General features: G+C 40.9%; 2 protein-coding genes and 1 long non-coding RNA gene across 8 annotated transcripts; 1 reads left to right on the top strand and 2 right to left on the bottom strand.

The window, feature by feature from the left end:
- Nucleotides 1-3,708: 3,708 nt before the first annotated feature.
- On the bottom strand, nucleotides 3,709-31,252 carry LOC115015497 (chromodomain-helicase-DNA-binding protein 4-like). 6 transcript variants are annotated; one of them, XM_029442859.1, is made up of 41 exons: nucleotides 31,064-31,252; nucleotides 30,409-30,571; nucleotides 27,074-27,183; nucleotides 26,168-26,410; nucleotides 22,844-22,962; nucleotides 22,324-22,589; nucleotides 22,013-22,143; nucleotides 21,759-21,897; nucleotides 20,558-20,724; nucleotides 19,807-20,037; nucleotides 19,427-19,630; nucleotides 19,033-19,241; nucleotides 18,585-18,716; nucleotides 18,385-18,484; nucleotides 17,851-18,042; nucleotides 16,779-16,979; nucleotides 16,524-16,661; nucleotides 15,960-16,081; nucleotides 15,605-15,778; nucleotides 15,342-15,483; nucleotides 14,972-15,103; nucleotides 14,497-14,614; nucleotides 13,950-14,074; nucleotides 13,569-13,661; nucleotides 13,156-13,303; nucleotides 12,897-13,072; nucleotides 12,002-12,191; nucleotides 10,863-10,952; nucleotides 10,360-10,451; nucleotides 10,104-10,237; nucleotides 9,564-9,708; nucleotides 8,913-9,066; nucleotides 8,691-8,803; nucleotides 8,342-8,600; nucleotides 7,710-7,763; nucleotides 7,329-7,544; nucleotides 7,123-7,231; nucleotides 6,872-7,004; nucleotides 5,807-6,002; nucleotides 5,060-5,247; nucleotides 3,709-4,027 (listed from the first exon to the last, which is right to left on the bottom strand). In XM_029442859.1, exons 2-41 carry the CDS (start codon nucleotides 30,467-30,469, stop codon nucleotides 4,013-4,015), a joined length of 5,961 nt encoding a protein of 1,986 aa, XP_029298719.1. In that variant the 5' UTR covers nucleotides 30,470-30,571; nucleotides 31,064-31,252; the 3' UTR covers nucleotides 3,709-4,012. The 6 variants fall into 6 exon arrangements, with proteins under 6 accessions (XP_029298719.1, XP_029298724.1, XP_029298725.1 ...); XM_029442864.1 differs by having other exon boundaries at nucleotides 7,329-7,541; XM_029442865.1 differs by having other exon boundaries at nucleotides 12,014-12,191.
- On the top strand, nucleotides 29,772-40,174 carry LOC115015498 (uncharacterized). The gene is made up of 3 exons (XR_003832998.1): nucleotides 29,772-29,880; nucleotides 29,978-30,110; nucleotides 38,499-40,174. It is a non-coding gene; the product is annotated as an uncharacterized LOC115015498 (long non-coding RNA).
- Nucleotides 40,175-45,728: 5,554 nt separating this feature from the next.
- Nucleotides 45,729-58,225, bottom strand: LOC115015367 (cell division control protein 42 homolog). Its single transcript, XM_029442577.1, has 6 exons — nucleotides 58,098-58,225; nucleotides 54,391-54,495; nucleotides 50,389-50,461; nucleotides 50,075-50,184; nucleotides 49,692-49,889; nucleotides 45,729-48,806 (listed from the first exon to the last, which is right to left on the bottom strand). Exons 2-6 carry the CDS (start codon nucleotides 54,493-54,495, stop codon nucleotides 48,717-48,719), a joined length of 576 nt encoding a protein of 191 aa, XP_029298437.1. The 5' UTR covers nucleotides 58,098-58,225; the 3' UTR covers nucleotides 45,729-48,716.
- Nucleotides 58,226-62,089: the final 3,864 nt, after the last annotated feature.

Raw genomic sequence — 62,089 nt, 5'->3', positions numbered from 1 at the left:
GGTACTGCTACTGATGACAACCCGAACCGTCTGTCTGTCTGTCTGGCCAGCTTGCGTTATTGTAACAGTTGTGATGCAGCACTTCCTGTTTTTAGTGTCTCGTGGACCAACCTGACTTGTGGTTTCGTGTATTTCAGCTGTGGTTTGAATGTTTCTGTGTTCTGCTTGAATGTGACTCTGTATATTTTTTGAATGAAAGTGTTGAGATAGTAGATATTAACGGTTTGATTATTCAAAGTGTAAAGAGAAATTGGATTTAAAACTGTGAATGGGTGTTGAGCATTAACCCCCTGTGTTTAGTGCTTCTACAGTACTGCTGGGTATCAAAGGTGAGGAAAAGTGAGGGACTTTGCATTTGACAAGATTACAAGCAGTTATTCTGATTATGGACTGGGATTTCAATTAAATTCATGTTTGCAACAGAAATGTTGTGTTTGCTCTGATTTATTCTGGAAAGTCTAATTAAACTGTTAACGGTCAATACAGATACTCAAAAGAACCAAATTATTACACCACGCAGAGCATTTTGTTTAAAAGCTGTATACAATTAAAATGCATTGCTTTAAAATGCTGAGACAGCTCAAGTAAAAAAGGTATTAAAAATATTGGGAAAATGTTTCGTTTACTCTTTGTGAAGTTTCCAAAGTCGTCTGTTTAAAGCAAGTAAAACTTCCTTTCTGTATAAAAAGTTAAGTATTCTTCCGGGTATGAACAGATAAAACATATTTTATAGATATATTATGTCCTCAGCTCGATGAATGAACTAAAATAGAAAGTTGACTAAATGTGGTTATTGGTTGTACAGATTATTCAATTACTGTTAATCTTACTTCATTAAAAAGTTTTTAAAATTTAAAACAAAATGGAGTCCGTTTAAAAAGCCTGGAATAATTATAAGATGATAGGAATTTATCCTAGTTGGATGTCGGATGTTTAGTCAAAAACATTTGTAGCCTGATCGATTCTACACCAAACATCAGATAACAATTTAAACTTGACAAGTAAAAGACATGATGGGGCGGTTTCACAGAGAGATCTTAGATTAAGCCAGGAATAGGCCTTAATTAATGTGGACTAGTTAATCTAAAATATTTAAGTAGTTTGCATAAGGGTGGCTTAAGTTTGGCTTAGTTAGTCGCAGACTATAGAGTCTTGGAGTAAGGTAAACGAGACTAAAGGAGAACACCTGGGTTAAGCCTCACTAGTAGTAAGTAAAACCCGGAATGGATTCAAAAACACCAATTCTGATGTGGATCTAGAGACAAAAACTTTAGTGAATATGAAAAAACGCTACTAAAGCAAATTGTGTCCAACCATCCAATTATAGAAAGTAAAAAGCATAATACTGCCACAGAGAAAAGGAAAAAGAGTGGTTGGGCTGCAATCTGCAGTGAATTCAATGCCAATGAAAATGTCACAAGAACAGTACAGCAACTTCAGGTGAGATATCTTTATTATTGCTCTATAATTATTTCATATTTCTCAAATTTATATTTTCCAAGATCACATGTAGAATTATATCTGCCTTTATAGACTCTGTGGAAGAACCTTAAACTGGCTTTAAAAAGCTTGAACGCAGAGGCCAGAAGAGAGCGATTAAAGACTGGTGGAGGACCAGAAACAAACAACACCGATGAATTCAGTGACCATGTAGAAAGTTCAGATGAAGACCTGAGCACAAATGTTAAATGCAGTGGCGCGCACACACACACACACACACACACACACACACACACGGTATTATACGAGTATGACTGTGGACCATATGGTTATATTTGTGTTTCTAAAGGTGTTCTATTCCCAGAGGAAAGGAATCTGAACAGGCTGGAAGAGCCAGGGCACGGTGAGTGTGTGCCATCCACATCTGCTGGAGCGTCCCTGAGAAGATGATGCCGCCACCTTTCAGCAGAGAACAAGATGACCATGCATGAAAAGTTAGCCAGAGAATTTCATGAGCAAAACATGAAATACCTAAAGGAAGAGCATGACATGAAAATGAGAATTCTAGAGAAAATGGAACAGAGAGTTATGATGAAAAAATATACAAATATAAATACCAGCCATGGTGATATCATTTGATATATTCAAAAAAATTATTTTTGTGTTCTTATTTTACTCACCACAAACTACATTTGAAACCAGCCTTGCGCTCAATTTATTTATTAAGGAGAAACATTATCAAAGGTAAGCTACCCCATTATGAATAGATTCCATATTTACATGCATCTCACCTAGCTGAAGTGCTGCAACGTGAAAGCGACAGTCCTCTTTGGTCATTTCCTGTCTCAACCATGGGCACATCTGCTTGATCCTGATCTTCCATTGGAGGATCAGGTAGTTGTGCAGCACAGCTGTAGCAATGATCCCCTTGCAGCATCTACTTGGCTTGAAACAAAGTGTATTGCGCAAACACTGGAATCGACTTTTCCATATGCCAAACAGCCGCTCGACCATCCCTCGTGTGCGGACATGAGCTCTGTTGTACCTTTGTCGCTCCACTGTTGTGGGATTTAAGTAGGGAGTGAACAAAAAGTTACTCAGGCCATACTCACCGTCTCCGAGTAATGGTCCACTATGGTGTCCACTTAGAAACTGAGCACACAAAGACGAGTTCTGAAACATCCTAGATTCATGAGTTGCACCTTTCCAACGGGTAACAATGTTTGTAAAGTCTAAATTAGGATTGCAGTTATTGCGGTTCCTGTACTCCTCAGCATCAAGAGTTGATGGACACTTGATGGGAACATGGCATCCATCTACGCAGCCAATCACTCCTGGGAAGTGGCCATGTTCAGACTTGCACTTTATAGTTGGCTTGTGCAGCAGCATCAGGGAACTTTATATAAATACTCAATGCACAAATGGCCTTGTAGACTTTGTGAACTATTCTACAAACAGTTGCTTCACTGACGCCACACAAATCACCAGTTTCCTGATGAAAAGTTCCAAAAACCTGAAAGTGGTGCGAAGTGGGTAAAGGCCTTCCTCTTTGAGACGAGGAGGAAAGGCTCAAGCAAAGATATTAGTTGCAATGCATTCTAAAGCGGTCTGGAAAAGTTATTTCATCATAGTAATTGAATGGATTACTCCCATCAACAAGTGTTCGTCTTCATTTAGGTAATCCAAGTATTCCATGCTGCCTCACAAACTAACAGTTGGATTTAAGCAGAGGTTAAACCTGCCTCCTTGAAGGATTCATTTAAGATTAAATGTAGTCCTAGAGTAGCTCTAATCCTCCCTCTTGCAACCAGTTTAGTTTAATCCAGAACAAGCTAAATACAGGATGATTTTAAGATGAGTCTGTGCAGGTCGTTTACAGTTAGAACACTTTAAACGGGTGTTTTAGTCTGGGACTAGGCTTTAACCTTGACTGTGAAACCGCCCCGAAGAGTTCAAGGATATTTTGAGAGGCATTTAACCAAAAACTCTTTTCAGTGTTGCAAATACATTAAAAACCTTTGGCCGCATATTTCTTAATTTAAGGATGATTGTTTGATTAAAATAAAAGAATAAAAAATGTAAACACCTTAAATTCAAATTATACGAGTTCTGACTTCACCAAACTATTGTTGCAAATTTGGGTTATAACTTTCCCTTTTCCCTTAAAATGACCCCAATACACAAATTAAATTGCATCAGCCGGTAATTTTGAATCTGACAGCAGAAGGCCATCGTATCCCTCTTCCCCCCAACTGACCACAAACAAAATCTTTATTACATTTTTTTTTATTTAGGTCCCAAAAAACCATCATAATAACATTATATCAATAATATTAATACAGAAATTGAAAAAAGGAGGAAAAAAATAAAATAGCTTTTCTGTCCACTGCCTCAAAGTCAGGGAAGGGATTCGATCCTCCAGAAAAACTCTGTTTAAAGTCTGTTTAGGGGGGAAAGTGAACTGGGCGTGGCTTCAAGCTTGAGCGCGCTGTCCATCATTCTGCTGTGCACCAATCAGGAATGTCAAGGTGAGGCAGGGGGTTGGTTTCGAGGTAAAGCGCAGAGTTTCAGTTTACTGCTGCGACATCTGGAGATGGAAAACAGAAGAATGTTTCTTTTAATGATCGGATCTTAAAGGAATAGTTACACAATTTGAGAAACACGATTATTGATTTTCTGGCAGAGTTAGATGAGAATATCGAAACCAGTCTCGTATCGGTCCAGTAAATATAAAGCGACAGGCAGCAGCACAAAGTCTGGAAAAAGTCAAAACTACCATCAGCAGCTCACTAATTAACACGTTAAATCTCATTTGATAAATGATATAAAAAGTATTTTAAATATTTGTAAAGAGCCAGACCAGCCATTTCACATTCTTCTAAAGATTAGGATTATCGCAGTGAAGCTATTCATCTCCCATCGTACAATATTCTTATCCAACATTGAGCAGGAAAGCAAATAAGCCTTTTTTCACACAATATTGAAAAGCGTTGCATTATAGAGTTGAGAAAATGCCAAATACTGTATTTTAGCTCTTTTGTAATGTGTTAATGTTATTATTTTAAATAGGACAAAAGTTAAAAACAAATCATTTTCAACAACAAAACATAATTTCATACTTCAGAGTAAACATAAGAAGAAATATGATTTCCACAGGTAAATCTTGACGTGTCTGGAAGAAAACCTCATGTTGGTTTCCACTATTGCAACTCAACGAATACACTTTCATTGCTAACATCCTGCCTGGAAGTCAGACAGCGCCACAAGGACACAACTCCAATCCGGCTAACTCCGAGCTTTATGAGCCGAAGATAAAGAATACACTGTAGCCTTTAAGTTGTTAACATCTGTATGACAATATGAACGGTCCACCTTAGTTTGAGCAGTTCACCACTGAAGGTTTCCACAGAACCTTTTTTACACAGCGTTTTCCATGACGGTCAGTAAGGGCAGTTGGTTCAGTCAGGATCGATGCAGACTCGCTGTCCGAGGCTTTTATAACCCACTTCCACTCCCCGCTATTTGGTTTGGAACAGCACTTACTACGGCGGACCCTCCACACAGCGGAGTGGAAGTGGGGAGGCAGAGAGAACGGAGCCTAATAGTTTCATCTCTGTACCTGTTGTGTCTGTGACTGTGTCTGTGACTGTGTCTGTGTCTCGGGTGCTCGACTCGCCAGCCGGCTCAGGATGTTCCTCTCGGACATCTGGAGTCGCACGGCAACCGGCGGTATCCGGGCGATGGTTGCCGGGAGGCGGGTGACATCCGCCTTCATGTCGCTCAGCAGCTCCTCCAACTGCTTCAGCACTAAGAGAGAGAGAGAGAGAGAGAGAGAGAGAGCGATAAGGATCCATACACCCACTGTCCACTTTGTCATCAGAAGATATTTCTGATCGTTAAATTTAAAGTTAAAGTTTCTTTACGCCACCTTTTTCCTTCCTTCTCATATTTTCTCCACATTTGAATGTTCTGGTCTCATTTATCAACGGATGTTCTTACTGTTAACCTTTTTCTAAACTATTTTACAAATGACTCAACAGAACATAAAAACTAGATATGAGATAAAATAGTCTTTGAATAATGTTTGCAGCAGCACAAGTAAACAAAAGTAAGAAGTAGTAATAGTAGATTACCCGTTTGTTGTTATTCTAACATTAAAATGCTCAAACTAAACAAAAAAGCATCTCAAAGCTTTTAAAAACATGGACACTAAATTATAAGTAGGAAACTGAGAAGATGTGATTTATTTGCCAAATTATAACCAAAAACTTAAATCATACCGGCTAACAAAGTGGAAAATATTTGTTGTTGCAGTTACATTTGATATGTGTAAAAGCCCTTTTAGACTTCCCACTTCCTGTCTCACCTTTGTGCAGGACGGCGTTGGCCGGTTTGTTCCCGGACATAGACTCCTTGCTGAGGTGCTGATGGGACTCAGCCAAACACTCCACCTCGCTGAAGCGGGTGTTGAGGGCCATGGAGGGGTGGGAGGGGTCCTCCGACATGTTGAGGTAGGCGGCACGACGCAGCTGCTCCTCGATCACCAGCGCCTGCTCCAACAGCTGGAGGAGGGGAGAGGAGAGGAGAGGGAGAGGAGAGGAGAGGAGAAGTAGAGGAGAGGAGAGGAGAGGAGGGTGAGTCGAGGTGATGATAAGAGGAGAGGAGAGTCTTTCTGACCTTCTTTTTTTTTGTTTTTTTTTTTCTTTTTCGTTTTTTCTTGGGAGGGGAGAGGTCTCTTTCTTTGAGATGGAGAGGAGAGTGGGAGGGTCTTTGGGGGCTGGCTTTTAAGTTATTTTATTGTACTTTTAAAGTGCATAGAGTGTCATTTTCACAGGAGTAGAATAATAATATATCAATTCTAAACAATGCTGTTTTCCTGCTTTCTTTGTACAAAAACTGATAATAATCATAATAATAATAATAGTTCCATTTACTGCTTCATTTTGTGCTGCGGCATTATTGACACCAACCGTCAGAGAATCACGACGGACTGATGTTTGCAGGAAGCTACAGCACTAATAACACAATTTATATTTACAATACAAGTCACTGTTTTTACCACAATAACAAGAATCTTTTCAAACCAGTTTCAATGGATTTTCACTTCATTCGATGTTCTTGCAGCAGGAAACAATGTTTTAATTTAATGTTTCCCGCTGCAACAAAAGCGATTAATGCTTTTACAGTAAAAAGAGGTTCACTTGCAGAGAGCTCAGATAAAATCTGCAACTGAGCTGCTGCACCAGAGTCCCTGTAAGAACGTGTGCTGTATTAAGATAGTAAATATATAAATAAAAGATTAACTACTGAAATAATAAGCCTTAAAAATACCTGCAACGAAAGCCGGAGGGAGAAGAACGTGGAACCAACTGATACAAGTCATTTCAGATCAACAATGTTTCCCTCTCCATATGTAAAAACTTGAACCTACCTTGAACCTCCTGGCGAGGAACTTGTTCTTGATTTCCAGAAAGTTTCCTCGGTTCATCTCTCCCTTGAAAGGCTCATTGAGGATGGCAAACTTTACGTCGTTCTGGATGTCCTGCCAACGAGCGTAACCATGTCTGGGAGGAGCCGCGGTGAAGGGAACAACTGCACGTGTTCATCGCAAAACAATTCCCCATTACGTCCCCCCCCTTCCCAGCGACATTTAAGAGCCAATCACAGGTAGGAAAAGGATACTGTATGATGCCAGCCAGCAGCCAGTAGTCATGACGACGATGCCAGATCTCATTGGTTTTCTTGGTAACGGTGGCAGCGCGCTCCTCATTCTGCCACAAAGAGTGAAGCTCTGCGAGAAGAAAGAAGTCCATTAGAAAAGGAAACAACTTTTTGTGTTTCTCTCCCTCTCTCTGCCTGTGTGTGTGTGTGTGTGTGTGTGTGTGTACCTGTGAATCCTCCGTCAGCAATGTTGAACATGAATCTGGTCTTGGCCGCCTTCTTCTTCTCTTCGCTGGCGACCCCAGCTGCAGTGGCAACAGTAGTGGCAGCAACAGTGGCGGCAACAGTGGCGGCCCCTGAGGCTCCGCCCTCCTTGCTGCTGTCTCCGTTCTGCAGTTTGGTCGCCTCCTCCGGCTTCTGAGGCTCCTTCTCCTTCAGATCTGCTGCAGGAGTGTGAAAGGAGACACAAATAAGAAAGGGAAGGGGATAAAGCTGATCGCTGAGGCCTCCTGAGAATTATATTCCATGAGGACCATGATCAACTGTACATATTAAAGTCATTTTATTAATAGTCCTGGGTGAAATATTTAAAAAAGGAGGCTTGGCACCTTTCTTTTCATCTGCAGGAGTGGTGTCCATCTTTTCTTCTTTCTTTTCTTCTGCTACAAAAACATAAAAAAGGAGAACATAAAGACAGCCCTGACTTTAAAAGATCATAACAGCAACTTTTGCAGTTTACAGTCGGAGCCACAAGGCCACTGCAATCGAGTTTCTATCAGAGACCAGATCTAAACTACAGGATCAGATTCTAGACACCAAATCCAATCACAGCTGTGCCTCAATCAGAAGATGTGAATCCTTAATACATACAAAATATGCACCGCATGTGAGAAAGCGAGGTAAATTACATAATGAGATGTTTTCTCATGTCGTTATGGAACAATTTTAAGAAGGACTTAAAACAGACAATTCAAACAATGTATGAAATTAATCTTAAACATTTGTTTGATAGGTTGAAGTCAAACTCACATTTTCAATCATTGCTACACCTTTTTTGACTAAAGTTCATGAACACTAGCCATTGTTCCACAGTACATCTGGGTTTCTGTGTATATCTGAGTTTTTATTTATTCTCTTATGGCAGAATAAACGTGCTGCACACCTTGAGAAAGTTGATAAACTTGGTTCATGCGAGAAAAAATAAGTTTAAAAACAAAATCTGGAAACAGAAGAGTTTTACCTTTGACCTCGGAGTCCTCAGGTTTGACCTCTGACCCCTCCGTCTTGGCCTCTGGAGTAGACTTGGTTTCCTCTCCTCCCTCTGGACTCTTCTTCTCGCTCTCTCCCTCCTTTTCCTTCTCCTTCTCGTCCTCCTTCGCTTTAATGCTCTCCGTTTCTCCGTTGCTCTGTTTGTCCGTCTCCATCGGCTCCTCCCCGTTCTTCTTGGTCTCCTGCTCAGCTGCCGGGCTTTTCTCGTCGTCGTCTGGGATGGCGATCACCTGGGAGGAAACGCGGAGGGATTTTACGACACACCTTGGAAAAATAACTAAGTTCAGAAGTTACGTCACTCAAACGCATCGAGTCTTTACCTCGTTGCTGATCTTTGCAGGCTCTTTGCCGTTCTTCTCCGTCTCGCCCTCTTTCTTAACCTCTTTCTCTGCGTCCTTCACTGTCTCCTCGGTCTTTGAGGTGGAGTCGTCAACTACAAAGACAAACACATTGATTCATTATGTTGTTTTAATTTAACCTCCCCAAGGAAATGTAGTGGAGTTGAGTGTGTGTTTGTCGTTTCCCATGGAAGTGTGTGTTACCTGGAGCAGGTGTGTTGGGCTGCGTGTCGGCGGGGGTGCCTGTGGAAGGGGTTTTCCCGGGGGAGTCGGGCAGAGCCGCGGCCTTCTTGCTTTCTTCCAGCTCGGCCATCCAGGGCATCGACCACTGACCGTTCACATGCTCGAACTCCTGAACCTGGACAATATGAAGAGGACACATGAGGACGACTCCTCACATCAACAACACTAGGACTGCAAATTATTATGTTTTTTCCATCATTACTTCATTTGTCTAATACTTTTTGATGAATCAATTAATAATAAACTTATTAATAATGAATAATTTACATAAAATGTCAGAAAACAGTAAAAGATTCCAAACTAAAAGTGTAGCTTTTTCTTTCATTAGGTTTGTAAAGTTCTTCCTCTTGTATCAACACCGCAGATCAATTCCCCTTCTGGGTGATAAAGTGCAAATGCACGACTCAAAGATATTTAACGTGAATAAAAGTTACATAAATAAAAACTAATTTTACCCGTTATATTAACACAAATGTTTAGAAAGTTGCAACATTTCTTTTGATCTTTGATTTTAAACTTGAAAAATCTTCTTCATAAGCAAATGAACAAAGACGACCCTCATTCTAAAAGCTAAAGTAAAACAAAGTAAAAAGGCAGAGCTGCGTTTGTTACCTTCTTGCGAATGAGTGACATAACACCGATGCGGGTGAGGACGTGTTGCCGTGACAACCCTTCTCTGGGGACGCCGTCTGCGAAGGTCTCGGCGCCGTCGGCTCCGGGCTCACAGAGGTGACGCATAAACAGAGAGACGTACGCCCTGAGAGGAAGACGGAGAAGAGAGGACAACATATAAAAAGGTTTGTTTCATGTGATATCAGCGGAACAGATATCTGCAGGACACAACCATGATTAAAAACAATAATCTTATCTCTGCATATTCATTTAAGTTTAAGAAAAAAATATTTAAAACAGCTAATAATGATGTAAAAATAAGAATAAAAACAAGAAAAATAAAGAAACAAGAAAAGCTTTGATGGAATGCATTGAAAATGAGCCAGATTCTCTCCAAATATGCACAAACTCACAGGTTTTAAATCATCTTCAAGTCTTAAATTGTTATTTTAAGGTCTTTGAAGTCCCACTGGCACTTCACTACTTATTTTCAGAGTTAGACGCTTCATATTTGGTTGGAGACATTGTGGCGTTTCTTACTTGAACTCTTTCTCAGATTTCCCTCGCAGGTCTCGGACCAGCCACTGTGTGGTGAAGGCATCTTGGGGAGGCATCCCATAACGCATCACTGCATTCAGGAAGGCCTTCCTCTGCCGAGAGTTGAAACCCAACACCTGGGAGACAGCAGGAAGGGTCAGCTTTATATAGACACAAAATGCTGCAATACTTTAGAACTGAAGGAATCCAATGCAGTCGTTGTGAAAGAGGGATAAGAGGCGGTCCCGGAGCTGCTCACCTCGATGTTGCCTCCCACCCTGGCCAGCAGGGGGGGCAGCGGTTTGTCTTTGTCGTTCCTCAGGCCTTTCCTGTTGGGCCTGCGAGAGTTGGCTGCAGAGAGGAAACAGATGTGTGATTATACAGACGGTCTGCAATTATACACATAGATTGTTTATATAAACATGTAAATACATCTGTTTATTGTGTTGGCTGTTTATTAGGAGCATCAAAGGACAATTTTCAAAGTGAGGGACAATTCAGTTTCCCACACACACACACACACACACACACACGTTTAACTGTCAGTTATACATTCTGCAATGGGATTCATATAGAGATCACACTTTTACTAAGCAAACAAACTCATTTATGAATCATGTGGAGGTTGGAGCTACGGCATGAAAGCAGAGGATGGCAATTTATGTTTTATAAAACAAATAACAGATTTACAGAGCACGTCTTAACATTAATATTGTTCAATGTTCTTTACCTCTACAGACGAACACAAATAACCGTTCTTACCTTCTGATCGCTCATCAAAGTCCTCGTCTCCCTCCTCAGATGCCACGGAGTAATCTGATTGGCCGTCAGACTGGTCATCCTGCCAATCAGCTGTGAGACAAAAAAAAGAGTCCAATAAGCCTTCCGACAACTGAACTATTTTCATGAAGCTTTTTATGGGGTCAGTGTGTGTCGGAACCCCCCACCCCCCAAACTAGTTTTGAACGAGGATCACTAAACCCTTACATTAGCAGGGCAGCACGTTTCATGAATGACGTCATTAATCTGTCAGTAAAATAAACATACTCGCCACACTGAATGTGGCGACTAACCGAGGACGAGATAAAACTTGTGCTGTGGTTATGAAGTGGTTTTTATAACCCTGACTTTCCTGTTTCTGCACATGAACACAAAAGTCTCTGCTGCTGTGTCATAAATTGTCCTCTTCCTCAGTGTGTGTGGGCGGCTGCGGCATTTTGCTGCTAAACGGACGAAGATCATGGCAGTTCTATGTCAGTCTTACAATTCAAGTGGTGACACCCACCCGACACCAAAACTGGAATCTGGGACAAACAGTTGAACCTTCCTCAGTTCTTTGCTCACACTAGTGGTGTATCGTGTTCTTGTTGTGCTCAAAGCACCAACAATGTAAAAACGTCAACAGATTTCCATGATATGAATATAAGTGAAATAAAAATCTGCACCACACACACACAACTATGACAAAGATGAGATTAGCCGGCACTAACACTAGCAGGAAGAGCTGCCGCGAGTACAAAATGTGTCGGTAGCAGATTATTGAAAATGTTCAGGTACAAAGAGTCGCCTTGGTTTGATAATTACCGATTCAAGCTTCTAAATAGAAGTTTATTTAGGCAGTTGCTATGAAGCGGTTAACTTTAACAAGTTTCCATAGATAAGCATGTTTATTTTTCTCAAAGTAAGACACTATTAGAGATTTGAGAATTGTACTGAAACTTGAGAATCGAATCAGCCCCAGAATTAAGAGATGTTTATACCCAGTCCACGTGCAACATGATGTGGTGAGAAAAAGCATTAAATCAACAACCAGCATGATTAGGGTTAGACATGTGTAAATCACTCAGAATAAGAACGTTTTTTGTGTATTCTTGTAGTAAAGAAAAAGCTCCAATGATTACCTCTGTTCTTACCTCGGTCTTCCTGTGAACCGTCGTTGTAGTTGACCTGCTTGCGGATACGTTTGCCTTTGCCCAGGTTGCGGGCCAGATCTTCCTGCTGCTGCTCGTAATGGTGACGCAGCAGCTTCTCCCAGTAGTCTGGATCCACGCTCTCCTCCTGCTTGATGACCTCCCGCTGCACCTCTTCCTCCTGAGCGAAAGGAGAGAAGATGGAGAAACATTGAATGGGTTGGGGGGGGGGGGGAAGGGTAAAGTAAAGTTTCCTATATTCCTACTAGGGATATGAATCTTACGGCATCTCAGAACATAGGTGCTAATTTCAGGAACGACACCAGTCTACTGTGCTCTGATAAAGACAGAGTGGAATACAAGCAGAGTAAAGTGTTTACAAGATTATAGAGTGTTTATATTTGTAAAAGTTATATCATCTGATTGCAATAATGTAAACAAACAACCTAAGACAAAGGTAACATTTGTTTACGCTAAACTCCAACAAAGCACCAATAACCACATTTCACTAAAGTGTTAATGTATTTGTAAATACAAAAGTACTTTCCGTCACTAGAGATTACAAGTCTTAGATTACCCGCCTTTGTATTTCTCACAAACCTGCTAATTACATTTTTTCATTGTACACAAAATAAAACGGCAAAACTTGTGTTTTGTGATCACACAATAATGCGCGACACAACTTTGACTTGGTGTGTCGGATTACTGTCCATCAGTAGCAATAACAAGGTTTTGTGTAAATCAATTTTGGACGGTGTGAATCAATTCAGATTAGAAGATTCGAATCTCCGTTCTAACGTGAATCGATTCCCCCTCCCATCTCTAATTCCTACATAAAGCAATGTCAGATTTATGCTCTGGGAATTGAGGATGCCTTGGCGCTCACCTCCTCCTCCTCGTCTTTGACCACATACTGAGCCACTTTGAAGGAGCTCAGGTACTCGTTCATGCTCTGCAGCTCCGTTTCGTCTGTGGCTTCCTGGTTCCTGTCCAGCAGACGGTCGATGGCCTTGTCGTCGTAGTGAATGACGCTGCTGTCCTCCTCCTTGTTCTTGTACTCACCTGAACACACAAACAATCAGTTAACCTTCCATCTCAATGTCTTTGTGAGCCAATCTGGATATCTGCATCGTTTCAACTCTCACCTAGACCGCCATCAAACTCGTCCTTGAAGAGCTGCTCTGTTCCGAACTTGAGGATGTCGTCCAATTCCTGTTTGGACATGGAACCCGTCTTGGATCCGAGACCGGGCCGGACCACCAGGTGAGTCAGCATCATCTTTTTCTTGGCAACCTGCACAGAGGAGGGAAGACGGAGGGAGAACACAAGAAAGAGCACTTTGTTAAAATATCAGGTTCAAATAAAAAGTAGTGTGAAATGTTCTTTCTCAGATAATATCAAAGATCTGTTTGACTTTTTAAGCTGTGAAAACTGGCTTTTACATGTAGCCGTTTCAAGCCAGATCAAAGCATCTGTCAAGCCACACTTGCTAGACAGTGGTTGACAGAAGACATTGTTTGCTTGTTGGGTTTCTGTGTGCTGCACCTGTCCTGTGTACCTGAGTAATCCTCTCCTCCACAGAGGCCTTGGTGACGAAGCGGTAGATCATCACCTTCTTGTTCTGACCGATACGATGAGCTCTGCTGAAGGCCTGGACACAGAGGAAGAGTACTTATGAACAGTCAAAATGAGAGCTTTACAACAACGGCTAAATTAAGGCCAGATTGAAATAAAACCAACGTCACTATTAAAGTAAACTTGAAAAAGAGTAAACACTGTCAGAATATATTATTCCAGACATCGGGACAGAAAAATGGAAAAGATGTTTGTTTTTTTTAGATCTCCCCAAAAGGTTCACATGCAACTTCTGCCCCAGACTTCACTTTAATATCAACAAAACCTAGTAGAGCTGGATGGAGTAGCAGTGGTCCTGCTGTACCTGGATGTCGTTGTGGGGGTTCCAGTCAGAATCATAGATGACGACGGTGTCGGCGGTGGCCAGGTTGATACCCAGACCTCCAGCCCTTGTTGACAGCAGGAAGGCAAACTGCTGAGCGCCAGGAGCTGAGGGGGAATAAAAGAATCAAGAAAGTTTACAGAAATTCTAAAAGCACATTTTAATTATCAGGTCGACCAGCATCCCTTGTGTTCTGCAAGGTCAAAACATTTCCCCCCAATGAAGTCCGGTAGCTTTGGCGAGAGCACAGAAAACGGCTTTAGTTTCCCCATCGGAAACAGACATGCCCCCATCCACAGCACTACATTGCTTTGCCTCCGTGGGGTAACTGCTGCTGTCATGTACTGTAGTCACAGGCGAGCTTTAAAAGTACTTTCCCCTTTGTTCAGTCTACTGTTAGATTAACTATGCGCCTCTTATTTTCAAAACATCCAAACGATCCCGTTAACGTTTTAAAGAGTCAAATGAAGGAAAGCTTAAGGATTCATCACGAGAGAAAACTAAAAGTGAAGTGTGTGCTCTGTCTCACCGTTGAAGCGATCAATAGCTTCCTGCCTCATCCCTCCAGTGATCCCTCCGTCAATCCTCTCGTACTTGTAGCCCTCGTTCTCCAGGAAGTCCTCGAGCAAGTCCAACATCTTGGTCATCTGCAGCAAAACACAGAGAAGATGGTTTGTGAGAGTTCTGGCTTTTAAAGCTCACTTTTCAGTTCAAATCATCTTGTTGCACTTCCAACTGGGAAGACAAAAAGCCACTTGCAGGTTGCAGCCACGAGACTGTAACAGAACAAAGTGTTTCTACTCATTTAACAACCTTATTATCAGTCAGCGTTTACAGGGTCAACGTCGACAGAAAATCTGACCGTGACCCATCACTTCAAAAGAGAAAAAGCAGGATACGTCAAAATAGAAAATGATAATTAAATTGGTTAAAAGAGTAAAAGACCTGTTGGGGTTTTATAAATCATTGCTGAGAAGAAAAACAAGAAAGGTCTGGTCTCTTACCTGAGAGAAAATAAGCACTCTGTGTCCTCCGTTCTTCAGTTTCCTCATCATCTTCTGCAGCAACGTCAGTTTCCCAGCAGCCTTTGTGAGAGCGTTGCCATCGTACATCCCGTTGGGAATCTTTGGAGCTTCCTGTTTGGAGTGACCCATCAAACATTTAGGTTTCGTAAACTCTGAAATGACTGCGTGAATGTTAGGCTTTAAAAAAGGAATGCAAACAACAATCCTCAATTTAATCTCTAAAGGAAAAATAGAACAAATCTGACATATCGAGTCTCGATTTCACTTATAATTTAAAACATCCGTTCAATTAATCTAAACGTTTTAAACATTTCATTCTTCTCTAATAGAAACAATATCGGGGTCATACAATAGCGGCCGCGGGGAAGAGGTAGGGGTGGTTGCAGCATTTCTTGAGGTCCATGACGACGTTGAGCAGAGAAACCTGGTTTCCTCCTCCTTTGGTGTTCAGAGCCTCAAAGTTTTTCGTCAGGATAAATTTATAGTACTTCCTGCAAACAGACGATACACACATTTACCCTTTTATTTTGAAGACGTATTTCTCCATTAGTCTATAAGTCTTTACCTTTTTGAAGGAACAACATTAACTGAAAAATCAAAAGCACGACTCACTTCTGCATGGGGCTGAGCTCCACTCTGACGATGAGCTCGGTCTTGGAGGGCATGTGTTTGAAGACGTCGGCCTTCAGCCTCCTGAGCATGTGTGGACCCAGCATGTCGTGCAGCTTCTTGATCTGGTCTTCCTTTGCAATGTCGGCAAACTCCTCCAGGAAGAACTCCAGTTTACTGCGAACAGACCGGGGACATTTTCCTGCTCAGTACGGTTACACTGCTGAATTTAATTTAAACATTAAACCCTAAAAGTTGCTTTCAGTCGGTGTTTGTTGAGTGGGAGAAGAGCTCGCATACACATCTGAGGGGTCTCGAGAAGCTAAACTATTGTAATACAGCAGAGTCCTGTGCCCACCTGAACCTCTCAGGTGTGAGGAAGTTGAGCAGGTGGAAAAGCTCCTCCAGGTTGTTCTGCAGAGGAGTTCCAGTCAGCAGCAGTTTGTGCTGCAGAGGGTAGTTGTTCAACACCCGGAAAAACTACAGCAGGGAAAAAAAAGCAGCTTCAGTTAAACGTCAGTGGCAGCCGCCTGCACGCTTTCATGTTTGTAACTTTTTATTCCAGCGGTATGAACAGAAATAATTCTAAAAAACATTTAGACAGCAGAACGTCTGGATCAACCATATTTCCAAGCAAGAAGTACGTTTACTACTTGAATAAGTAATGAATGAATGAATAGTCTCTTTGCATGTTTGTCGTTCTGCAGAAAAATTTACATAAATGTAAATTTGCAAAAAGCTACAAATATATATATAAAAAGCATTAAAGATTACGCTGTACCCACATACAGTTATAAACACCCACACAATGCATCTATGGGCAATAACTCACAGCGTACAAACTCTCTATTCTCTCTTAAAGGACTGCTCAATATAAAATGCATCATAAACCTAAATTAACGGATCCTGTGTGTGTCCGTACCTTGGACTGGTTGTTTTTCAGCCTGTGGGCCTCGTCCACCACCAGACAGGCCCAGTCTATGGAGCCCAGGATCGCCATGTCGATGGTGATCAGCTCGTAGGAGGTCAGCAGGACGTGGAACTTGATCGACGAGTCTTTCTGTTGGAGGAAATCAACACAAAAAGATGTTAAAACTTATTTATTTCTATTAAATGCATCGTCTTAGGAGTTTTTTTTTCTTCCTGTGAGTCTTCATTCCCTTCAGTCTTCTCTCACCTTCATCCTGGAGGCCTTCTTCCCTCCTCGGGTGGCGTTGTCCTCAAAGGAGAATTCGTTCTCTCTGATGACGGCTCTGCTGTCTTTGTCTCCGACGTAGGTCACCACGTAAATGTCGGGGGCCCACAACTCAAACTCTCTCTCCCAGTTGATGATGGTAGAGAGTGGGGCGCTAACCAGGAACGGCCCCTTGGAGTGGCCCTGGAGGTGGAGAGAGGAAGTCAGTTCAACTCCATCATATCAGAAATGTAGCGACTTAAAAGCGTCTATAAAATGTCAAAATAGCAAAAAGCGATCATCATTAACCAAGAGACCAAGATGGCGTTTTCAAATAGGTTTGTCCATAGCCCTAAGATATTCAATTTACTATCACAAAAGACTAAGAAACCAGCAAATACTCAAATTTGAGAAGTTGGATCCAGTACATTTACATTAGTGATAAAACGATCATCAAAACAGTTCCAGATTCATATTCTGTCTAATTGTTGCACATAAGAGACTGAAAACTGTCAACAAACATCCTGATACTGTATTATGAATTTGTAACATCTCTCCTAGTTCTGAACAAAACTGTGGGAAAACGTCATAAAAATATCCGTTTAAAAATAAATGATCAAATTTAAATGTACAAACGCTGAAAGATCTCCTGCTGCTCTGGCAGGAAGTGAATTCTGGCCTCCGTCCTTTAGGTGGCAGCAGCCGCACACATGATCAGTGTCGGTGAATGTTTACTGTTTGAGATCGAACTTAATGTCGTCAGATTTCACCTGACTTATACAAAATGGCTGGATGGCTCCTGGCCAATAGGAGGACAGCTACCTAACGCTACCTAACGACAGCTACACACAGGGAGTCTCGGACATTACTGAGGAGCCATGAATGCAGTCAAACAAAGTCTAATTCCTTATTTAATATGAAACAAATGGAATTAAGATCATGAAGTGGACAAACTTTAAAGTCAAAACTCACTTTAACTTTATGTGCTGACCAATAAACCATTTCAGTGCGTGTGGCCCCGAGGTACCGTAACGCACATCTCTACCACATAACCCAGTATCTCACAGCCACGCACCTCTTTATAGAGCGAGGAGAGGAAGACTGCGGTCTGCACCGTCTTTCCCAAACCCATCTCGTCGGCCAGGATGGTGTCGGTGCCCTGAGCCCAGGAGAACCGCAGCCAGTTGAGTCCCTCCAGCTGGTAAGGGTGGAGCGCCCCCCCTGTGACGTCCAGGTATTCAGGCTGACGCTCAAACTTTATAGTCGGCTGGGAACAGAAAGAGACGTGACAGCTTCGTACGCAGAGTTACGTGAAGACAACTCATTTAAAAGTGACTTGGAATTAGGGCTCTCATATCGTGACAGCCCTATTTCAATGGTTGCAATGATAATGTAACTCATTAAGTAAATTAACACTGAACAAGTGTTGCGGAATAATTTGCATTTAAAAGAAACAGCAACAGCAAAGTCCTCAGTTTGGGTTTTAAAGAGTTTACGAACATGTTCCAAACAGAAAACCTACAGTTCTGCGCTCAGTGCAGAGTTGTCGAACGTTTTGGAAAATGTTTGCTCCTGTGTGAGTGTGAAGAAGGAAGTTAAAATGACATACATCTATCACGGGGTTGTCCGGAGGTCGTTCGGGCCGCTTCACTCTTCCTTTCACCTTGATCTTCTTACCAGGTTTCCCCTCGTCTCCCATCATCAGCTCTCTGAAATAAACACGGACAGTTGGTAAACGTGCTGGTTTGCGAGTGGATATCTCTTTCACTCCGCAGTTTAAAAAGGCGTTGTCCTGCGTCTGCATCTTACCTGTGGTTCCAGAACTGCACCTTGTAGGTGTCAAACTCCGGTACGTCCATGTCGTCGGCCTCCCAGGTCGCCTGGTCGTACGCCAGCTCTCTCCACTTGATCAGGTAGTGGACGTTATTCTTCCTGTCCACACTAAGACGAACACAAAGCAAAAGACAAGAAAAATTAATTCAGGTAATTCATGACACCAATATCTAAAACATTACACATCTTAGTAGAATGTGTAGTATTGTAAGCTACAGATGTAAGTCAGCACTATATTATATCTTATGCTCCCTTTAATAAATGTACCATTCCTGGTATATAGTCATTCATAAAGCAATGGCTTGTTTTATTTTGTCACTTTTTTATAAGGGCTTCATATGAATGCAGCCAACGTACTGTAATCATTTTTTTTAATACTTTTCTTCTAACGAGTAAAATCGTAGCAGCAAAGCTCATCTGTTACCTGTGGTTGATGATGCGGTGGATCATCAGCCACTCCATCTTGATTCCAAAGCGGAGGTACTTCTCCTCCAGCTCTGCATACATAGGGTTCTTGCTCTTCCTCTTAATAATCTTGTCCTCCTGTCCTTCGGCAAAGTCGATGGGCGGCGGATCATCCATGTCGTTTTTCCTCTGGTAGTTTCTGAACATCACCTGACAATAGAGCTCAAGCTAGAGGGGAGAAAAGGGAAGAAGGTCAGGGAAGAAATGCACGCATACGAGTGAGTGAGTGAGTGAGTGAGTGAGTGAGTGAGTGAGTGAGTGAGTGAGTGAGTGAGTGAGTGAGTGAGTGAGTGAGTGAGTGAGTGAGTGAGTGAGTGAGTGAGTGAGTGAGTGAGTGAGTGAGTGTCACACACCTGGAGCTCTGTGACCCAGGAGCAGTGCCAGTACGACATGTTGGACCACTTGGCGAAGAACTCCCTGTCCGGCCGCCCTACCAGCGGCGAGGGATCGGGGGCATCAGCTGCTAGGTCTGGAGGGCGGGGGACTGGTGTGGGAGATGGAGTGTCGCCCCACCGCCATGTCAGGATCTTCTGGACTTTCCCCTTTATGGCTGGACACTGGAGGGGAAGAAAGAAAACCAATATTAACATTGTGCTTATCCCTTTTCTTTTCTTTCCGTCTCAGTTTAGTTCAATGACTGAAATTCTTTCCTGCAAGTCAGCTGTCTCTACTCAGACAGGTCAAACGCTACATCAATCACCCCGTTCGACCCGCTTGGCTGCAGGAGACTTACCGTGCAGCGGGGGCAGATCCATTCTCCATTGGGGATCTCTGGGAGTGGCGGGTTGAGGCAGTGGATGTGGTATGACGAGGGGCACGAGTCGCAGCAGAGGAGCTCTCCTCCGTCTTTACACACTCTGCAGAACTCCATGTGGTGGTCGTCCTCCTCTATCTCTGTCTCGACAATGTCCTCCTCGCCTTCTGAAACCTCCTCCCTGGCCTCCCACTGGATGCCCTCCTTCTCCTGGAATGAAAGGAAAAATGTAGGCGTTTTATATGTTGAAGAAAAGTATTGTTTAACTGCACAACAACCTTGATTTCAAGGCTTTTATCCGTGTTAAACGCCATTAATGCTAAGTGTCCACAGGATCAGTCGTTTCAATGCTTCTTATTGCATTCTTGCAGCGATTCACGTTAGCCTCTCCTCATTTGCATTAAGTTGAGGTCAAATGTACTTTATGCAAATCAGGGGTGTGCAGTGCACCTCGCCCACTGCCTCTGGAAACCCTTGAAAAACTTTTAAACTAATCTTTTTCAATCTACAATGAGGACGGCTTCAGCAACTGCATGGCTCTCACCTCAAATTGAGTTTGTTTTAGTTTCGTGCATACGCAACTCCAAAAAAGTGGATTATGCTTCAGCTGATGTTTGAGACGTTTATGTATTTGCCATGACTTGCCGTTGTTTGAAACTCGTCCTTTAAGGTTAGGATAAAGAGCGTCATTCATGCGGTTACAACCTATAAGTATAAGTATGTCGCTTACACAGTGCGGGCAGCTCCAGGTGCCCTCGGGGGCTTTCTCCATGTCGGGGTCCAGGCAGACCATATGGTACGCCCTGGGGCAGGTGTCACACAGGATGATCTCTCCACCCTGCTGGCAAACTTCACAGTAGTCCTGGTGATCTGTCTCATATCCGTCACCGTCTTCAGCTACAGGTTCAAACAGAGAAAAAGCTTTTTTACCAAAACACCCCCGAACACGTCACATTTAACCCGAGACACAGGATGTGATATGCGCTTGTGATCCGGGCTCAGCATCTATGACATTCTGCTGTGTATTGTTGATGTTGTTTGTGAAAGGAAAACCCACTCGCTGAGTAATATTTTCCCTTTCAACAACACATTTCCTCCATAATAACACCAACGGGCTGATATTAAAGGGTTTCACGGTGATTCTGTTTTGGTGGATAAAACTTATATTTAATGCTTGTTCCTCAATATTTAATTAAAACACTTTAATGCAGGATTATATTACTACTCGTATGGTTTTACATTTGAAAATCAGAAGAGTTGTATCAATGATGCATTTGCCAAAATACACACAAAGTGTTTTTCTTTCCAAAATGTCAGATTTCAAGGGCTAAATGTTCAGTGTGACCTTTCGACTCAAGTCCTCAGAGACTGAACAAAACACCACAACTGCCGTTAAAAGGATTTCCACACTGAAGCAGCTGCGTCTCGGTGAGGACTTGTTGACCTCTTTAGTTGCAGATCTGAATTCCTGTCTGAACGGCTACAGAAGATGCATCAGTAAGCAACAACCCAGTCCAAGATGCCGTCCTTCTAAATATACTCATTACTCAGCTGACTCAGTCAAAGTGACTAATGTGCGTGTGCGTGAGTGCGTGCATACACCTACTCCTGTTGTTGTGCATTCCAAAAACATTTAATGCTTTACCCTACACACAGTCATTACCGTTCACCACTATGTGTTTAACCCGCAATCTGTAGGCCCCATCTGCAGCCGTTTACACCTCAACAGGTTGAGCTCTGACTCATCAAGTAAAGCAGGAAACAACCAGAGTAACGGGTTCATCTCATACAAGTTACACAAAACCTGCTGGATATTCAATGTAACAGTAAGAGAGGGAAACAAGAGGAAGACTATGAAGAAAACAAAGAAGAATTTAAGAGCAGAGGCCACATTTTTAGGCCAGGCTGATACCCAGAGCATGCGTACGCACCTTTCTTTTTCTTGGGTTTGCTCTTGGATGGCTTCTTTTTGCTGCGGCTGCTGCGGCTGTTGGATCCCTCTGAGACGGAGACACTGTTCATGCTGCCGTCCTCGAAATCGCTGTCCACTTCAGGCTCATCCTCCTCGCTCTGTGCAACGAGAGAGACAAACCTCTTGTATAAAAACAGTTTGTTGTACGCATCTCAACTGTATGTAGGCGCAAAATTGTTTGCAAAAAGCCAGAGCTGGAGAGGCGGATCGTACCGATGAGCGTTTCCTCTTGCTGTTGAAGCCTCCCAGTTTGATTTTGAGAGGAGCCACTTTCTTGGTCTTGGCATTATTTTTCTTGTCTTGTGGTTTAGGTGTAGGTTTTGACTTCTTGCGGGCATTAGGACCTGTCAACACAAAGGTCAGTCACACACAGAGCTGAGGAGAATAACGTCCACAAACTGTTTAGATTGTGGGCAAGTTACTTCCTTAAAAACAAACATCCCGATAAGAATTCCCTCTGACTTGCTCTTCTAGCAGATACAGCTACTGTTTTATCATTTGACCCCTCCCCCTCCCCACTGTACCTTTGCCTTCCTTTGTCTTGGCCTTGCGTAGCGGCGGTGGAGGGGGCTGCTGAGGCTCTGCTGGGGGTGGCGGTGCTACAACAACAGGGGCGGCCTCTGCCACCATGGTGTCGACCGCAGCCGGCACGTTGGCGGTGGCCAAGGCTGCGTTGGCAGCAGCGGCTCCTCTCAGGGGGTTGTTGGTGCTGAACTCTCGCCACTTGGCGCCCAGAACCATCATCATCTTGGACACGGCGATCTTGGGGTTCTTGGCTGCGATGAGGGGCCTGGATGTGAGGGAAATACACATTTTAAATGAGGTCCGATTCATTCTCAGCATGAACCAAAGATGATTATTTGACTGTTGGTTTTGGATTTTAGCACCAGTTTACTCCCAGAACCAGAACAGCAACATGGGGGCTTTCTCTCCTGGAAAACTACACTGCAGGAGCTCTACACTCACATGTATTGAGCCGTGTGAAGAGTTCACTGGCACAATCAGACAGTGGTTTGGTTAAATATTCTGGATTTGAGTATCTACCTGACAAATTGGCTGAAGGCCTTGTAGTTTGTGAGAGAGCGGTAGTCTTCCTCAGTGAAGACATGGTCGATGTCCTCCATGCCCCAGTCATCAAGCAGCTGGGAGGACGACTTTGGCTCCTACAGGAAACACAAACAATAAGCTAAGTTAGTAAGATGGTAAGTGAAAATGCACAAGATAATGTAAAAACATTACTAAAAATTGCACAATGCGGCTAAAAGAATGAAAAAGAATCGACATTGTACTACACTGTAACCAATCACACCATCATATGCAGCAGCAGTCCTTAATGCTTATGGGTGCCAGTCATTGGAAGAAAAAGAAAAACAGCACATTAATGTAACATAATAGGTCAAATGTTAATGTAAATGTATACTTGGGTCAAGGGCCATCTGTCCAATATATTTGAACTTTTTGAAAAGTATTGCTGACAGAGTTACATAATATTACACAGACAGCAAAACAGCAATAAAACAGTCTTGCCCCATACATGGCAATCTGAAAACAGTGAACCACCTGGTTTCACACCACCACTTGAACTTAGTGAGTGAGGAGTTATCAATACTAATCTGATCATTGGAGCGTGGAGGAGGACGTGGTTTAGCAGACGAGCCCCAACATGGGCAAAGCTGTTGTAATTCAATATGTGCTAAAGACAATACACGCCTGGTGCCAGGTGTATTTCTGACTAGTATTATGAAAGAAAAATGTATTTAACTCCTGCTGGATGTTTAGAGCACTGACTGCGTGACCGACATGTGGGACCAGCTGCTGCTTTCCAGTGTGGACCTGGGACATAAGACTAAACTGCAGTTTCCATGTAGAGTTTTTGAAAAAGCGTTTCCGTGCACGGAAATGGCCTTGAGCATCACATCAGCCAAACCTTTCACTTCTTACAACACTTCTCCTTGCCCGTCAACAGCCATTATTTTACCTTTACAATATACACATTTATTATGACACATAATATAATGTAAACATAGTCTTTCCTTAACAACTCAAATTGATGGATTTGTTTTTTTAATGACTCTGTTGAACCCTACCGGACCACATTTGCATAGCTATGAAGTTTTAGTGGACGATGAAGAGGGTCTGAAATTCACAAACCGCAACCAAAAATAATATTTGATAATCCCGTTTGGATTCATCGGCCACACGGACCTTAGTTTTAAAGATAATGACATTACATAGCTCGGTGCTATAGTTACTAATTAAGTGCCAATTTTGATTGACAGTCTTCAATCTGATAACAATTTCAACAAGTGATTTAGGTCATTTAGCAAGTAAAACAATTCCAAAAGCGTTTGTCATTCTAGCTTTAAGATTTGCTGATTTATTTCTGTTGTTTATTGAGAGCATTTGGCAATTGTGCCGAAAATCTATAGACTAGATTATTATCTTATCTTTAAATAGATCAAAAACATACGGATATGTTCACAATAAAGATAACAATTAGTTACAGGCCTACAATGTCCTCTAAACCTTGTCCCTATTGTCCATCTTCCACTTTTGACTGAGTCACTCGTGTCAAAGCAAACGACGGCTGAAATTATCAAGTTTTATTATAGTTTAATCTTCCAATTATTTTCTCGATTAATCGTTTGGTTCATAAAATATCAGAACATAAGTGTTCAAGCGCAAGTTTGTGTCTAATATTAACTAACTAATAGTCTAAAAACACAAACATATTCAGTTTACTATCATCAGAAGCTCAAATCCTCCCAATTTACAGGCCGGAACAACAAATGTCCAGAAAAAAAGACTTAACGTCAAAAATAGACGCCCATATATTGTTTTGTTAAATCGAAACTAATTGTTTATTTTATACTTCCTGTAAATATTTCGGCCAATAAAAACAATTTCCTACAGGATGGAGCTTTATCCCCTAAAGTTGAAAGGCCCTGAGCAGGTGAGCTGTGCCACCTTCCTTCCACCAAAACCTGCTTCCCATCTGTGTCGTCTTGCAGAACTGGCTGCAGAATGGATCGAGGGCGGCTCCAACAATGAATCAAAATGTGTTTATCTAACCAAAAAGAAAAGGGTAAAGAGCGCAGCGCTGTGCTAGGTGGGGTTGCCATGGTAACGGCATATATGCCTTACAACACACACACACACACAATAAGTGTCATTAACTACAAGGCCCCCTATTGGCCGCCAGGCTCCGAGTCCACCAGACACAGCTCTTTGTTTAACCATCTCTCATATCACATCTCCGTTTGTCAAAGCGGGACCGACTCCATTACAGGTGCAGTCACCAGGCGCTCATCGTGGAGCACAGAAAGGACTGCTCCAAAAGTTACATTCCACAAAACAAAAAAACTGTGGTTGCTCGAAATTTCTAGTAAACCATAGATGCTTAAGATTTTTACCCGAAAAAAAGGGTACACGTAGCAGATTAAAAACATTGTTATGTCCATATTTGGGTGTGGCAGTCACTCGGCATGTTTTAGCCCATTAACTCGCATATACTTTATCACAGCTATTATTTTGAAAATGTTTCTGCTACGTTCTTGAAATTTTTATGTCCACTTTTTATCAGACCAAGAAGAACATTGGTGTCCGGTAATTTCTGTATGTTGTGAAAGTCTATCGGCGCGCCCGAACACAGTTCTTTTTATTTATTATTTATTATTGATACGAGGTAATGAAGTGCATGTGAGTTTAAGAGTCTGCAGGTGGATTTTCAGACATGAACAGGAACAAATGGCTGCATGGAGCAATAGGACAAACACACCAACAATCTAAAACTGCCTGTAAAGCACTGACAATGGTCACCAAAAAATGTAAAATATATCCTCTGTCTTTATGGAGCAACAGAAGATATTTCCGACACACACAGAATTAAACTGGTGCAGTAATTAATATAAATGAGGATCCAGTCGGCAAAAATGTGGACTTTGTTTGACAACTACAGATTTAAGAGATTTACAAACTGTTCTTCAAAATGCAACAAACAGCTTTTTCATTTGATGACGTAAATCATCGTCCCACTAGAATGGTTTGTTTCGTATTTTGAAACAAAACTCCTTCTACACTTCTACATGTTTTTTTTCAAAAATAAATCTGCTCGTCATTGTCAGCTAAAGTTTGATTGAGTCAACATTTATTGTAGATTTGATCAATATTAGAAATGCATTAACTGAGTTTTCTGGGGTAAGTGAAGACTGTTTATGTCCAATTATGGTGTAAATATTGTGCGAGGGGCTTTTCAACCCTGAATAGATCAATTGGCCGTTCTTAATTCTTGAGTGCAGACGTGCGTGTTGCAAAACGCCACTAAAACATTACTTCCGCCCCGCAATCGCCCTGCCCGGTTTTCCTCACCGAGTTGTCGTCATCATCATCGTCGTCATCTTCCTCGGGCTCCGGGTCTTTCTTCTTGGAGCTGCTCCTCTCGGCCCCGGAACTGCTCCTCTTCTTTTCTTTGCCGCTGCTGGCTCTCTTCTTCTTCTTGCGTCCTGGAGTGTAGTCGCTGCCCTCGCTGTCAGAGCGCTGGGCAGCGGTGCCTTCTGCAGCCTCCTCCACCACGCCCACATCCATGGGCTCTGGGGAGCTGATGGGGAGCTCCTGGAACAAGGAGAGCAAAGACACAAGTTATCAAACTGCAGGTTTTTACTGTAATTTCACACGGTTCTCTTCCACAAGGGCACAAAACACTGAAGGATAAAACATTTCTTGTGAACAAAAGATGGAATACGTTTAATCAAAAATTCAAAAAGTGAAGACCGAATGTCTGTGGACTTATACATTAAATATAATAATCACAATGTTTTATTTCTTGATGAACTTCAGTACTGAGCACTGTTGCTAGATTTTCTTATTCCTACAAGATAATAGTTGGAACACTTCTAACCCCCTTTGTCCCTTCTAACGGTATAGAGATATGCTTTAGAAAAAGTCATTAAAAAGTACGCACAATAAGGAAATACGATCATGGAGTAAAAAATAGTGTCTAATAAATTCTACCAGACGAGGGCAGGAAGAGAGCCTCAAGTGTTTACAATCATAACTACTTCTAACAAATTTCACTTTGTTGGCGGTTTTGCCAACATGAAGATTTATCAAAGACAGTCACGCTTTTTATTGTGTGTGAAGCTTAGCTAATAGTGTGTTTTAGTAGTTTGTTCCTAGTTTCTGTTGAACACATCATGTGGGACGTGGGATTAAAAAGTTGTTTCTAACTTTCAGAGTGTAGCTACAGTAAGTGACCACACACACACACACACACACCTCTCTGCGCGACCGCCTCTTGCTGCCCTTGCTCTCTTTGCTCTTCTTGGCCTTCTTCTTCTTCTTCACCTTGGGAGTCTCATTCTCTGAGATCTCCTCTTCCTCTTCATCTGCAAATCAGGCCAGACATTTCATGGTTAAAGACATACAGGTGAGCAACCGTGTGTCAATGTGTTTGAGCCATGTGATAATATTACTGACCAGAGAGCTGTGAAGATAGCAACGGACACTGTAGCAGCGGCATATGTAACAGCGGAAACAACTTCCTGTCAGTGGGCAGCTTCTCTCACTTCTACCAGTTTTTTTTAATATTATTTCTATCTGTAGTATTTAGGGCTGCACAATATATTGTTGTTGTTTTTAAATCATCACCATGATGTCAACTTGCGCAATAACCACAGTGCGAGAGACTGCGATATTGCACTCAGATATTTTTAGTATCTGTAGAAAACTGCACTTTTTAATTGAATTGTGATTACTTTTTTTTAATTGGTGTCTTTTGTTTTCAGCTCTAATTGTTCAATAAAAGAAGTTTGAACTAATGTTTTTTTCAACAAGCAGGACTTCCCACTTAAGATTACTGTCATCGCTGAATATAAGAGGGATTGATTGATGGGGCCTTTTCATATATGAATTATCACTTTCAGGATGCCACATTGTGCCTTTCGCAGAGGCCAACTAGCTGTTCCTTTATTGTTTTCAACACAGGGTCAAGTCAGGGAACAGAGACTGGTTTTGAGCGATAATTTAGCACTCTTTCCACCCCTGCCAGGCTGCAACCACATTCACTTGGTGTCAAATGACATTTAAGTGGTCCATGATTAGATGGCTAGAATAAAAACCAGCAGGAGACGCAAAAACCAGGACTAGTAGAGGATAAGCTAGTGGTTTGAGTTACTACTCCATTTTACAAGTTTCCCTTCGGGAGGTGATTCAAATCAGTTTGCTCTAGTGGTTAAAACTGTAATTTACAACTGATTAGTCATTATAATTTACCACACCCTCCTGCAGGCCTTATGACAAAGAGGATCCCAGTCCAGTGTTTGGCACTACCTCAGTGGCTCCCAAAAGAAGTAGTGTGGCACTCTGAGCCTATTAATCTAATTGACTATGGTAAAACGTAAATGGCAAGCAGCCATTAAGATGCACCTGGTGAGTAAGAAGCTTTAATGTGATGAGCTTTTTAGGTCATATAAAAATGAGACCAAGCTGTGTTTGTGGGCGGGTGCACAACCGGAAATTCAAGTTCGAAAAAAATCATGTTTAAATATTGTTAAAAGAAATCCACATTGCTGTGACACTCATTGCGATAGCGTTTTTTTACTTGATGTTTTGAGAAAAGAGTGTTTTGTATAAAAACCAGTGTCCGGTTTTCCAAAACCATCTTCAGACCCGTTTAGTTTAGTCCGGACTTTTTGACATTTCAGTTCTCTTTGGGGAACAGCTCGAGTGTGTGGAAGAGCACAGCATCTCTGCCGACACCTGAAGTAAAATTGCTGTGTCTATATGTATGCGAAAGGTCGGGATAGCGCATCAACAAACCAATCAATTTCATGTATATTGTATATGTCATGTTTAGTTCTTTGGTGCACTTGCATAATTACAATGTGAAGCAAAAACTCACTTGATCAACAATCACAAAACACAAACAACAAAAACAGGGTAGGGTTTGGGATGAAAATGCCGTACGGTTAAAATGATATTACTCCACAGATTGCCTTGAACCTGCTTAATCTCACTTGATAGCAAAACAAATTCAAGTCTTGACCAAGTACGAACAACAACTACAAATAGAGTGACAGGCAGGCCTTTATTCTCAGCTGCACAAAAAGCATAACAACGGGAAAATGTTCAATTATGGTGTAAAGTTAATGGTCATCATATGGAAACCTGAATGACAAATTCTTTACAAAAGGTTGTAACTTTAGCTGAAAGAATTAAGTGGTTAAGCTTGTATACTAATTAAAAGAAAATTAATTAGCAGCCATTTTTGTAATCCATTAATTATTTACAATTCTTCATATCCTTGGGAAAAGGAATGTCTTTGGCTTATATGCTGTTGGTTGGACAAAACAAACATTTGAAGACTTCAACTTGAACTCAGGTAAATTGTGATGGACATTATTTTATGACAATTTATAGATCCCTATCGTACCTCTACTCTACTATATTTCAGAGGGAAATGTTGTAGTTTTTACTCAACTACATTTATTTGACAGATTAAGTTACTTTGCAAATCTAGATTCTCAGTATTGCTAATTTAATTTTAAGTAAATGATCTGAATACTTCTTCCAGCACTGATGTATTTCCAGTTGCAGTGTCTGATATAAGAAAACAAACATGGACTCTCATTTATTTGTGCCAAATTGCCAATTAAATTGTGATGATGCGTTTTCATTTCAGGATATGTTGAATGTCTTGCACTTCTTCGTGATTTCTTTGTCTTCTAACATCTGGGGACAGTGTTGGAAATAAGTTTGTGTTTCTTTATCTGATAATGAATACAATCAATCAAATTGACTCTTCAGAAGAACAATAACCTGCATATCCAAAAATGTAAATGATTTTGCACATCTTTTGTAGTTTTCTCTTTCTGTTTGCATGCTATTTTGTTAATGCAGCATCACTTGACATATGTATAGAAGGTTTGTACTATTTGATGAACGCAATGCAGTTTGAGTTGATTTCAGCACTTAAAGCTAACGTGCAGGACTACTTGTTCTCAAAGCTTCCACCGTGTACGCTGCGCGTGCTCGTCGGTGTTATACAAACTGTAAACAATGCGATCTTCGACCACACCAGTCTAGTAGGTATTTGAGAAGATAAAACGGTTATTTAAGATGCTAGATATGTTTTACTATATTGTATTATTTGTACTTTTTCCACACATACTCAAACTGAAGGCGCCGGCCATGAGGAGGGGAACGCTGCAGAACGTCATCCGCCAGCTTCCAAGCTAACTGGCTGCCTCCATCTTGTCATCGACACGTAAATAATACCGGTAGCAGGCTAACATTAGGCCCGGGGAACATGCCGGTGAGTCGGCGTGACTGGACGACAATGCCGCTATCAGACACACTGCTTCTGGTTGGAGTAACTCAGTAATTTTTTAGAGGTGTTAACTCTAAACCACAGCATAGCCGCGGGAAAAAAAGTAGGTTTGCTTACGTTGTCGCTAACATGAGCTACCCGGTAGTTAGCAGCGTTGACTAGCAGGAGCGCTCTGCTAACGAAACATGATTGATATGAATGTGAAAAGCCCACCTCTGCTCGTGCTAGCTTACATGCAGTGTGAACATTAGCAATTTCAGCTAACAAATGAGCTTCGTCTTACCGTGCATTAACCGGTCCTCGGGGGCTCCATAATCATCTCTGTCATCCTCGCTTCCAGACATAGTGGACAGCAGAAAACTTTCTATTTAGTTAGCTAACAGTTTAGCTAACTAAATAAAGTTTTTTTGTATGTAGAATAATCCAGAGTTCTGACCCAGTCTTGACTGTGTCCCAAGTCGTGTTGTGTTAGTTAGATGAGGGCAGCCGTCCAGGTTTCGACAAGGGAAATAAGATCAAAAAAAGAAAACGGAAGTGAATATTTAGCACCAAAGAGCATTTCAAAACACCACCCGGTAAAAGCAACACAAACACTCACCGCGTGGACTTTTTTTAGACAATAAATCTAACTTTATCTAGCAATCAAGTTGGACAGCTCACAAAGATTATCACCCTCACTCACTCCATCTCTGCTGACATGCCATCTTGCCACAATCGTTAGTTTCCGTGCCATTAGCATGCGTGCTAGCAGAGCTTGACCGGCGGCCAGCTTTATATTTAAGACAAACTATAAGAAATGAGGCGCTCACACACTTAATATCTAGTCTTATACTATCTCGGTGTTACAACCACCGGCGACTAAGGCTATCTCTCCCCGACCATCTTAACCCTGACTCAAGTACATTTTTACAAATAAAACCCAAAACTGAGATACTCACAACTTGATTCACAGCTTCCAAAAACAGTAACTCCAGGTTCACTTTGTCTATTAATTAATACTTGGAAGCTCTTTTTGTTAAGGTAACGTTATACATACAATTTAAATATATTTCCGTGTTTTTTTGTAGGCAGCGTGTGCGCACGACGCCGTCTCCTCTTTCTCTCCCTCACACACTACACACACCCCGCGCGCGCGCACACACACACAAAGAGATCAGGGGGCAGGCATCCCATAATATCCCCCCCCCCCCCTTCCGCACACACATACACACACTTCATTCACCCCTCCCCCACTCTGCATAGTTACCTTGCAACGTACAGACCATAATAGTCAACTCACCCCCTCCCTCTCCTACAGTCTCTTCCCCATTCCTCCATGCACCCCCCCCTCCACACCTCCACCCCCTCCCTTAGCAACCATGGTTACCATGGAGACGCTCAACCCCCCCTCCCACCCCATGTGGCATCCCATAATAGTAATGAGCGCAGTCACTGACATCCCTCAATAAGCATAACTCCAAAAAGAGAGAGATAGGAGAAAGGAGGGGAGAAAGAAAAAAAGGAAAAGCCGTCACATGGCAACTGTGTGTGCCACATGACTGCTTAACTTGAGTGTGCATGTTTGCATGTATGCTCAGGCACATTACTGTATATGAGCCTGGCTGCACAGGATGTAGATGCAATGCAAAGGTTTATGTCCACCTTTAGGGAAACTTAGGGTCATCAAAAGTGGGGGAACACCGGGTGACCCAGGTGTAACCCCCCATCCATATGAGACATTATGAGTTGAAATATAAGGATTCTTCATATACATGACTCAACATAAAGACACTATTTTCATCAGCACACATGAAGGCCAACCAAGGTAGGCTGATTTGGGGAAAAAAGTTTTGTGAGCAGGCCAGTGTATGAAGGTAAAAAAGCAGGTTATATGCATGGCCCTCCAGGGAGGAGGTCAAAAAGGTCAAACTGTAGTCAAAACCTTCAAGTCTGCTACTTTAAGCCCCCCTCAAAACAAGAAACAGGGAGCCCAGAAGTACAAGAGCCAAGCCAACAGCTGAGTTAAGCTGTCTGCACACACACACACAGACACTCTCTCACACACACACTGGCTTGCTCCACAGGCTGCTTGGAAATACATTGCAGTCAATGGTGGGAAAAACGTCTGGGTCCTAGACAGTTTTTTTCCCACCATTAACTGTCTAGTACATTTAGACTGTGGAGCAAAATGCAGAACTGTTTGTGCTTAGTGTGGCAGAGAAGCTTCTGAATTACGTTTTACCACATGGGAAATCAACAGTGTACATGTCAGCTAATGGGGAGTTCTGTATTTGGGACCTGTGAAGCATCATAGTGAGTTATGCATTGTTATTGTAGCACTGCAGGACAAATCTGCTCTGCTGACGCTGCTTGAGTCACTCAAAAGTGTGCATAAAAAAGCCCAAATTCAACAGCTGTTTCCCCCCACCAGAGTACAGTATATAGTCAAAAGTATGTGGACGTTACATTAGAAGGAGCGTAAAAACACATGTAGGAGCAAGGCTAAAACAATAGTCAGCTGACTTGAAAACATTTAAATAGACAACATTTCGACCCAGGTCTTATCCTCATCCCGTTCCAAACTTGTAAACTGTATATACTGTAAACTATATAACCGGCACAGGGTGTTTAACATCTCAAAATGATGGAAAATTCAAGCATTATATAATAAAAACTTATGCAAGAGAACATCAATCAAGATGGACAGTAATACATCATTACAACATTATAGAAACTCCTGTCCGTATAACACAATACCCAATACGTGATTTATGTTTGTTTTAGTTCCATGCATTTAAAAGCTGATCAGACTCTAAAGCACTGCACAGTGATTTACAAACGTATATGACAACATTTCACAACTCAAAGTTATTGATCACATGACTTCACATTACCAAGCAATTTACAAGGAACGTACTTTTGTACGTATTTGATTGTCCAACACAGAATGTTTTGTGATGATGTTATATTGCGTTGCACCAAAAGTAGAGCCTGGTTCAACATCAGTTGCTCTCCCTGAGGTTTCTTCCATTTTTTCCCCTTTAATTTTGGGGTTTCTTTTAGGAAGTTTTTCCTTGTGCGATGCGAGGGTCTAAGGACAGAGGATGTCGTAACCTGTACAGTCTGTAAAGCACACTGAGACAAATGTATAATTTGTGATATTGGGCTATACAAATACATTTGATTTGATTTGATTTAGTTTTTGAAGTCATTCTGTTTTTGTTTGTTGGAGCCCCTATGTGGGGACTCCAGTGGTGTCATTGAAATGAACGGAGGAGGTTGTGTAGTTTCACACAGCGCTGTTGTGGGTCAGAACACGGCCTTATTAGTGATGTCGGGGTGATGAGGCCTGACTCACAAGCTGCATTCCAGTTCATCCCAAAGGTATTGGGTTAGGGTTGAGGTCAGGGCTCGGTGCAGTTCATTCACTTCTTTATGGAGCTGGCTTTGTGCATGCAGACATTGTCATACAAGAGGGCAGAGAAGGACCTTCCCCAAAGTGTTGGAAGCACACAATTGTATAAAATATTATCGTCTGCTGTAACATTAAGATTTCTCTCAATTAGAATCACGTTATCTAGCCCAAACCATTAGTCGACTAATCGTTGCAGCTCTATAGAATATAAAGAAAAATAGCGTGTTTGGAGGAAAACTTGCAAGCAAGCAAAGACAACAGCTGGTTGTAATTTACCAGGGTGAGTGTGCATTAGTCAGTCATTATGAATGAGCTATCGTGAAGAAGAAATGCCAGTTTCTCATACAGCGGTGACCATTGCATTGTGGGATAAAGGAATGATTATCATGTCTGCAATGCACACAAACGCCATTATGTGATTTTACCTGTGAAATTGAAAAATAAGTACCGGTATGATGAGATCATTTTAATCTATGAGGATTCATGAATCTACTGACAAATGAGTCATGTCAGCATATTGTTGTAGTGCCCCGACACTTTGGCTTTTAACCCTCTTCAAGCTGTCCCCCTCTCCTCTCTCTTGACTTTCGCTAAAGGCCTCTCTCCCTCTGGTCTCTTTCCTTACAGCTGGATCTAGTCGGCTCAGACTCAGCACACCCTCATTTTGACTATCTCTTTTTTTCTTCTTCGGGCCTTTCCTTTGTCCCGCAGCAGTACTCTTCCCTCTCTGCGTCCCTCTCACCGACCGTGGCTGACACAAAGAACGACTTAAAAAACTACTTCTGTCTTTCCTTTCTCTGCATTTCTTCCTCTTTCGCCCTCCCTTGGTTTGCATCTTTTCCCCCCTCCCCCACACTTCTCATTTTCCTTGACTATGGACACAGTGTTCATGTGTGCATTTGGGGAGGAGGTGGGTGTAGGATGAGGGGGGGGGGGGCATCCTATAATCACCAATCAGAAGGATACTGGGGGCAGTTGTCATAGAAACCTCGTGCACGGCTCTTGACGCCCCTCCCATGCCCCCCCCCCCATCCATGCCCCCCCCCACCCCCACCACATTCGCAGAATTGCATATCACATAATGATAATAATATCATTTCTGAGGGAAAAAGGAGGAGGGGGAGGGAGGTGTGTGATGGGGTGGGGTGTAGACTACAGACCATAATAGTGCTCCTGGAGATAAACAGAGGGGGGGGGGGGGTTACAGGCGGGGTCAGATTATCATGTAAGTCAAAATGCATACCATAATACTTCTTGACTGCTCCTTGTCCCCCTCCTCCCTGCCGCTCAGACACCATCTCCGCTCCACCTATCGTGCCCTACAGGACACGCTCTGAAGCTGCTGCAGATAACAAAGTGCAAATGGATTTGATCAGATCCAACATGTCTGCCACATGAGATAACACACGGCAGCGGCTGACAGATGGAGAGAACAAAAAAATAGAAGATGCTAAAAATTTGATTTGTACGTGGGGGTTGTCGGGATGTCCCAGACCGATCAGATGTGCTGGTGATGTTGTGGAGTTCAAATCTGCCCCGTGACCTTTTCATACACGTCATCTTTCCTCAGTGTGTCATCTTTCCGGTCTCACTTTGTATATTACAAATAATGCTAAAAATAATTAGACAAATAATTATTGTTGAAGTAATTTATCAAACAACAAGACACTGAGCTTTTCAGTTAATTTGCGTAAATCGTCCAGAACCTTTGATGTTCACACTGTACAAATCAATTGTCCGGTAATGATGTGGCTGCTTACACTGAATTCATGCACAAAAACCGCAGTAGGGTTTGTCCAATGACAAGTCTAAAAAGGTTCAAATGCAATACAAATGTCCTCTTAACAATCCCGTCAAAAAGAGAGTAAGAAAGCGCTACTTTGTGCAATCCTTCTATGACAGAAAACTATCAAGCTGGAAGATGCAGACAATATTATGTCTTCCTGTTCTCTGCAGAATTTCAGTTTTATATCACAGCTCAGTCTCATTCAAGACATGTGAAATACTACAACCAAACCTGCAGAGATACCGACTGATTCTATGACCAAATAGAGGTTAAACTGGGCTTAATCCTTACCGTGTCTGTCCACTTTAAGAGCCTACAGCCATGCTAGCTGCTCTCTGAGGCTGTACTTCGATCAGTAGGTCCTAAAAGTTTTAAATTCACCAATAGCTGAGTTATTTTCCTTTCTCCGTCAATGTGAATATGAAACATTAGTGCGCTTGCTCTATGGGCCTCATGGATGTGAAATATCCGTGTCATTTTATACACAGAAGTCGGGCTTTTTGTCTTCATGAGCCAATAAGCTACTTTCATAGGAAAGAAGCGTGCCCCGTCTTCAGCGCTGCATGCAGTCCTCTTTATACATCCATGTTGTGCTTGGGGACAGCAGTGCTTTGAGCTCACACAGTTAACACAGGGCTACCAACTTCTCAAAAAAGTCAGCTTTTCAAATGTGATGATTTGCTTATTTCTCTGTTTTGTATAATTCTAAACTAAATATGTACAGATTGAATCTCCAGGCATTTGTTTCCCAATTGCACAGAGATGAAAGAAAAGTCTTTTGTAATAATGTTCTGTCCTGACTTGAGCACCTTTGTCCCCTTTTAGACCATTTCTCGATTTAATTCCCAAATTAGCGTGTATATGCATAAAAAAATATATGCAATGGAGTCTTTTCGGACGCACTGGGGGCAGGGTTACGTAACGGTGTCCAACCGGGTGTCAGGTTTCCATCACTGCCAAATAGAGCAGGAGCCGATAAATACTTGTGACTACTGCAGAGTTCATGAGTACTTGCCGGGAATGAATGCCGATTGTAACCTTTCCCACTAAAGACAAAAGCCAGATGTTTGTGCGTGTTACTGGGTTTGTTGTCCAGTGACTGATCCCAGTGCAGGCAGCCGGGCCGAAAGCCAAAATCCAGTTATGACAACGTCTGTAACAATGATTTTACAACCAATTTCTGTGCAGTTTTGAATTGAAACGGATTAAAGCTTTCCTATCAGGTTACGTAAGAACTCCCTGATGTATATCTGCATCTAACAGCAGTGAATATAATGAATTTCAAAAGAAGCTGACATTTTTTATCAGCACAAAAGGACACTGCAAAGGATCTACTGAAGTTAGGGCAGTAAACAAGACAAACTGCCGCACATAAACACGTTCATGGCTCCATCGTTGCCCCAATCATTTACATTACCGGGGACAGGGAGTGTATTGTGCTCAGTGTGCTGCTCAGATAGTTTGCCAGTGAAGTTTGTTGATGACTTCCCAGCTGCCACTCTGCCTCTGTGGCTTTGTGCTGCCTCCACTCTCTCTCGGGTCTCGCTACCTTCTTGTATGTGAGTCACTCTGCACCTGAAGATAGATACTATTTCCTCGACATACACCATAGTCTGTGCACGTCGAGCTGGGATGTCAATGCATGCACACACACACACACACACACACACACACACACACACACACACACACACACACACACACACACACACACACACACACACACACTAAAAGCTTGTGTGGACTGGGGGAAGGAGGTGGTGCAGAGGGGGGGAGCCACCGCACACAAAAACAGTCCTAGGCCAGACCATAATACTCACCCCCCCTTCTTACTTCACTGCCTCTGCCCCTCCCCCTGCCTGACAACACAGACATCCCATAATATGCATTTGCCTGCCCCCCCCCCCCATTCCCACCACCTCCTTCTCCTTTCTTCACTGCTTGGCCTGCCACTCCATAATAATCACACTGCTAATTCGCCTCCTCTCTTTCTCTCTTTTGCTCTCTCTCTCTCTCTCTCTCTCAAAGTTCCCTCCCTCTCCCTCTACCACCGCCGCCATCATCATTTCCTGTCTTATAGGTTCCTGAAGTGCAGAGTACAGTATGTCTCTCCAAACAGCAGCCACTTATAGAGGCTCAAAATACCCACCCTTCCTATCTGTGACGTCTTCATCGCACTTTGTCAACCCGGGGTTCCTCTCTCCCACTGCACTCAATAGTAGAGATCATCCCAGACACTAATAGAGGCTGTTTATTAGTGCTGCGCCACAGGGGGGAAGTTCATCTTGTTGTATTTTTCGTGGCTTGGTTATTACAAAATCCAACCAGACATTAGATCCACCTAATAATGTCACTATAGGTGCTGCCAAACATCCCTAGTCAGGACCTCCACTAGGGGTCCCAAGATGAAGAAAGAAAAAAGTAAAATACTGGGTATTTGCACCTTTTCTAGCTTCTAAAAAGCAATAATAACTCATACCCACTCCTACATCCTGTAAAGTGGGGTCACAGGCAAAAATAAGGGTTGGAAACCGCTGTGGTGCTATCCATTTGTATTTCTCAGGAAGTCAGTTTTACGTCTACTCTACTCTGACACCACATGAATGCAGCGTGAATGTCAACATTTCGCAATGTTAATGAAAGTGAAATATAGTTTGTGTATTCCCCCTGTGATTTGGATATGCTCCAGAATGTAATGGGTTCTTCCTTGGCCAACAGTACCTCCTTGGCGGTGGTAATAATCACTTGGTGTAAGTGCATCTTACTTTGGTTATATTTCTAAGTGAACTTATTAGTTGTAAATGTGCAACATTATTTTCTAGAACACACTCATTTAGTAAACTTGAAATAGATGATGCAGTCTCAAGAGCCCAGCAAATTCCTGACAATACTATATAAAGAACACCTTTGGAGAAAGCCCCAGGTCTGTGTTTCTCATTATGTCCAAATTAGAAGAGTAAAAGCTCCACAGTTCCAATAAACTTAAAATGTGTGCTGTGTGAACGCAGGAACAGATACGAGGCATTATCTCTCTTTACTTTGTGCACCTGCAGAAACAGACATGCTGTCCACCCGTGACTCTTAACTCTCTTCTGTTCCGGTCATGATTCCACCTGATATTAAACCACAATGTTAATCAGAGCTGCATGTATGCTCCAGGTGCATTCACTGTGAATTCATTATGTGTTCACAGCTGCATCAAAGTGTCAAAGTCATGGTGCAAGGACGTACAGAGCTGTACATACCGATCACTGAAGAAATCAATGGCTGATGGGAAGTCTTTTCGACGTGGAGCTGTGACGCTGTGCAGCATCTGAGGGAGAAGCCAATCATGCCTTCTCTCTCAATCTGTGAGGTCTCTTGTGTCAAGTGTGTTGTCTTCAAAGGAAGTCATTTAGCTATATTTAAACACAATTTCAGCCAAACTGGATGTTAGTTTTATTATTATTATTTTATAGCTGTATGCCATATTTAATGTCATTCAGGGAACAAGGTGTCAATCCCAACTGTCACCTGGTGCAGAAGTCTCACACGATCATGTCATTTCTGGAAACAGCATGCATTCATTTGCATGAGAGAAATAGTTGTGATTAAGCATGGTTTTTATCATCTTTAAAACTCAATCTTTGACATATTAAACTCTTTTCCTGGCTCTTTAACACTATGCTGTTCCAGAAAGCAGGTAACAGGTGAATTCAAAAACCAAGCAATGGGTTTCTGTCTTAGTTAGTGGACAGACTTGTTTTTGGTGTTTGTATATTTCTTTATCCATTATGCAACAACCACAACTTACAGATGTTCCATCTTCCATCACAGAGTTACAATTCTTCTGTTTGACTGTAGACAAAAATGAGCATGTTTGATAGTGACAGGGACTTCACAGACGAGGTCAAGAACATAAATGGGCAGCGGGCGCACCGACCCTCTGACAGCAGGGGACGACCAGACTCCATTTGACCCTCCTGACCTGTCAATTCTGGAAGCGCCTTCCTGTTGTCAAGTGGACACTGCCCATGAGGTTATGTCTGTCTGTCTGTCTGTCTGTCTGTCTGTCTGTCTGTCTGTATTTCAATAAGGAGGGATCATTTGGAAGTGTGAAGTAATATCTATAGAGGTTGGCAACAGAGGAACACTTTGCTGATTAGCTTGGATTAATGTTAAGCATCATCATTAAAATAGGAACGGAATAGGAGAGAAAAGATCTTCCTTATTGAACATTTGCCAAAGCTTCACGTCCGTTTCATTTGGAGGACAGATTAACGTTAGTCCAAGATAAAAGAAAACAATATGGTGGTGACTCTTTCAGCATTATATGTTACTGTTTTTTGGCCAAACAAACTTAATCCCAGATCAGTGTTCCCCATGTTTTTAATCTGTCATTACAAATTATGTACGCACAATGTTAACTTTTTTCTGATGTATTGTTCCCACTTATCAGGCGGTAATTGGTCACCAATTATTTCTGTAAGTGTGGTGGAGTTGTGTAATCCATCACAGTGAACAGGAAGTCTGTGTTCAGTTCTGTCAAACCTCCATTACTGTAAAGTTTATTGGTAGATTAATTTGAAATGCCAGCGCTCTTTTACAAAACTTAATGGACATATACATACAAACTTGATGGATTATACAAGTCAACTAAGTCAAGAGTCTGCAAAGTGACTTTTTTACAAATGAATGGAAACCAATGGATGCTTGGAAAGAAGGAGCAATACATTAAGAAAAGAACACAGCATTGGTTGCAAGATTGTCAATAATATCTTATTCATGGTGTTTAGTAAATGGTGTAAAACATGCAACATCACATGCTTGGTACTTTAAAGGGACTGCACAGGCAAGGACTCACTTTAACCTCTGAGGAATGTTACTGGAAGTGATGATTTTAGGTGTTTCTTGTTCTACTTTTTGCTCTCTTTAAGTGTTTTGTTTCCATGATCACACCAGTAAGTCCTATTCACGTCTCCTCTCGGGCTGCGGTCGGGCTACCAGTGAACATTAAATATGACAACAAATCAGAACTCTTGAACGTGACTCATATAAACATACTTGCTGAATAAATGGTTAATGAAGAGATGATGATGTGAGCAAAAGTAGAAAAGGACAGATTAAAAAAAAAAACTTTTCAATCCCACCTTAGCGGCCGGCCTGCACACACACACACACACACACACACACACACACACACAAGCAGCCATTTTATGTTACCCACTTACCTTCTCAAAAACACATGCATGCACTCGCTCACTCTCTCTCTCATGCACACATTATATGCTCGCACGTCCGCACATACACGCACACCCAACCCCCACCCAATCCTCTGCTCGACACGCAAACACACACACACACACATACACTTTTCCCTGCTACCCCCCCCTCCCCAACACACACACACACACCAAAACACACATACCTCCCCCTCACACACGTATGCACCCCCCCTCCACGCACACACATTCGCGCACGCTAACACACACACCCTGTTCCCCTCCCCCCTCCCATTCCATACCAGGGCACATCGTGACAAAACAAAGAACACCCCATAATAGTCAGAGTCGCACAGTATGCATGGTAACCAGTTATGTCAGAGATGAAGGCGCAGTGTGTGTGTGTGTGTGTGTGTGTGTGCGACTGTATGTATGTGTGTGTGTCGGTGTGCGTGTAAGTGTTTCACTGTATATATGAACACACACACACACACACATACACATACAGTCGCACACATTTGTGTAGCTGTGTTTCTTCAGATAATGCTCATTTCATACATAAATAAACACACACGCGTACACACTGAGGATACACAAATACATTCCAACAAAACCCCCGTATATACACTTCCCACACACACAGACACACACACACAGACACACAAAATTACAGACTAACGGGTATACATCCAGACACACATCTTAAAACATAAGAGTGCATGCAGCCACATGTACACACCCAGAAGCACACACATAATAAGTACACGTCCATATAAATAATGACATACATGAAGAAGAACATTGAGGCAGAGGAAAGCATACAACATACAACACACACACACACACACACACACACACACACACACAAAAGACTAAACAGACGCAGACAAAGAGACGAAGAATTAAAAAGGAGCACGGACACAACGCAAGATTTAACGATTCAGACACAAAAGACAGGAATGAAAGACAACATGTAGACATAAAAGTACATGTCCATATAAATAATGACACATGAATGAGAATAGAACATAAAAATATCTTAATAGACAGACACACACAAATACACAAAACATTAAAAAGGATCATGAACACAAGATTAACGTACGAACACATATGAATGAAAGAAATTAAGACAATGTACACATTTGAAAACACACACACACACACACACACACACACACACACAATGAAAGATACAAACATAATATGTAGACACAAAAGTGCATACTCATGCACTTACAAAATTAAACACACGTACACAAGGTGAACAACACAAAGACACAAAAGTATACACCTAAAAACATATATGAACACAGACACACACAAAGAAACATCACAAACACACACAATTACACACATATACATACACAAATGACTACAAACAGAGACACCGTAAATTCATAAGACATATTTTTGGGGTGATTTTTGGAGCGTTCGTTGGACATAATTAGACATTTGAAGACGTGGCGGTGGGCTCGGGGACCTTGTGATGAAAAAGCCTCTCTTGTCTTTTTCACGCTAGTTTTTCCGTTTTGTGCTGTAGTCCTGCAAAAGTAATTCATTGTATCAGACAAACTCAACATGAACAGACACATTAAAATACACAAACGCCGACACACAGCTTTATTCAACAATGGTGTCCAGTGTGTGAGGGCATCTGTATGCGTTTTTCTTTACATGCAGCCATTAACAAATGTTGCATTGTTGTTCAGACTCAGAATAAAGAGGCTCGACGTACTGGTTCTTGTATCTTTGTTTAGGCTTAGTGCGTGTGTGCGTGTGCATGTTGCTGCGGGTGCACGCTCTGCATGTGTGCACGTGTACACATGTGCATTTGTGCACCCTCTGAGGGAGAAAAAAAAGAGGAAGAAAAAAAAAGAGAGAGGTCAGGTTTCTATCCCATGATGCAACTGTTCTACCCCCCCCCCCCCCCTCACCTCCCCTCCTTCTTCTCCAAGCTAGTTGCCTGTGGCAACGCACTTATAATGAGGTCAGATGGACATCCAATAATATTCACCAGCCAAACCAGCAAGCAGCAGAGAGGGAGGCGTGTTGGGACAGACAGCAGTCAAAGTGTCAGAGGCTGAATCAGCAACAAGACAAGATGGCCGCCAAATAAAAACAATAAGTTGGCACTGATTTGTCAAGTCACACAAAGTAAAACTGAAACTGAGCTGGAATCAGTTCATTCAATGTATTTACCTGGTAGTTAGGTGAGTTTGGACGTCCAAGAAGTTTGACTTGATGGGTTTAGTTGCAGTCCTAAAACACAAAAAGGAAGTGCAAAAACAAAGTTATGAAATGATTAGAAATTCATCTTAATAACAAAAAACTTGCAATTACAAACATGGAATCTTAATCAGTTGAAGTACAAAGTTAAAATCCACTATGTCAGCTAACCCAAGCAGATGTGGAAATCATTGATTCGTTTCAAAAAGTCCTTTAGTTTCACTGTTAGAGAGACGCATGATTTACCTAGAAGGAAATGCATTTTGTATTTAAGTATTTAAATCCATTACTTAAGTAAAAGTACAAACACTACAATATATTCCAATACAAGTTACATTTAAAATTGTACTTATAGCCTAAAGCATTTAGTAAAGTTGGTTAACTTAAAACACACATTATATTAAAAAGGTAAAGTAGAGGAGCTGACATGAAACAGCCGGGACGCAGCAGACAAGTCCCTTTTGCCAATAAGAGGTGCAATGGTCAAAAATAAAATCACTTGACCAAACAAAGCTCATAAAGCTCATTCATGAGTTGGCCGTTAAATTGTGGATATGCTGACGTGACAAAAATTAGTTCATATACAGATTTAAAACTAGTTATTCCCTAAAGTGCACGTTTAATTGTTTGGGGAAAAAGGTTCTGTAAATGTTTTTTTTTAGCCTGGAATCCAAACACTGTTCTGTTTTGCATCCCTGAAAACTGACACACAAACTTAAGTTTTATCGGGGGGGGGGTCATCGAGTTCACGATCTTCGTCTTAGAGGTATTTACGAAGACAGTAGCAACGATTGAATTTTGGTTGAGTTAATGAGACTAAAAAGGCAATTTTTTAGACTAAATATCTTAAAACTGTGATATTCTCAAAATAAGGGGATTTAATATCTTCCATCAGACGAACATACCTGGCAGTATGAAAGGCTTTGAAACAACATTTAAACCACAATGCGGGGTTGATTGACGGTTCATATAGTTAAATGCTTTCGTCAACTTTTGTATGAATTGAACTTGCTCTATTAAATGACCTCTTGGTGTTTCTAAATGTCTTCTGTTTCAGTTCCAACATCTGTGGGTAACCTGGCAGATTATTTCCTTTTAAAAATATGTATGTATGTATGTATTTAAAAATACAGTGCCACAGGCATGTTCACAAATGAACACGCAGCACTCCCAGTGTTAGGTTGGGAAGTTCAGATAAGAAGCCAGTGTTGCAATAATGAGCAGCACTGTGGAAAGAAACTGTTGTGAAATGGAGGTGACTCAAATGTTTGGTGATGACCTCAAACCTTGAGAAGAAGAGAGAGGGATGATGAGAACAAGGTTGATGAGATAGAGAAAGGATCCCTGTGTGAATGAATAGTTAACGGTTTCCTTTTCATGTTTTTTTTTTTTGTCTCATTCAGTCGCTACTGTCAGACAAAGGATGGAGTGGCTCTGAGCCTCCATGCCACGTCGGTCTGAAGGATCCATTTTAGTCTGCCAATCAAAATGAACCCGGGTCATTTACATACTGTATGCAGTGAGGCCCCACTCAAAGCCAGTGGAACATCTCCCCCTAGTGTTCGCTGTAGGGTACTGCGTCGGCCCGCTGCTCACCTCATTACGTGAAGATTGAATCAAAATCCGGTTTATTGCCAAGTAGGTTTTCGCTTACAAGACATTTTATTTGGTGCATTAGGGCAAAGACAAGAAACACAGTTAAAGAATGGGAAAATAAATACAACAATTATATTGAAACATGCGATTGAAAAATGAAGTATATGTACAAAGTAACTAGAAAGAGCAGGGAAAACAGACGTGTGGAGTCTGAAATGTGTGGCTGGAGTCATTACACTCTTTGAAATGATTCATTATATACAGGTAATAATTAACCATTTATATGTGTGTGGAAATCATGAATTTATCACTTGCTCAATCTTAAATGTACACTGCACTTTTATACTTTGATTTATGTACTGAACACATCACCATGTATGTTGGTGTACTTTTATATCTTGATCCATGTGACATACACTTTACTATGTATGTATATTTTTGTACTTTTATACCTTGATTAAAGTACCATACCTATTACTATGTATGATGTTATATTCTTATACTTTTGATCAGAATTATATGCATGTCCATGATTAAAAGAGGTTTGTTGTTTATCCTGTACACACAACATCTATTGCACGTCTGTCCGTCCTGGGAGAGGGATCCCTCCTCAGTCTCTCCCTGAGGTTTCTAACATGTTCCCCCCTTTAATTATGGGGTTTCTTTTAGGAAGTTTTTCCTTGTGCGATGCGAGGGTCTAAGGACAGAGGGTGTCGTAACCTGTACAGTCTGTAAAGCACACTGAGACAAATGTGTAATTGGTGATATTGGGCTGTATACAATACATTTGATTTGATTTGATTTCCTCACACAGAGTGAGTTGAACTGTGGCACACAGGGTGCAGGGAGCTAGCTTTGTTTAGACTATAACCAGATAAGGTGTGCGTAAGAAAAGATGCCCATTCCGCTATCATAGCAGGTGTGGTGTTGAACGGCAGTAACGCAAGGCATGAGGAGACCTTGAAGAGTAAATAAAAGGCCGATAAAGTGGAACTTGAATTCCATTCATTCATTCGTTTCCCATTATAATGTTGCCTTAACTTAAAAGTTGTCCATAAGTCATTTTTGTCAAATACGAAAACAAGGAAATAATGTAGGTTGAGATTTATTTGGAAAATTCAAATCACTAAAATATTGCCATTTCTTTACTGTGGAAAGAATTTCTTGAACATGCTGAATTTCCCAATATTTATTAGTAAAAGATCACAAAACTTAAGATGTTTTTCCATTATTCACAAGATAATTAAATGTTTTATTTTTTTTTATGCATTTTTGTTTAAGACAAAGAAGTTTTCATTAAAAAATAAAGAATGGCAGAAAAGTGCAGATCATAAAAAAAGAAGGAAAGAGCGGATCAAACGGGAATGAATAAAAATAATATCAAGTCGAGGTGAAACAACATTTCAAGTACTGTTTTTATTATTTCCAAACACCCAACAGTTCCAACATTCATCTTTCCATACAGAGCAGTTCTCCACATCTGTAATTATTGCTTCAGCCGTTATGTTTTCTTCTCCTGCGAGTAGAAGCTTATTATGAGGATTGTTTAGTTTGTGGTACTCTCTCAAACCGTTGGCACTCAACCGTCAGGTAAAAATATCTAAAAAGAAAAGAAATAAAAAAACTCCACAAAAACGGCTAAAATAATGTTCCCCAAGAAACAATAAGGAGCAAAGAAAAATATATATAATACTTGTAATCATCCATACATTATCAGAATAAACTGTCATCTCCAAAACAGTGAAAGGAAAGTAAGGGAAGTGGAATATTAGTCCATTTTAATGAGGAATATTCTCAGTTTAAGGATGGAAATGGTTATTTCTTTTGGCCCAGGACAATCAGTTTTTGAGAGCATTAAAGACTCAACCAGAACCTTGAATCTGTTACACACAAATATGATCATCAATCATTCCACCTGTATGCCAGTCAAGCGTTTTTGTTTATTACATATCATTTAGCAACATAAAACAACGCTAATATTTGGGCAAAAGTTCTCAAACGACAGTTCTATGCAACTCCAACACTTATCGTGTGTGTGTAGCTGCTTAAAGATGCCCGATGGTATAACTGATCATCTTATAGGTTCAAGTCCAACTGATCCGACCTCTGGCTTCAGTGGAGATTGTTTGATGCCCAAAAACACGGAATTATTCTGCTGCTGGTCAAAGTAACAACACAGATGAACCTTTAAATTGAGCTGTAATCCCCTTTAAGGCCTTCGGGAGGTGCTAACACGCCAAACGAGCACTTGAGGTTCCGGTCAGGCCCGAAGGGGAGCGAAGCAGAGCGGACATTATGCGAGGAGGTCATGTGTGAAATGTGTTGCTCTTTAGTCACGTCTACTACCAACGGCATTAGGCATGAAAGTTTAGATCCCATTTAACATTATATCAACATGTTTAGTCCACACAGATACAAATGATAAGACTGTTTTCATTTGTTGCCTTGTTCACAAACATTAGGAAGCCATGTGACGATGAAGGGCTCGTTGCCATTTGTAGATTTCGTTACATTTCCCCGACGAGAAAATGTGACTTTTTAGGATTTTACTGGCTTTAAGCAATAAGGCAGCAATGTTTTCGAGCAGGAAAGGAAATATTTTAAGGCATTTCTACAGGAAGTTTCAATACACACACAAACAATTGAATAAAAAAAGAAGTCTGGCATCGACGCTGCAGTAATATTAAGGCGTTTCTAGGTTTTATTTTTGTGCAACATAAAGCCATGAGCCTAAATCTGGGCTTTCACTCATCTTCATCATCAGAAAACCTGACAACCATAGCTCCGTTTTATTTATTTCCTGTTTCGTGCCATAAAGAGATCAAAATCTGACCGGCTGCGTCACAAAATAGAAATCACTGAGGCCGACACTCTTCTGCGACGGTCCGGTTGTTTGCAGTAAACATCATAATTGTCTCAAAAATGAATGTAGTATTGATTTATTGATGTAAAAATTCGATATGTAAACACCTTTAATACTGTGTATTAAGGTGGTATGCAGTTTTAAAGAGTTTTCAGTTACAGCCAAACTTAATGAATGGAGAGTTCAGGATGTCCACAGTGAGCCGGCAGGAGAGAGGAACGGCAGCGTGACGGCAAAGAAAGGTCACAATGGCAATAAAAACTATTATCATGTGCAAATGTGTAATGTGTTTGCTGAACACTAACATATTCAAAGTGAAAACCCTGTGACTTGAAATGTGTTTAATGAAACTCAACCTTTCTATGTTTTTAATTCAAAGGTTTCATTTCTGAACAAATTACACTTCTCTAAATCATCATTTCAAGTATGCAAGTTGACATCATTAACTAATGCGTGTGTGTGCGTGCGTGTGTGTGAACATCGTCTTTTAGACTGCAAAGCAGGAGCCAGTGAAGCTCTACAGAAACTCTAATTAGCCGGCTCCGCTCTAAGCAATCTGAGTCTCTTCATGGATGAAGTCAGGTTACACTCACCACTCGTGTGGTTTTCTTTGTTATAGCAACAACACTCTCAAAATCCAGCAGGAAACATGACTGTTGAGCCCCGATGGTCCACTGAAGCTGCAGGGCGTGTTGCTCACCAACTGGCTCATGGTTTTTTTTTTATGTCTCTTTAAATTAAAAACATTACTTTTGCTGGAGGAATGCGTCTATTTCTGGTCCAGCTGCTCCTCCTCTCGTTGTTTTAAATCAGACTGGTGGAAACACATCGTTAATACTGCACTGTTTTTACTTGACTTTATTATCCAAATGCAACCTGCTTTTGGACCAAAGAAAGATTAAAAAGGACACCGATTCTGGATCTTACATATTTTACATTTTTAAATAATCATTTTTTTTAACCGTCAGCTCAATTTCAAAAGTTTGTCCGAGTAAATGTCCAAAGCTCTGCAGGAGACAGAAGATCAGCTTCACCAAACATTTGAAGAAATGTAAAAAATCGGCACCTACAACTGCGTAAACTGACCAAAGACATTTGATACAATTCTTAAATTTTACGACTTGTGACTCGAGTAGAAATCTTTTGAGAAGGTGGTTGGTAGTTTGAGCTGTAACCGTGACTCCATCCACTGTTTGTATCTTTAAAAAGGCGTCTTGAGGTGCAACCCTCTCTATTGCTCAACCTGCCTCCTCCTATTATTAAAGCCCCGTTTCCTGATTAGCGAGGAGTGTTGTTCACATGTGTTAGTCATATTATAATTGACACGTATCTATGATGAAAATTAATCCTGTCGAGACCCCGCCTCTTCCAACACCACACCCACGTTAAGTCACTACGGCTGAAGGCACTGTTTAAACGTGTGTCTACCTCGTCCACCTCCACATCCCTCCCCCTCCTCTCGGTACTGCCTCCCTCAGCTCTTCCCTCCGTCCACCTCCACCTCCTCCTCCTCTTGTGGCGTCTATAGCAGGACGCAGCGCTTCTTGGGTTTGTTGTCTGGAGGCTCCAGAGCTGCCAGGATGGCCTCGTCAAACACGTTCTTCAGTCCCCTCTGAGAAAGAGACAGAAACAATAATAAAATACTTTTCCATCTTTGTAGCTCGATTACTCATTGCGTTAAATTGACTTTTAGGTATTGTGTTTTGTTTTACATAACTTTACATTTTAGCCACCAAATGTTGGGGTTTGGTAAACGTATGTAAAAAAACAACTCAACTTAACTTAACACGGCCTTCCTTAACTGACACTTTAATAAATAAAAAGAAATGAACAGAATGACAATATATCATTATTTATTTAAATTATGTTCATTTAATAATAATAATGTTTGGATTGATCCAATAAAATGATTATATGTAATCAATATTTATTGGGAAAATGTACTTCTGTCGTATTGTGCAGTTTATTCTAAAACATCTTCATTTGAACAAAGTCTGTGCAATGTTTTGTGATAAAGATTTGATCATGTATAAGCTTTTCTTATTTGACTAAACATCATTAACTATAAACATCCTTGTATTGAAACTCTGACCGGCAGCGCTGCGTGTATTTTGTTCCAAATGAATACAAAATAAAAAACTCATATTGTTTATTCCAACACGGCAAAACAAATGGCTTTAATTACTGTCGGACACATCCAGTTCTCTGCTTGTTTTCCTGGAAGCAGGAAGCAAAACGTTCTCTTTGTCCTCCAGTCAAACGTCTAGTGAATGTTCAATAGATTACTATTGTTCCTTTGACTGGTGAGTGATGCAAATCTAATAACGGCTTGTATATTTCACTAGCTTTAGGCTCGAAAATGGTGCCAATTTAAAAATGTGTAATCATTTCTTGTGACGTCATTGTTGAAGACACATTGCTTTCACTTTAAAGACTCTGACGTATAAGTGCACAGCAGTAGATGCAGAGGCCTGTTTCTTCCTCCCTCTCTGCGTACCTGTGTAAGAGCTGAACACTCCACATATTTGACGGCCTTCAGCTCACGGGCCAGTTTCTCTCCGCTCTCACAGGTCAGAGCTCGCTGCTTGTTCTTGGCCAGTTTCTCCAGAGTGTTGCTGTCGTCTCTCAGATCCACCTGAGTCCCGACCAGCAGGAAGGGCGTCCGCGGGCAGTGGTGGGAAATCTCTGGCACCCACTGCGAAGAGGAGACACGGTCAAAGAAAGATGAGGCTTTTAATCTGGAAGAGTCTGAATTAACACCTGTCAAACTCAAAAGCACAGAAATAATACAAAAATATATACAACCTCTTGTTTAGCCTGTTACGTTTAAAAGCCCAAACCGACAAACACCGACTGAATGACTCAACTACACAAACTCACCTTCTCTCGGACATTCTCAAAAGAGGAAGGCGATACGACAGAGAAACAGACGAGGAAGACGTCGGTCTGAGGGTAGCTGAGGGGTCGCAGCCTGTCGTAGTCCTCCTGACCTGCAGGGGGAGACGCACAAACGCACAATCATGGCAGTGGTGTCAATGAGAACGTTTCTCCCCCTGTCTCAGAGACACAAGCAGTGCAACAAATACTGCTGCTATTTTATGAATATTATTGTTACTACTACCGTTCCTGCTGCTGGCACTACCAACATTACCTCGCATAGTATTCTATTAACAACATGCAGACTTTATTCTTACCTGCAGTGTCAAACAGTCCCAGAGTGTAAGGCTCCCCGCCGATCATCACCGTCACTGCATAGTTATCAAAAACCTGAGGGAGGGTGAGGAGTGATGGAGGAAGACAGAGAGGGAGCACAAAGGAAGGAATGATCTCAGGCATTCTTTAAAACAAAGAAGTATACTTCTCATCTTTAAGAGGCTTGCGAGTGTCCAGCTAAAGAGACTCACACATGCTCTTTGCTATACTTGTAAGGGCATAAAACATCCCCAACTCTGAAACACAGCAACCCTTTGAAGAAGTGAAGAACTAATGTCTTCACTTCTTCAAAGGGTTGCGTCCGTCTGTCAAGGTCTGAAACTCATACTGGTCCTCGCAAAGATAGAAGTGCAAGAGGAACACACACACACAGCGAAATGTTTCACATCATTGCGGCCCTTTCAGGGATTATAGTTTGCTGGTGTACAAATGAACAGAGTGAACAGGGAAGAAGCAACAAAGTGGGTATTTTAAAGTAGATGATTATAATAATGATATCGTGTTTCCCCACTCTGCACATGTCAAAGGTCAGAGCGCTGAAACAATAACGGACATGAAGTGTTGGAGAAGTTGTTACTTTGCTTTTGAGAATGTTCAATAGCTTACACTTGACGCGGCTATGCACCATCGCTGCTTTCTTTGTAAACACAACACAGCGTATTGCATCTGGTGACCTTTGACATTCACTTTTTAAAAAGCTAATTCATTTGAATTTAGATTCCCTACAAGACGGAGAGACTGCAGGTTATAGACTTAAATGTTTGTTTAAACATTTGTGACAAAAAAGTTTTTTTAAAAAAGAAAAAAGTTTCATATGAGAATAAAAGCAGCTTCTTCAGTTAGAAATCAGAGCGAGCTGCTGAACTGATTCAGCCAGAAGTTTTTGTTCAAGTTAGCCGATTTCTCGTGGGCACAAATGCTGCAACAGCGGTTTCTTGGCTCAGTGAACTCGTCTTTGTGCACCTGGTTGACAGATCTCTAAAGAAATCAGTCATGTAAAAGAAACACATTGGATTCCTGCACACTGCCAGTGCCCAGTTAGTTAGTAATAAGTCTCGTCATCGACTTTTGTCAGACGATATTTCTGTAAATCAAAGATGTATTTCCGGCTCTGTCGCAGGAAGATGACACATTGTCTTAATCCCGCCAACAAAACTCGGATTATATGGTCAATTATTATTTCACCAACTGTTACAAACAACAGTTAATGATCACAACATCATCCGACCTGTTCTGTGAACAAATCACGAGATGTGGTTCAGAGGTCAAATGTGATTTCTATATTATAATATATTATCACTTGTGGGGCGAAGCAGGTGACATGTCTTCATCAAATCAGAAATTGTGAAATAATCTGAAACCGTTATTTTAAATCACGTAAAAGCGATGAAAACAAGCTGAACGCTACCAATGAAGAAGTTTTGTTTTGCCGCTGTTCAGGTGAACAGCCTGTCAGCCCGTCTCCCTCCTGTTTCAACACTCTCGTACCTTCAGGCTGCTGCCATGTACAATAACAAGCAGCACGGTCCCAACACGCCTGCTCACCTCAGCCCTGAGAGTGGAAGTGAGCCGGAGCAGGGAGTGTTTTATAGCCGCCGTGCCTGCTTGAATACACATCACGGCTTCAACACGTCAACCTGCAGCGGCCTGCAGACACAGTTTGGTTTTAATGAAGTTCCGTATGCACAGACGGGTTCAGATGAACTGGAGAATGTAGCCTGTAGGGGAGGAAACTACATCAAGTATTACAAACATGGATTCCAGCTAGGAATACTCCTGTGTCTGTTTAGTCTTTATTCGAACAGGCAGTCTCACAGCAGGTGACTAAAAATGCTTGTCACACTCCTACGTCCAGGGCTGCAAAGAACCTTAATATTTGTTGTGCTAAACTTTAGAAGAAAACAACATTACACAAACAACTGGATAAAGATGGCAACAGCTGTCGCCTCAGAGTGCATACAAATACAAAACTATATACTTTTGTTGACACAATAATTTAAATTAAATATATATGTTCACTAAAGTGCTAAAACTAAATCAAACACACAACTAGTCAGTTCAAGTTCAGACAGAAACACTGAGTGATATGTTGACACACACACACACACACACACACACACACACACACACACACACACACACACACACACACACACACACACACACACACACACACACACACACACACACACACACACACACACACACCAGTCTGATCACAACACTGTGGAAAAGAGCTGCAGCTACACGGAGAAGTGACCAGTTAGCGCTCCTGTTCTCTATGGCTGGTTTACATTTTACTGATTCATTCTGCAACGCATGCTGTATTTCAGATCTTATAGAGTACCAAACCTCAGCTTGAACTGAACTCCCTTACAAAAACACTGCAGAAATAATGTTACAGCTCATTAAACTCTGATAATGCGACATGTTTCTGAGGGATTATTTCCTGGAGGAGACTTCCTCTCTCCTGATTTTTCTTACTGTGCCGTTTGTCGGCTGACTGACAGGAAGCCGCTGAAGAAGATGCAGCATGTGATGTGCTCAACAAGACAAGAAGAAACTGAAGCAGAAGGTTTATCTCATACTGAAGGTGAAAGAGAAACACAAACAGTAGCAGTTGCTGGAGGGTGTGCAAAACCATCAGCTTAAAATACCAATATGATCATTTAAAGTGAAGGTTTTACTTAAAATAATTCCATAATTAGAGATAATTACATTGTAATTATACTAAGTTGGCTCTCTCGTTAATATTCCTGGTTGTTTTAAGATGTTTGCATAACTGTAATTTAGTACTTTGATTTGCCAGGTATCACTTACTATATCACAAAATACGTATATGGATATTATAACAAAACGCATGATATTTTATATTTATTTATATTTTGTCCAGTTTCTCACCAGTAACAGTCGGTGGTCTCATATATACACACAACTATCTATACACAAAGACATATATGTTCGGTGCTGGGACAGTACTGACCTGTTCAAACCAAATGAAAAATGATAGCGGGGTGGGGGGGGACAGACAGTCAGACAGGAAGAGGAAGATAAAGCTGAGTCAACACTGTTGGTTCTGCAATCCTCTGATCAAACTGTGCTGACTACTGACAGAGAGAGACAGACAGAGAGATGGGGTGCCGATAGAAAACAGTAGAGAATTACTCGACAAATTCCAGTCGGCGAAACTGCCCATCAATTAGGGACGTTTAAGATATTTCCAGCAGGACAGTCCTGCCTGTCAACAGTCAGTCAGCTGTTTTCTAAAAAGTCAGAGTTTGCAGGATCAATTGAGCTGAGGTGACAGACTCTGGACAACATTTTATATCTACAGATCCTGAGAAGCAACTTCCTGCTTCATTAGGACACAACAAAGTAAAACTCCAACAGGAAATGTAGAGGGACAGACCCCGAAGAATCTCAAAAATGTTAACTTGCAGCTACATGAAAACAAGCAACAGCACACATGTATAACTACACACACACACACACAAACACACACAGAATGTTGCAATCCTAAGAATACACGCGGACAATAACCACCTGATACTTTTCGCCATCACAAACTTACAATACGAAATACAACAACTTCCAGACTACCGCGTTTCATACATGCATGCGTTTCTACGAAGCATGTCAATAACCCTGACATGGTGTGTGTTGGATTCCCACTGTTAATGCAACAATAAAGCAATAGTTTGACACACCAGGAAGTCAAATGTAGGTAGCCAGACTAGCGGTTTCCCCCTGTTTCCAGTCTTCATGCTAAGCTATGTTAACCATCTCCTGGCTGTAGCTTCATATTTAGTGCTATCAGTCTTCTCATCTGCACATCTGCACATCTGCACAACAACCGTCTTTTAAATTCTGCTTAATCCAGACAAACTGTCAACACTTATCACTTCCTGTGTGAGCTACAGAGGAAGTGATTGGAAAGAACAATAAGTGTCAGTTTATGCGTTTGTGTTTATAAAGTTACTCACCGTGGGGACGTATTCAGAGGGAAACTTGTTGGTGGTGTAGGAGATGAGCAGGCAAGTCTTTCCCACCGCACCATCACCCACCACCACACACTTTATAGTCTGCATCTGAGGAGGAAGACAGCAAAAGAAGGTGAGAAGAGCGACAGGTGGGGGACAGGGAAAGTCTTCGGTTATTGACTTCTAACCTTCATACCTGAAATGATTCAATTAAAGACTAAAGATGTCCAAACATGTATATGAGCGTAATATCACTCACTTATTCTTGACTTTTAAATTTAGTAATTAATTGTTGTCACTGTAAAAAAAATAGACAAATATCAATATCTCAATAATAAAAACCAATTAATTTGAATGGTACAGCGTCGCAAATGCAAAGATTCATGATTTTTTCGGTTCCTCATCTGGACACATTATTTTAGGCAGTTTGTGAGACTAAATACGTAAAGAGCAACATACAGCGGCCATGCCAACTAGTTTCATTTGAAGAAGTAGCAAAGGTACTGTAGCCAGGATGTGTGGATCCAGGAACCAAATGTGATAACATTTCTGCTTGTTGACACATAATATGGCTATTGATTAGCTTAATTAATAATGAAAATAATTATTTGCTGGCATTTCAATTTAGAATCATTATAAGATAACATACGTGCCAAAGATTTCCTTTAACATGTAATTGTGCCCCTCTGACAATTTATCAAACTGCAGAATCGTATTTATTTACAAAACTGAAAAGTGTATCCAGTGGTGCAGAGTTTCCTTTCATAGCTGTGAACTTATTCCACACACACACCTTAAAATCCAAATCCTAATCACCAATTACATTGACCAACAGGCCGTCCTGACATCTTTCTCATGCAACTTAGAGATGCTTTGTTGTTTTAAGATTGAAAGTATGAGTCCTTTAGTATCACTTCATTTTAAAAGGTCTACTACAGTAGAGGTGAAATGATGCATCGAAAGCAGACTGACAGAAAATGAATTTATCTGATAAGCAATTAGTTATTCAAGTAATTCTTAAGGTAAACATACCAAGAATGTAGTGCTTCTTGCTCCTCATAAGTGAATATCTACTGTTTATTTTAATAAATATTAAACTGAATCGTTTTGGGTTTAACGCAGTGTTTATTACACACTGGCTGGAGATCCTGTGACCATCCAGACGCTGAGCTGCTCGCATACCCAGGCTGGCGCTTCATTAAGGGGGACAATGGTAAAGGGGTATGGGCTGCCACTTCATCACTGGCTCTTTGTTTGGGCCTTTTGGCAGTGGCAGCACTCAGCTGGACTCTGATGAGTCAGGGACAAGTTAACTGGTCATCTGCAGGATTCATTCCTCGGAGGTATTTTACAAACACGCAGACAATTCTGGAAAATGCAACATTTAGTGGCAATCACGCCTTTTGAATGTACTATTGTTAATTCTACACGCTGTTATCTGCATCAAGTTGGTCCTGTTTTGGAGCTGCAGCAACTGGTTTGGTTTTTATTTGCATTAAACCGCATTTCTTTAACTCTACAATGTTTTATCTTTTACAGAAACACTCATTAACTCACAAATTACCAGAGGATTACTGCTGAAAAGATTAGTTGACTAATTGATTTGTCAAAAATCAACAAATATGATCATCCTTCCAAGTCAATAAACAAAGAAAAAGGTCAAATATTTAACTTTTTCAGCTTTACAAATGTGAGGATTTGCTGCTTTTCTCTGTGTAATTGTCATTTGTAGCCTTGGAATTTGGACTGTTCGTCAGACAACACAAGACGATTTTAAAATGTCACTTTGGGCTCTGGGAACTAGGAAATTGTATAGACTTTAATTATAAAACAATAAATTTAATAAAGATTATTCCACAGATAAATTAATATTGATCGTGCGTTGCAGCCCTAATCACGTCTCAAAAATAGGATTTTCTTGTTTTATTCAATCAACACTGCACGATGTGTGTGTAAATCTTTATGTATACAATTTATAGAAAAACCTTTAAAAATATTCTAACCATTGTGTTATTTTTTACTTTGAGTATTATTACTTATAAGTACTTTTTATTTGCCCCATTGCAAATAAATCAAGTTCTACTAGACATCAACATGTGAAGGCTGTGAAAACAAATGTCCTTCATGACAAAAGACTATTTATCTAAAAAACAAATATATTTACTTCAAAATTATATAAAAAGACAAAACAGTAAATTCATGTTTTCGAAGCAGTTACCATCGGATGTTAACAATTAAACAAATATCAAAATATTTCTCTTTTTTTATTTGTCTGTCTTTATCTATCTGTGCGGTTATATTGTCATGCGTTTGTTAGGTTGTATTAAATAAAAATAGTTGCCAATTAATTTTCTGTTGATTAACTTCAGCTCTAACTAATTGATTATGAAAACAGAAATTAGATCTTCACAATGGGAAATGAAAGCAAACGTTCGGTCCTTTTAGTTTATATATAATTATGAAATAAACATGAATGCCATTATCAAAGTGTCTTTAAAAAAAGGTACCGCCTTAATTAACTAAGAAACTAAATAAATGGTGTCATTCAGTCAACATTGCTTCCTGTCTAAGACATCACATAAAAAATATATTTACTTCAAAATTATATAAAAAGACAAAACAGTAAATTCATGTTTTCGAAGCAGTTACCATCGGATGTTAACAATTAAACAAATATCAAAATATTTCTCTTTTTTTATTTGTCTGTCTTTATCTATCTGTGCGGTTATATTGTCATGCGTTTGTTAGGTTGTATTAAATAAAAATAGTTGCCAATTAATTTTCTGTTGATTAACTTCAGCTCTAACTAATTGATTATGAAAACAGAAATTAGATCTTCACAATGGGAAATGAAAGCAAACGTTCGGTCCTTTTAGTTTATATATAATTATGAAATAAACATGAATGCCATTATCAAAGTGTCTTTAAAAAAGGTACCGCCTTAATTAACTAAGAAACTAAATAAATGGTGTCATTCAGTCAACATTGCTTCCTGTCTAAGACATCACATAAAAAAGTTAGTAGTCCATCAATCAACCTCAGAGGGCTTACATTGATTTAGATTTAAGTTGTTGAGCTATAAATGACGTGATAGCCATCTTATTTCGCTAATATGTTACTGCTATTAAGTCACTTCCGCATTAAAAACAGTAGCAAGAACTTAGAAAAATCTAAATATTGTATTTATCGAAGGCTAGCAGTTTGTTTGTACAGAGTTAAAGCTGTGAAAGAAAGATGTTACTGCTTGTTGACTGCATTTCTAAGCAAATAAATGTTGAAAAGTTTACTCTTGCGAAGCTAGCCTTCGTTAGCTAAGTTAGGTCGGTGGCTAACGTGAAGTTACATCCGCCGGACCCCCACCCATAACAAAAAGGCCTGTTTTAATTGAGTTTAACATGAATATAACAACTACACTTTTCAGGAACTACATGTATATTTACTCAAAGAAACTCCTAAAATCCTCTGGTTTAACAGCACGGGTAACCTTTCAGCAGAGATTTAATTTAACAGCACAAGCTAGCAGAGTTAGCTAGCGGTAAAGGAAAATGTTTGTTTTGACAGCTGCCGGTTAGCAGAGTTAGCTGTCAGCAGGCTAACAGTCACATCTTTCACATTAAAAAGAGTCACTGTAAAGTAAATTGGGGTTTTTCTGCTGATATTTCAGTATGTATCGTTAGTAAACCACAGTTAAAGACAGTGACAGCTACTACCTTGTCTCTTTTCAGCCGCTGGAGTGCTGGTAATGTTGTGCTACGTTGAGGTGACTCCCGTAAACTCCCACTTCCCCCAGCGTGGAAACCGGAAATATGACTTGTGGTATGTTCAAGTTACGCTGGATATTTTGATGTTTGATGATTTTGTGTCCCCACAACGTCATGTCTGGTAAGCATTCTTTTTTCAAAGCTAAAGACAGTTTCACTTTGTACATTTATAAGAGAAATTCAAAGTTTACTATTTTTTTAGTAAGTAGGCTTGTATATAGGCTTATTATCCCTTCTTTGCGGCAGGATTAATAAAGTACTCCATCCATCCATCCATCCATCTAAAAAATCTGTATCTGCCTTTTCTTTTAATGTGTCTATCAACAATCCTCCACTGATTGTTTCAATTTTTTTGTTTAAATAATTGTCATAAACTGTTTGTTTTTTACAGTCAACTGCTCACACACTAAAATGACACATGAAACACAATTATTGAAACTGGTACTCAAGGATCAAGACCTCAGGCCTCACACTTTTTGCATAACACTTTACACAGTGTTTTGCTAAACACTAAACACACTTCTCTACATTAGACACATAATCTAAGACTAACACTAATCTAATCTAAAACGATGTCTCTTCTTTGCCTTTTCAAGGCACATTTCAAGAGTACAGTCTAGATCTGCTCTTTATGAAAACCGTCTTAAGATAACTTCTGTTATGATTTGAATAAAAATAAAAAAATTGCCTTTATGAACACTTATAGCATGCTTATAGTATAAACTCACCGTAACCAGGAGTAAGCACTATAAAAAGTGTTTTGCTTATTTATTATTCTTTTTAGAATAGGCCAAATAGTAAACATTTTAAAAGTGTTTGAGATTGAGCAGTGTGTAACTTCAGATCGTAAGAACCATGTGTGTGCAATACTGTCACACCATTGGGTTTTTATAAACGATTGTATAGTTTTAAACGAAGTGTTCAATTTTGCAAAATATCTGAGATGGTCTGCTACTTGTGTGTGTTTTTTTGTGATTTGTGTGTAGTGGTTTTGCCAAAATGAGCTCTTTTTTCAAAATCGTGCTTTAAAAAATCGTAAAAAAAACCCACAAACGGTATAGATCGTGTGCATGTGACGTCATGCTTATTTTCCAACCCGTAAGTCAGCCATGTTGGTTGGAATACACAACCAAGACTGCGGCCGTTCACGTGTGAGTTGCTGCAACGCTTCGTAATTTTCTTTGTATTTAAACGTCTAAGATTGAAAGAAAATGCCAACCTTGTGCGCAGTGTATAATAGTGGTAATAACGCTACTCGTGACCCAGAGAAACGGTTCTTTAGATTTCCTACAATCATCAAAAACCACGATCCACAAAAGAGGGATGAATTGCTGTCTCATGAACGCCGTACGCTGGTTTAGCAACATAACTCGTGAGGATTTAACAGAAGAAAAAGCACAATTCACCCATGTGTGTGTGGCGTCCACTTTATATCTGGTAAGAGCTCATGCTAAAGTTATGTTTTCAATGTTTACGTTAAACATTTGTGCTTATGATATACCCGAACACTGTAAGACCTTACTTCTCCATATCGCTGACTGGTAAATAAGGCACTTTCTTTACATGTGATGGCAGCCATTTGCTCTTTTCTTCTGTGCATGTTTTTGTTTGGCTTATTCTTGAGACTACTTCACTTGCGAAAAGCAAAGCACCAATGTGAGAACATGCTTCGCTTAATCCAGCCATACAATCACAGTGTGCGAGGATAACATCGCCGCTCTTCTCACTCACAAACCACGGCTTGAGCGGTGTATCTCGAGCTCTTTGCGATTTACACGGGCATGGACGAGCACCCTGTCATCTCTCAGTGGTTTGGTAAGAAGACTACCAACCCAGCCAGAAACAAAGACATTATAAGCATCTAAGCTCTTGTATGCCTTCATTTGTGCGTTGGTTGCCCACAACGTTTGTAGCACAAGGTAGTTCACAATATCCAAATATTCAATCAGCGGTAATGAATCTAAATCCTCAATATAATCCGGCGGCTTTAGCGTGTACGGGTCAAGGCCGCAAATTTGGACTTTTTCTCTGAATCTTGCCTTTGTAGAGGACTCCAGAGAGTCACAATACTTTGAAGAAGTCGGAGTTGTATTGCTGTTGTTGTTCGCTTTAGACGCCATTGTTGATTTGTTATCCAACCAACATGGAGTCGCACGCATACGTCACACAGTTTTGTCACTACCTATTACGGTTCAAACCCCGAGGGATTGAAATTTAGATATTTCAAATAGTCCCTGAAGGCAGCATAGGGATGGTCCCGTATACTATAACTTCTCTGAGTTTTGAACCAAATATGTGTGGTAAATTGTATAGTGTTACTGTTATTGACATTAAATATGTCCTTCAATTATTTTATACTTTATGTTGATTAACAATGATATAACTTAAAAACTCCGTGTCTATTCAGGACAGAAGGGCTAGTTTCTCAGTGACCACCAGAGGGAGATGAAGTGCAGACTGTTGGTGTTTTTAGAGTTAGCTTATTGCTTACAGTGAAGAGCAATTTTAGATGCTTTAACACAACCTAGGCAGTGACATGACATGTATTTCTGCTAGCTCTGTTCCTAGTGTGCTCTTCCCATTCTCATCCACTTCAGACATCACCATAGATCTTTGGTCAACTGTCGGTGTCTTTGCACACGAATAATAATTGTGTATTATTGTGTGATGTTTGCATCAACTCATTACACTCATTTGGATTTTCACCTTACATTTCCCTTTGATTAAGTCATAGATAATATAGTCATATTTGGAAAATGTAGATATGCAATTAAATACTGCTTTTGAGGCTGTCTCGTATTATACAGTATATGCATTTCAATTAAGATGAGCTGTAGACTATTTCAAGCTAAACAGGTGGAACATGTGAGAATACTTTCCTGTGAATGGATATATGGAAGCCAAATGATTCATGATACTTCTGGTTTAGAGAATGACTGTGGGGATCTGGGTCTGACCCACAATGTTGCCTGTAGATTTACCAAGAAAGAAGAGTTTGGATCAGAGCACTAGAGCTGTGGACTCCAGACAAGTTGGTCCAACACTCATCTGAGTTAAGGTCAAGCATTAAGTTTTAGCCAGGCTGACCTTATTAGCTCTAAGACTGTAATTAATCAATGGTTTTAACACGGATACATCTGAGAGATTTAGGTAGCATCTGAACATAGCATCTGGTATGGTGTAGGAAATAAAAGTCAATAAAAAGATCTCATCTTGTGAGTGTCTAAGATGATTAATTGGGCTAAAATAAAAACAAAAGCTAGTATTAAGCATGGGCAGAGATAGACAGAGAGTTCATCAACAAGAAGAAATAAAAGGCATGGACAAAATAATAAAGACCTTCTGTATTATGTCTTTAACAGGTGTTAGTTTTGGCCCTTCTGGCAGGCAGTGGTGTGGAGGGGACATACTGAGGAGAAGGCCAGTCGACCTTCGGTGGTATCGCAGCAGAAAATGAGATAATTACAATGTAAGGCACTTCTAAATTACTCTTTCCCTCCGGAAGGCTTCTCTCTTTCCTCTCAGTTCACAAGCATTTCATTGCACTTTGATCTCTCCTCAGTGCTCTTGTTCTTCTTGTTTCTCTGTTTCTCTCTCTCTGTTTCTCTCTCTCTCTCTCTCTCTCTCTCTCTCTCTCTCTCTCTCTCTCTCTCTCTCTCTCTATATATATATATATATATATATATATATATATATATATATATATATATATATATATATATATATATATAAACTGAATATGTGTGTGTCTCTATCAGTTGTTCACCCATGGCTAACCGGGGGGATGGATGTCAAGGACGTTGTGCTGCTTGTCTCCCAAAGATAATCCCATTAAACTCAGGAATTTAATTATAGATTAACTCACAGGCTCACACTGACACTCGCTCTCTTTCTCACACACACACACACACACACACACACACACACACACACACACACAC

This window comes from Cottoperca gobio, chromosome 11 (assembly GCF_900634415.1).
Source record: "Cottoperca gobio chromosome 11, fCotGob3.1, whole genome shotgun sequence".
In the NCBI taxonomy this organism is placed as follows: Eukaryota; Metazoa; Chordata; class Actinopteri; order Perciformes; family Bovichtidae; genus Cottoperca; species Cottoperca gobio.
Note: the sequence above shows the minus strand (reverse complement) of the source record. Positions and strands in the feature narration are given on the sequence as shown.

What these genes read in the sequence shown, in the direction of transcription:
- LOC115015367 (XM_029442577.1), bottom strand. Translation starts at nt 54,495, where the DNA reads ATGCAGACTATAAAGTGTGTGGTGGTGGGTGATGGTGCGGTGGGAAAG. An exon ending in TTGAGAATGTCCGAGAGAAG is followed by an intron (nt 49,890 to 50,074) that starts GTGAGTTTGTGT and finishes TCCTCTTCGCAG; the next exon opens with TGGGTGCCAGAGATTTCCCA. An exon ending in AGTGTTCAGCTCTTACACAG is followed by an intron (nt 48,807 to 49,691) that starts GTACGCAGAGAG and finishes TCTCTTTCTCAG; the next exon opens with AGGGGACTGAAGAACGTGTT.
- LOC115015497 (XM_029442859.1), bottom strand. Translation starts at nt 30,469, where the DNA reads ATGTCTGGAAGCGAGGATGACAGAGATGATTATGGAGCCCCCGAGGAC. An exon ending in CGAGGACCGGTTAATGCACG is followed by an intron (nt 27,184 to 30,408) that starts GTAAGACGAAGC and finishes CCTGATTTGCAG; the next exon opens with ATGAAGAGGAAGAGGAGATC. An exon ending in GGGTGGGAGGCAACATCGAG is followed by an intron (nt 10,238 to 10,359) that starts GTGAGCAGCTCC and finishes GCTGTCTCCCAG; the next exon opens with GTGTTGGGTTTCAACTCTCG.